This window comes from Eucalyptus grandis, chromosome 3 (genome assembly GCF_016545825.1).
Source record: "Eucalyptus grandis isolate ANBG69807.140 chromosome 3, ASM1654582v1, whole genome shotgun sequence".
Lineage (NCBI taxonomy): Eukaryota > Viridiplantae > Streptophyta > Magnoliopsida > Myrtales > Myrtaceae > Eucalyptus > Eucalyptus grandis.
In genome coordinates this window covers 52,456,807-52,528,895 of record NC_052614.1, presented here as the reverse complement: position 1 = coordinate 52,528,895, position 72,089 = coordinate 52,456,807, and the positions used below count along the sequence as shown (strand labels likewise).

Sequence of the window (72,089 nt, the reverse complement as noted above, 5' to 3'; positions counted from 1 at the left end):
GTCTTTAACAAGTTCCAGAGTAGTACGAGCAATAGAAACTTTGATCCGTTGATATCTTCCTCTCTCAACTCCTAACACATACGCCAGCATATCCATATCCACAACAAAGTCTTGATCTTTGACACTGAAGGAGAATCTATTCGCATCCAAGAAACTAAGATTTGAATAGAAATATGCAGTTAGTTGAGGATAGGCCTCTGTGGTGTCAGAGCAGAATTTCTCAAGTTGAAGTTGACCGAACTTTTCCCTTAAGTTCACATTTACAGCATTCAGAAAGTCAAAATCCACACTCCTAGGGTTTATCACCCCACGCTTCAGCAATTTTGAGTATAGATCATTTTGTTCCTTCGATCTAAACAACTCTCCCATTTTTCCTCGATTTTCCGCCGCAACTCCCATTCTTGGTTGAAATTCGCTGTATAATTTGTCATCATCATTTCCATCCACCGGATTAAATCCCCAATCACGAGGGTCACTTGGGATATTCGCAAGGGTTTCTTCTGCCACTCCCTTACGAGCAATTCCCAAACTTTCCATTTTTCGCAAAAAGATATATTCATTTCCATATCCTTTGTCCTTAAGAAAATCATCCACATAGTTCAATGGAGTACAGTCCCTTTTAAAGCATGATACTGACTTATAAATAAAAGAGGGCCTTTGAACTCTTACAGAAGTCTGCATCTTCAATGATTTCTTCATTTTGATGATGATCAACATCTTGAGGACTAGATGGAGGAGAATGATGCTGCTGAGAATGTTGTGGGCTCTGTTGCTGATTTGGAGACACTTCTTCTTCAGTGAGATCGAAGTGCGTAGGCCCCTCACTCATTCGCCGTGGTCCCCTGCTTGCGATCCTCGAAGACTTTCTTGAAGACAACATCTTTTTTAGTCTTTGAAAGATTCCTTGCTTGACTTTCCCAAGAAAGATGACAACTTTTTCGAAGATTAAACAAGAGAAGAAAACAGGAATGGAAGATTGGTGCTTTTTAGGGTTTTGGAGTTAAGCGAGGAGAAACTGATTGTATATAAGACAGTCGAAATGAGAGGATACCAAATGTCGTAATGGAAAGTGAAAAGATGCCTTTTAAAAAAATAACTGCCTTTTTCGAAAAATGGTCATATCAAAATAACTTCTTTTTCTAAAGGAAACGATGCAATAATTTCGTCAATTAAAGATAGCGATTGAGATAACAATAATCAACACGGTTGATGAACGTACCTTTTCAAGATGAGATTAGAGAGTGAGAATAACTTACAGTCAAAGTCTTGCAGTCAAAGTCTTATTTGTCTGAGTCTGAGAGTCTCTAGACTTTAACTTCTTCAAACCTCAAAATGTTAATTCTTGAATAGATAATTTCAAATTGATTTTTCTCCAAAGGCTTTGTAAATATATCCACCAATTGGTTCTTTGAGTCAACAAACCGTATCATAATTTCTCAATTTTGAACATGATCTCTAATGAAGTGATGTCGTATCTCTATATGCTTTGCTCTTGAGTGAAGAATTGGATTTTTGGTGAGATTGATAGCGCTGGTGTTGTCACATTTAATCTCCGTGCATGAATCTTCAATTCCAAAGTCTCTTAGCTGTTGTTTTATCCACATAATTTGTGAACAAACAACTTCCAAGAGCTACATATTCTACTTCTTCAGAGAGAGCTACGTACTTTGCTTTCTTGAAAACCAAGACACCGTCCCGCCTCCAAGTAGTTGTTGTGTACGAGGTGCTCTTTCTATCAACTCTGCATCCGGCTAAGTCTGCGTCTGAGTACCCAAGAAGAGTAAAGTCTCCCATTTTAGGATACTAGAGACTGAAGCTTGAAGTTGATGCAATATATTTGATAATATGCTTTGCAGCATTTAAATGTGATTCTTTAGGGTCTACTTGAAATCTGGCACAAATGCAAACACTAAACAAAATATCAAGTCTAGAAGCAGTAAGATAAAGAAGTGAACCGATGATACTCTTATATAACTTTTGGTCGACTTTCTTTCCTCCTTCATCTTTATATATCTTCACGGAGCTTGACATTGGTATATCGGCCTTTTTGCAATTGTCCAGTCCAAACTTCTTCACAATATCATTAGTATATTTTCTTGATGAATAAAAGTTCATTCCTTAGTTGTTTCACTTGAAGTCCAAGGAAGAAGGTTAACTCACCCATCATGCTCATTTCAAATTCATCCTACATAATCTTAGAGAATTTCTTGCACAGACTTTCATTAGATGATCCAAAAATAATGACATCCACATATATTTGAACAAATAGAAAATTCTTGCTTTCTCTTTTAATGAAAAGAGTAGTGTCTACTTTACCTTTAACAAATCCATTTTCAATTAAAAACTTACTCAGTCTATCGTACCAAGCTCGAGGTGCTTGTTTTAATCCATATAGAGCCTTTTTGAGTTTGAATACTGAGTCTGGTTTCCTTGGGTCTTCAAACCCAGGTGGTTGTTCCACATAGACTTCCTCTTGGATGAATCCATTTAGGAAGGCACTTTTGACATCCATCTGGAATAACCTGAAATTCTTATAACAAGCAAAAGCAAGTAATAATCGAATTGCTTCTAACCTTGCTACTGGTGCGTAAGTCTCGTCATAGTCTATCCCTTCTTCTTGTGTGTATCCCTTGGCCACGAGTCTTGCCTTGTTTCTTATGACTTTTCCTTTCTCGTCCATCTTGTTCCTGAAAACCCATTTAGCTCCAATAATAGACTTACCTTTCGGTTTATGAGTCAATTCCCAGACATCATTGATACTGAATTGCCTGAGCTCTTCTTGCATAGCTTCAATCCAGCTTTCATCAGATAAAGCTTCTTCTATGCTTTTGGGTTCTATTTCATAAATAAGAGCCACAGCACTAGACTCTTCGCGCCTTTTAGATCTTGTGCGAATTCCTTCATTGATGTTGCCAATAATAAGATCTTTGGGATGACTGGACTTATGTTTCTAGTTGCTGGTTAATTTGTCAGATTGATGGTCACTTCCTTCACTTGAATCTTCAACGAGTCACTTGTTCTTTGGTCCTTCAAAGTCTAAGCTATTTTAGACTTTGTAGAGTCTGGAGTAGGTTAGATTCTTCAAGATGAGTCGAATGGATTCATTTTGCATAGAGTCTTGGAATTTAATATTAATTGATTCTTCCCCTTTGTTTGAGTCTTCTTGTTGTAGACCTGTACGCTTTGCTTGTGGTTGAATATCCAAGGAAGATGCCTTCATCGACTTTTCTTCAAACTTACCAACTCGATCATTTGCATTTTTCAGTATAAAACATTTGCATCCAAATACATGAAAATATGAAACAATAGACTTCTTTTCTTTGAATAGTTCATAGGGGGTTTTTTCCATAATAGGCCTTAGAAAGACTCTATTTATAATGTAACATGCTGTACAAACTGCTTCAGCCTAAAAACGTGAAGAGATGTTACTTTTAATTAAAAGAGTTCTAGCCATTTCTTGAAGAGATCTATTCTTTCTTTCCACAACTCCATTTTGCTCTGGAGTATATGGAGAGGAGAATACATCCGGAAACTTGATTCATCACGAATTTTGTAAAATCATGATTTTCAAATTCACCTCCATGATCTGTTCTTATACTTGAGATAACATACCATTTTTCATTTTGAACCTTTTTAGCAAACTTTTCAAAGTGAGAGAAAGTTTCAGACTTACTTGCCAAGAAATATACCCAAGTAAATCGTGAGTAATCATCCACAATTACTAGGCGGTATTTCTTACCTCCAATGCTTTGTGTTGGTTGGTCCAAAAGATCCATATGCGAAGCTGCGGTACACGGTTAGTGGAAACTTGATTTATTGGTTTAAATGAATTTCTTACCTGTTTTCCTAATATACATGGTGTACATAGATCAGACTTTTGGTATGATAAATTGGGTAGACCACGAACAAACTTCTTTGCTGAGATTTTGGCTATTTGCTTCATATTGATGTGCCCAAGCTTTTTGTGCCATAAGTTTGTTTCGTCTTGGATTGAGATTAGACATTGTGATTCATCTGGTTTCACATCCAAGAGGTAGATATTTCCATGTCTTCGACCCATGAATGACTGAGTAGAATCTTTACTAATTCCATAACATATTCCCCCTTGAAAGTTGATTTTGAAACTAGTATCACATAGCTGACTAATACTGAGCAAATTGTAATTGAGCCCTTCCACTAAGGAAACATTGCTGATTGAGAGATTTCCAATCTTTACAATTCCAAATCCCACAATTTTTCCTTTGTTGTTTCCTCCAAAAGAAACTTTTCCACCATTCACTCAAACAAGCTTTATGAAGTAATTTGAGTCTCTGTCATGTGTCTTGAGCATCCACTATCCGGATACCATTTTACTTTTTCTTGATAGTGACTCGCATTTAAAAAAGAAACTCAAACCTTCTTTGGTACCCATATTTTCTTGGGTCCATTGGTGTTAGTATGATATGTGGTTTTTGCACATACCTTTTTAACAGGTTTCCAAATCATAGGACATTCTTTTTCAAAATGATCTCGCACTATTGCACTTTGAGCATCTAAGAGCATTGCGACCTCTTTTGGTTTTACAAAGATCCTTTTAAAATGATTTTTGTAAGCGTCTCTTGTGGGTCTTTGTTTGATTCTTTCCTTCACTTTAGGAAAATCAATTAAAGGAATAGTTTGTGAGTCATTCCCAAACCAGATTTATTGAAATAAGGTCTTTGAACAGAGAGAATTTTCTCCAGTTTCTCAAATACTATAGAAAATATTTTGGAAATATTTGAGATATCTCTTTTCAAGAATGCATTTTCTTTTAAAAGATTATCTTCACTTTCTTTAAGAGAAGAAACATTCTTGTCTAAACTTTTCACTTTTTCTTTCAAAATATTTTCCTATTGTTTTAGAGCAGAATTTTCTTTCTTGAGTTCGGAAATTCTTTTAAGAGAAGTCTTAAGACGAAACACAATTCATCAATATACTTTGAAACCTTAATAGGGGTTTTGAAGTTACTTACCTCAAATTCGCTTCGAGTCCGAATCTGTCTCGAAATTTGAATCGAATCCGATTGTGCCATCAGACATATATTGGCATAATCATCATCACTTTCTTCACACTATGTATCACTCCAGTTTCAGCTTTAAGAGCTTTTCGGTACTTTTCAGTTTTTCCTTTCTTCTTCCTCGAATAGGACGGTTGGGTCTACGATGTGTCCATTTTCTTACATTCAAAAGCGAGACTACATCTTTGTTTGATTCATCATCCTCACAGAGACTTAGTCTCATTTGCTTTTGAAAACTTTGTTTCTTTGGATTGAATCTTTTTCCTTTTCTGTTCAGCTTTCTGAATCTTCTTATCATGAGAGCAAGTTCCTCATCATCCATATCGTCTTCTTTAATCTGTAACATCGGAATCATCATTAGATTTTAACGCAATGGATTTCTTACCTTTAGGGTCTTCGTCTTCATTGATTCGTTCCACTTCATAAGATCAAGAGTCCCAACCAACTCATCAACATATAGTGGCATGATTCTTTGGGTCTCTTTGATTGAGGTCTTTATGTGATTCCAATCCTTGGAGAGTCCACGCAGTAGCTTGTTTACTTTCATGGGATCAGAAATTGGTTGACCTTGATTTTCAAGACCATTCACGATTTCTGTAAAGCGACTGAACATATCCATTATAGATTCTCCTGGTTTCATTTTGAAGGCTTCATATTGACCGAGGAGAATGTTGATTATAGTCTCTTTCACTCGATCGGTTCCTTCATAGGTAATATGTAATCTATCCCAGACTTCTTTAGATGCAACACAAGAAGATATTCGGTTATATTCAGTAGGGGATAAAGCACAATATAAAGAATAAATTGATTTTGCATCAAGAGCTTGTCTCTTGATTTTCTCTTCCTGAGTCATTTCGCTAGACTCAACAACATCTTTTCTTCTTTCTGAGACAGATGCGGCTTTAGGAATGATTCATTTTTCTACAACGTCCCATTCCAGAGGATCATTTGATCTTAGGAATGCTTTCATCTTGTTTTTCCATATGTTGTAATCATTTCCATCAAAGTAAGGTGGTCTGGTATTGCTTTGCCCTTCTACCAGTCCTGGAGCCAACATACTAGCCATAGATCTTTAACTCTGAAGTAAAACACTTCAACAAAAGTGAGTACACAGGCTCTTATGCCAATTGAGATAGTTAGTATAAGCACCTAGAGGGGGTGAATAGGTGAACAAACAAATTCTCGAGATACGGAAGCAATTCTAGGCAATCGATGAAAGGAAAATACGATCAAAGTAAAGTAAAGGATAGGGAAGAGAAATGAACACAAGATTTATAGTGGTTCGGCTTATTCCAAGCCTACGTCCACTCTTCCGCACTAACAGCCCACCGGCTGGATTTCACTATGAACAAAAGAGAAGTTATAGCACAGCTTTTCCTTGATTCTACAGTGTAGATGTTCTACCACACTTCCTCAAGGTTTCTCACGAATATGGACTCTCTTTTGTTTACACGATTTTGCTCAACAAATGAATTGACTAAGAACAAGGAGCTTCAGACTTTGGAATTCTTCTATCGTACACACACTTTCGAACAACTGGAACGTCTTCCTTAAATACTCATTCATGCCATCATACCCGTTGGCACTTACCAAAGGAATTCCTCCAATCTACCCGTTGGATGAAATCAATTAGGAAGATCATTCGAGCTATTAAAGGAACATGTCGATAGCCCATCAATCCCCGTTCGCCCATACAATCAGGATCTCGGTTTCCATAAGTAGAACCTTCCAAGTATACTTTGCCAATCATCGGATCCTTAATCTTCAAATCAATTATGATCAAATAAAGGATTCCGTTATGTCATATCCAGCCAAGAGATCTTCTCTAGTCGATAAGGCCACATCCTTAATGAAATATCCAATTCTGGATAGCCTTTCTTCAACGGATTAGAAACTGTCAATGATGATAGACTTTGAGTCTTGAGTCCGCTGTCCGAGGTCTTCGACTTTAAATAGCGAGTGCAAGCCTTGAGACTAGACGATGGAAACGTTTTGTCAACTTCAAAACACTTCAAGATGATTTCTCCAACATGATGTAAATGCTTTATATTGAAAAATTCAAATGATCGAGTTGGCAAGTTTGAAGAAAAATCAGACGAAGGAATCTTCCTTGGATATTCTACCTCAAGCAAAGCCTACAGAGTATACAACAAGAAATCTCAATCTGTGGAGGAATCAATGAATGTCAAATTCCAAGATTCTATGCAAAACGAATCTATTCAGACTCATCTTGAAGAATCTGAACCTACTCCAGACTCTACAAAGTCAAAATCTCAAGAAGCAGCTCAGACTTCGAAAGACCAGCATCAAATGATTGTTGAGGATTCAAATGAAGAAAGTGATCATCAACCTAACAAATCAACCAGTAACTGGAAGCATAAGTCCAGTCATCCCAAAGATCTCATTATAGGCGACATTAATGAAGGAATTCGCACAAGATCCAAAAGGCGCGAAGAGTCTAGTGCTGTGGCTCTTATTTCGAAATAGAACCCAAAAGCATAGAAGAAGCTTTATACGATGAAAGCTAGATTGAAGCTATGCAAGAAGAACTCGGGCAATTCAAGTATTAATGATGTTTGGGAATTGACTCCTAAACCAAAAGGTAAATCTATTATTGGAGCTAAATGGGTTTTCAGGAACAAGATGGACGAGAAAGGAAAGGTTGTAAGAAACAAAGCAAGACTCGTGGCCAAAGGATATACGCAAGAAGAAGGGATAGACTATGATGAGACTTACGCACCAGTAGCGAGGTTAGAAGCAATTAGATTATTACTTGATTTTGCTTGCTATAAAAATTTCAGGTTATTCCAAATTGACGTCAAAAGTGCTTTCCTAAATGGATTTATCCATGAGGAAGTCTATGTGGAACAACCACCTAGGTTTGAAGACCCAAGGAAACCGGACTCGGTATTGATGAAAAATGCCTTATATGGTTTAAAGCAAGCACCTCGAGCTTGGTACGATAATTTGAGTAATTTTTAATTCAAAATGGCTTTGTCAAAGGTAAAGTAGACACTACTCGTTTATCAAAAGAGAAAGCAAAAGTTTTCTGCTTGTTCAAATATATGTTGATGATATTATTTTGGATCCTCTAATGAAAGTATGTGCAAGAAATTCTCTAAGTCTATGCGGGATGAATTTGAAATGAGCGTGATGGGTGAACTAACCTTCTTTCTTGGACTTCAAGTGAAACAATTGAAGGAAGAAACTTTTATTCATCAAGAAAATATGCTAATGATCTTGTCAAAAAGTTTGACTGGAAAATTGCAAAAAGATTGATATACCAATGGCAAGCTCTTTGAAGATAGACAAAGATGAAGGAGGAAAGAAAGTTGACCGAAGCTATACAGGAGTATCATTGGTTCACTTTTTTATCTTACAACTTCTAGACCTGACATCTTGTTTAACGTTTGCATTTGTGCCAGATTTCAAGCAGATCCAAAAGAATCTCATCTAAGTGCTGCAAAGCGTATTATCAAATACATTGCATCAACTTCAAGCCTTGGTCTTTGGTATCCTAAAAAGGGAGACTTTACTCTTCTTGGATACTTAGACGCGGATCTAGCCGGATGCAGAGTTGATAGAAAGAGCACCTTGGGTACCTGTCAACTACTTGGAAGCAGGACAGTGTCTTGGTTTTCAAGGAAGCAAAATACAGTGGCTCTTTCTACAACAGAAGCAGAGTATGTAGCTCTTGGAAGTTGTTGTTCACAAATTCTGTGAATAAAACAATAGCTAAGAGACTTTGGAATTGAAGATTCATGCACGGAGATTAACTATGACAACACCAGCGCAATCAATCTCACCAAGAATCCAATTCTTCATTCAAGAGCAAAGCATATAGAGATTCGACATCACTTCTTTAGAGATCATGTTCAGAATGGAGAAGTTTCGATTCAGTTTGTTGACTCAAATAACAAACTGGCGGATATATTTACAAAGCCTTTGGAGAAAAATCAATTTGAAGTTATTTGTACCCGGACTCAACATCTTGAGGTTTGAAGAAGTAAAAAGTCTAGAGTCTCTTAGACTCGGATAATCAAGATTTTTATTGTAAGTTATTTCATTCTCTCTCGATTAAATCTTGAAAATGTACGATCATCTGTCCATAATTGATTTTTGCTACTTTCAATTTCCGTGATTAGTGCAATCTTTCTTTTTCGAAAATGGAGTTAATTTTTAAATGGCAGTTATCTATTTTTTTTTAAAAGGCAATTATTTTTAAAATGGCATCTTTTTACTTTCCATTACGACGTTTTGTATGCCTCTCTTCGACTGACTTATATACTGTCGGTTCCTCTCCGTTTAAACTCCAAAAATCCTAAAAAGCATCGATCTTCCACTTTTGTCTTCTTCTCTTGTTTAATCTTCGAAAAATTGTCATCTTTCTTGGGAAAGTCAAGTTTGGAATCTTTCAAAGACTGTGTGAAAGATGTCATCTCAAAGGAAGTCTTCTTTTTACACATAATGGAACGGTTGGAAATTGCCCATTGATGAATTTACGAAAGACAAAGGGTTCAAAAATGAAACCTTCTTTTTACACATAATGGAACGTTTGAAATTGGGTCGACGAAGAGGCAATGGCAAACATTTCAATCGATCCACATGTTGGAGGGCTAAATCAGCCATATGGGAATGTGATGACAAGTGTACGGTCGGTTTCAACCAAGAATGGGTGTTGCGTCAAAAATTAGGGGCAAAAGGACAGACTTGTTTCGATCGGAGGAACACAAGCATCTATACTCTAAGTTGTTGAAGCATGGGGTCATAAACCCTAGAAGTGTGGATTTTGATTTCCTTGACGCTATAAACGTTAATTTAAGGGAAAAATTCAGTCTTCTTCAACTTGAACAGTTCTATTCGAATCGAATCTACGAAGCCTATGCTGAACTCACTTTGCATATTTCTATTTGAATCTCAGTTTCTTAGATGCGAATAGATTCTCTTTAGTGTCCGAGATCGGGACTATGCGGTGGATGTAAATATGTTGGCTGATGTGATTGGGGTTGAAAGAGAGAAAGATATCAACCTTTCAATGTCTCTATTGCTCGTACTATGTTGGAACTTGTTAAGGATAGAAGGACGAGAGGGAAAGGTTTCCTACTCAAGGATGAGTGCATTCAACATTCGCTTCACAAGATTGTGATCAATTGCCTCGAGACTAAGTCTACTTCAAAAGCGATGTTTCAAACTCGGAGGCAAGCCGATGTATGCCATCAATCTTTGGAAAAAAGTTCTCTCTTCCTCACACTATTATAATCCACATGTATAGAGCATTGGTGAAGGACAAGGGTCAACTTCCTTATCCAGCTCTTGTGACAAAGTTATTCGGACATTTGAATGTTCAGTCTCCCCGGATTCTCTGTATTCGAACCTGTGATCAAATGGTAGTGGGACTGAAAATGGTGTCTAAAATGCATTTGAAGGAACTCAACAAGGCATTGGAGAAATTCAAGGAGAAAACCCTATCAAATCTCATCAAATCTCTTCGGCAGCAAAAAGAAAAGGGAAGGAGCCCATGGTTGCTCCATCCAAGAAAAGAAGAGCTCTCATTGTTGAGGATGAAGAAGATGAGGAAGACATCACCATTACTGCAATGGCATTGAAGAATCTAAGTCGTTCTGTACCAGAATCAACGGAACGACAAGAGAAAGACTCTGAATAGAGGACTGGAGAAAGAGAAGATTTGGAAGCAGAAGAGAAAGAAACAGAGGAGAAAGAAGCTGAAGAGAGAAATGCAAAGGAGGAAAGAATTGAAGAAGAAGAGGAAAGAGGAGATCAAGAGGAAGGAGAGCATGAGGAACAATCTTCTCCACCGAAGACATGGAAACAGGGGAGATCGTGAGAAAAGAGGAATGTCCTCATATCCTGCTACCAGTGAAGGAGTCAGCCGCTCTCCAGCAGATCCAGAGGACATCTATGCTTCTCAATTTCCTGAAGAGGGACATGATGTTTCATCACCTAATCTGCGTGGCTATGCTTTGATTTGCCATCGTCGCCTTTACTCCATCGATCGTGCGGAAGCCGTCTGCGGATCGATAATTCACAGATTTTCGCACTGGATGTTCTCCTAGAAATGCGGGGTCGGATATATGCTCTGGGATGCGAAGTACGGAATTTGCAGAATGCGAGTCAAGCTTCTTCGGGTTCTTTGAATGATCGATTCAAGCCCTTGCTCTTGATTCAAGCAAATGCTAAGAGTGAAGAGGTGACTCAGGCGAAGGAAGATTTGACAAAGCTAGAAGGCATTGTTCGGTCAATGGGAGATTTCCGGCTTGTTCGTATTCCCAAGCATCCTTGATTCTATCTCAACCTTTTTTATGATGACAAAAAGGGGAGAGATATGATTTGAACTTTGAACCTTGAACTTTTTGAACTTGAACTTTTAATTTGTTTTGATGTTTGACTTGACTTTTGTATCGGATGTGGGTGGAATTGGGATTTTGGATTATTGCTTATATTAAGTACTATTGATATCTTATGGATGGCTTTACTTATATGCAAGACTAACCTATTTTCTGTGGTTGCAGATTCTAGTGTTTCTAGTGTTATCAATAAGCCATCTATCTTTATGAGATATCCATAGTTGCTTGAGTAATGTTTTGCAGGTCAAAGTTATCCAAATCTGTAGGAAAGTTTTGTCACCATCAAAAAGGGGGAGATTGTTGGAGAAATCTTCTGGAGTATTTTGAAGCCGACAAAACGTTTCCATCGATCTAGTCTGAAAATTTGCAGACTCTACTATTTAAAGTCTCGAAGACCTCCGGTTGCCAGGACTCAAGACTCAAAGTCTATTCTCATTAACGAGTTTCTAATCCGTCGAAGAAGGGCTATCCAAGACTGGATGTTTCGTTAAGGATTTGACCTTATCGACTGGAGAAGATCTCTTGGCTGGATATGACATAACAGAATCCTTTATTAATTCAAATATTAAGGATCCGATGATTGGCGAAGTATACTTGGAAGGTTCTACTTATGGAAACCAAGATCCTGATTGTATGGGCGAGCAGGATTAATGGGCTATCGACATGTTCCTTAAATAGATCGAATGATCTTCCTAATTGATTCTGTCCAACGGAAGATTAAAATAATTCCTTTGGTAAGTGCCAACGGGTATGATGGCATAAAGGAGTATAAAAGGAAGACGTTTGGTTGTTCGAGTGTGTGCGCGATAGAAGAATTCCAAAGTCTACGAAGCTCTTTGTTCTTAGTCAATTCATTTTCTAAGCGAAATCTTATACACAAAAGAGAGTTCATATTACTGAGAAACCTTGAGGAAGTGTGATAGAGTATCTACACTGTGAAATCAAGGGAGAACCTTGCTGTAACATCTCTTTTGTTCATAGTGAAATCCAGCTAGTGGGCTGTCAGTGCGAAAGATTGGACGTAGGCTTGGAATAAGCCGAACCACTATAATTTATGTGTTCATTTTCTCTTCCCTACTCTCTGCTTTACTTTGATCATAATTCGCCTTGTTAACGAAAGGAGAACTTCCTATCTATTGTCTGCTTAGTATTGCTCTCTTATCTCGAGAAAATACTTTTACACCTATTCACCCCCCTCTAGGTGCTTATACTAGCTATCTCAAATACAACCTGTCTAGTCTCTAATTAATATAACCTAACCACCTAACATGCAAAATTTAGGTAATTAAATCATTAATCTAATCTAACTAACCATCTAATCATTATTTAACATAAACTAATCATCCTCTAAGCATAATTAACCTCCTAAGCAAGGTTTAGTGAGTAAACTCACTGGATTAGCATTTTGATGAGTTCACAGTGACAGTAACACCGAGACGGGCGATAAACTCCCAAGCAATGATACCAAGCAAGGCCGAGAAAGGCTCATAAAGGCCTCCCAAAGTCCCAAAACCCTTGCTGGTCTTCAGCTTTTGCTTGATAGCCGAAAGGGCTGAACCCATCAACTTCAGCAGTTGAAACAGCGAAGATGGGACAACAGGCTGTAGTGGGGACCAAGCGAAGCTACGGCAGGGCTCCGGTAGTTGGCGCACGAAGAATTGCTAGGCTGGAACGTGTGAGCTGGGCCGAGCGAGAGACGGAGGAAGAAAATGGGCTGGCATCGCTACTGGCCAAATAAGGAGACAGGCGAGCGAAGGGATTCAGTCAACGTGGGGAAAGTGATGACTAGCGGCAATATGAGAGAGAGAAAAGATGGGATGATGGTGCGGGTGGGAGACGTGTGGCCAAGAGGAGGAATTGGTGGAGTGTGGGCTGCTTCGGTGGACCAAAATAAAAGAACGAGCTGTAGGGGAGATGGGCAGAACATAAGGGAAAATGAAAGAGAAGTGTAGGGAGCATGTGAAAGAAAAGAGAGGGAGGAAGTCAGTTGGTGGGGCCCCTTTCACGCCTGAGCTTCAAACGAAGGAGAGGGAGAGAGACGTGCGAGAAAGAGAGAGACCGAAGGAGGGGGAAATGGCAACGGATGAGGGAGAAAGAGGGAGCAAAAGTCAAATGGATATATCCAAAATTCATCATAACTTGGCTTCAAAATTCTTCATGCATATCCCCTTGCTCCCTTAATACTTTCTTGCATATTTAATCCACAAATAACTCAATTTGATGCCAATGTTGTAGCCCCCATTCAAGGCTCCAAATTTCACTACTTTGGACTTCAATTTCTTCACCAATTTTCCAATTTGATGTCAAATTTTGTTGAAGAAGAAGCTCACACAATTTCTACAAGTTCCTTTCACCAAATAGCTCGGTAAGAAGGCCAAAAAATCCCTTCGATTTGGCCCATATGAATTTTCATTTTTTCCGAATCGTCCGATTAATTTTCCGTAAAAAATCCCGAGCTCGCCGAAAAATCTTCAGAGGATGAGTCGACGTTCCTAAAATAAATCGTGACATGGCAAAACTTTCAATTTCTAAAATCGAGTTTAAATTCGCTGTTAATTTCAATATGACGCGATTTAAGCGAGACCTAATCTACCGGATAGCTTTTATGAATTTTTAGTGCAACTCACCTGCGGTCGATTATTTTTAGCCACATTGTGCATCTTGGACACATTGGCGACTCTCGATTGTCGTGAAAATCTCGATGTTTCAAATACGGACATAGGGTACAAAAATGATAGAAAAATCGGTCTAGTGCCATTCAACAAGAATTTTGCAATTAGGTGGAATCATCCACACGAATCACATACCTCGTCGAATCGACTATGTCCAGTCTCTTATCGATTTTGACTATATTTGCAATGACCCTTGCAAATTAGCACAATCGAGCAATCAATTTCGAGTCGAATTCTCAAGGTTATTGCATTAAAATCCCTTAACGGCTCTACCTAATAGGCTAATTATCTCATGAGGGACCCTCTCGAGAATAAGGCCATAGGCATGTCGATGAAAAGCCCAACTTATTAAATTGAAAATAAAGTCTGAAATTCAAGATGTCATAGAAGGACTTGGAGGAAAGACTGTGCCAAAAAGCAAAGGAGCGGCACAATAATGGCAATTTCTCTGGTTATATGCACGTTTGCATCGAGTTTGAGTCGGCATATCTTGGGGATGCGGCATGGAGACTCTGTGGCTAGCTTTTCTTCTGAAACTTCCATCCATTATGCATAATATCTCAACGGGAATGCCTCAGAAGAAAGATTGTGCCAATAATTAGAGGAACGGCACAATAGCGGCATTTCCTCCAATTATATGCATGTTTTCATTGAGTTTGAGTCGACATATCTTAAGGTTGCTGCATGGGGACTTTCCTGCTTGCTTTTCTGCCGAAACTTCAATCCATGCTGCATAATATTTCAACAGGAAGGCCTCGAAAGAAAGATTGTGCCGAAAATCAGAGGAATGGCACAATAGCGGCAATTTCTTCGGTTATATGCATGTTTGCATTGAGTTTGTGTCGGCATATCTTGGGGATGCGACCGAGGACTTTCTGCTGGCTTTTCTTCCAAAACTTCCATCCATTCTGCATAATATTTTGATAGGAAGGCCTCAGTGGATAGGTTGTGCCAAAAATCAAAGGAATGGCACAGTAGTGGCATTTTCTCCAGTTATATGCACATTTGCTTTGAGTTTGAGTCGGCATATCTTGGGGATAAGTACACTAATGGTGCCATAAGTTGTGTACGGCGCTCACTTTGGTGCCAAAAGTTTCCGTCGGATCACTTAAGTGCCAAAAAATTTGAAAAACGCTCACTTTGGTGCCAATGACGACGAAATTGGCCGGAAATCCGACTTGGCCTTTTTTATTAATTTTTGAAGCCGACATGGCTCGTCAGAGAGTTGAGTCAGCATCCAAACACCAAAACGACACCGTTGGGCATTTTTCCCCCAACTTTGAAACCCTAATCCTCAAATTGAGAGAGAGGAAAGGCTCGTCTTCGTGTCTTCTTCTTCCTCGAAGACCCACACCAGCAATGGCACCAAAGACGGCACCGGCCAAAGCAGCGAAGACACCAGCAAAGTGACACCAGCAACGCACCAGCGCAAAGAGCGCACCAACAGCACCTTCGACCCATCTTCTTCCTCCTCCTCCTCCGCCCTTGCCTTCGATTTTTCCTACAACAATCTCGTCTCTCCTCGCTCACCTAGTCGAGCAACTCCAATGGTGGCTGAGCGACGGTGGCCGAGCAGCGACGATGGCCGAGCGACGGCGGGCGAACGACGGTGGCCGAGCGGCGGAAACCCTAATTTCAACCCCCATGTGAGCTAAACGGCGTCGTTTCCATGAAGCCATCCATGTAGGACAGCAAAACAACGTCATTTTCTTAAGGAGGATCGAAAACGACGTCATTTAAAGGCCTATCGATTTTAAAAATAAAATAAAAAAGCTACGTAATCATTTTGGCCGAAATCTTTCGCCGGTGGCCGGAATCTTTCGCCGGTAGCACCAAAGTGATTGTTTTTCCTCTGATTTGGCACTTAAGTGATCCCACGGAAACTTTTGGCACCAAAGTGAGCACCGTACACAACTTATGGCACCATTAGTGTACTTATCCCGCATATCTTGGGGATGCAACATGGGGACTTTCTGGCTGGCTTTTCTTCTGAAACTTCCAACCATTTTGCATAATATCTTGCCAGGAAGGCCTCGGAAGAAAGATTGTGCCGAAAATTAAAGGAATGGCATTGTAGCGGCATTTTCTCTAGTTATATGCACGTTTGCATTAAGTTTGAGTCGGCATATTTTGGGGATGCGGCATGCAGGCTTTCCAATTGGGTTTTCTTCCAAAACTTCCATCCATTCTGCATAATATTTCGACGGGAAGGCCTCGAGGAACAATCGTGCCGAAAATAAGAGGAATGGCACAATAGCAGCAATTTCTCCAGTTATATGCACGTTTGCATTGAGTTTGAGTCGAAGGTTAATGGAGGTTGGATTTGAATATAAAGTGAAAGTCGATAATTTTTTTTATGAGATGAAAAAGTACCCAACAGAAATTGGTGACTTTTTACTTAAGAGATGACGAATCCATCTAAATGGCAATTTATTGTTTCACAACATCATCTTTCTTTATCATACATTCACATAAGAGGTTTTCTACCTAACTGAGTAGGAGGAGTCCATGGATAACATGAACCGATCTCTCCGGTTTGATTGAGCTTACAAGGACCATTGGGAAAGATCTTCCATATGGACTTCGTACAATAAGCATCCCTACCACCATCATATATGTCAAACCTTTGAAATTGACCTGGCCATGCAAAGCTACAAAAAAAAACAATGTCTTATAGAAGAAATTGGGTCTAAATTTGAATCCCCAGCCCTTAGTCGTTATGTCCTGGATTCCAAGATCGTCGTCTTTGGATTTGCAATGCACTTGAAGAGTAGTTCCAGCAGGCAAATTGTTATTGATCTCAACATATGTCTTGCTAAACAAACTTCCTGCACAACTAGTTACAAGTAAAGAACAAATAAAAAGGCCCTTTACTGGTGAGCTCCTCATTGTGTAATACATTGCTCCAATATCAACATCATTCACTTATTTATGGAGGGAGAGTGGAGGATATCTTATCTTGCCAACTAGCCACAACCGTATGACCTTTTATTTCTGTTCCTTTTTACTATGGGATAATAATTGCCATATTCCTTTATTTATTTTTTTCCTTCTTTTATTTTTCTTCATTTTCGCCTTTTCATCGAAGTTTCCTTTTCCGCAGATGCCATACATTGACTAATCTTCGGTATGAGAATTGCCATATTACCTTCTTCTTTTCTTCAACTTTGATAGTATGGGATAAGAATTCCCATATTACCTTTTATGTTTCCTATAACCTTTTATAATCTTTCCTTTTTGTTATGTGATAAAAATTGCCATATTACCTTTTATATGCTTTCCTTTTTACTCCGGGATAATAATTGCTACATTACCTTGTCTTCTTCTTGATTTTTACTTTGGGATAGTAATTGCCACATAAAATTAGCTACCGAGTATAATGTGATATCCTAAAGTTTCAGTCATGTTTTCAATTGAATGAATCGGGCCTTTCATCGATGCGTCTATAGTGTTATTCTCTAAGCTAATCACTCATAAGATAATTAGACTATTTGGAGAAATCATTAAAAGATTTTAATGCAATAGACTTCAGAATTTGACCAGAATCAACTACTCGACTGTGCTCATTTGCAGAGATCATTACGGCACGAGTTAAAAATTGATTGGAGATCGAGATAGGTCGGTTCGACTAAGATGTGTGGCTAAACGTGGGTGATTCCACCAAATTGCAAAATTTTCTTCGATCGATACTATACTGATTTTTCCGTCGTTTTGGAACCGTGTGTCCGTATTTGAAACCTCGAGAATTTCACGACCACCAAGAGTTGCCAATGTGTTGAAGAGATACGTTGTGGCTTGAAAATAATCAACCACGGGTCAATTGCACCAAAAATTTCTAAAAGCTACCCGATAGACTATGTTAGGCTAAAGTCGCGCAGATCGAAATTAACTGCTAATTTGAATCCAATTTCAGAAATTGAAAGTTCTGCCATGTCAAGAGTCATTTTAGGAACGTCGACCCATCCTCCGAAGATTTTTCTACAAACCGAGATTTTTGGCGATAAGTCAATATAGAGCTGTTTTTGTCCGAAAAATTAAGGGGACTATTTTTTATCACGTTTTTGGAATGCAAGATGGTTCTATTGGCATGGAAAAATATCATTTTGATCGTGGACACGATGGTGGAATTTTTTAAGGCTGAATTGAATCAATTCAAGAGAGAATTGAAAAGGATTTGGGGGAAATTGCTTCGAAATTCATAGCCCCCCTTAGTCCACTACCTTTGGACCATCTCGATAGCTTCTAAAGGAAGCTTTGTGGCTGGAAGAATTGCTAAGGAAGCAAGCAAACCGGTGGGCCATGATCAAGGGGACAAAGGGGTGAGGTTGAAGCCATTTATGACCCTCCAAGCTTTCTTGTCTCCCTTTCTTCTTCTTCACTAGCCACTTTCCCCATTTCCATGTTGTTTGAAGCTCCAAAAGACCAGAGAAAACCGCAGCCTTTTCCCCTTGCCGTCAAGTAGCCCGTCGCACGCCGCTGGAGCCATCGCAAGCTGCCTGCTTGCCCGTTGCGCCCCCACGAGCCTCGCGTGCTCATCTTACTATCCCACACTCTTGTTGCACCTGGCCGTCACCCCTTGCCATCTCGAGCTGGTTCCACCATCGTGGTTGCCGTTTAGGTTGCCACCGTCACCCGCCGTTGGCCATCCAACCTCGCAACAGCCCATCCGCCTCACCCTCATCGTTTCAGCCCAAGACCACCATCCCAACAACTCCCTCGGCCCAACCATAGAAACTAAACCCAACAAGAAGCCGTGCGCTGTTTGGCCCACTTTGGACCGCTTAGGACCTTGTAGTACATTGCCGCTTTGGAGTTTGTCGCTCATCTCCGCTTGCCATCGCCGTGAACTCATCGAATTTCAAAATCGGTGAGTTTACTCACTAATCTCCACTTAAAAAGTTAATTATGCTTAAGGGTTGATTAGTTTAGGATAAGTATGGTTTAGGTGGTTAGTAAGAACAGATTAGAAATTTAATTAACCGTTATTGTATGTTAGGTGGTTAGAGTAGCTTAATTAGCAACTAGATAAGCTATAGTATTTATTTAGATTGGTTAGAAGATTTTTTGGGCTCGTCTCAATATTTAATTAGGCTTTTTCGACCTAAGTTGCATTTATGGTATTTATTTAATTAATTTTGATAATTATTTAATCATTTATTATTTTTCAGAAATTAGACCGGGATAGTCGGTGACCAGAATTTCGTGCCGATCGCAATGGTATGATTGGTTTATTTAATTAAGTGTTGGTTTGTGCAATTTGGGTGTTGATTGTAATTTTGGGTATTTATCCCAAAATTTAATAATTTCAGTATTTAATTGGGAAAATACTGGGCGTCAGTTTACAACACCAAAAATGTTTTTATAGACTATATAATTAGTGGGATGTTATAAATTAAGATATTATATTTTTGGCTTAGTTCTACCGTGTACCCGCACACAATTATTTTCTTTGGGTATTACAAAAACAATGAAAAGGTTAGTGGATGAGTATAATATCTCTAAATCAGCTTCGGTGAGCATATATCAACTTTGGTGAGCTATACTATCTATCCATATCAGCTTAGGCGAGCATTGGTTATATATCAACTTAGGTAAACAGTAATCGTTTCAATGAAACAACTTGATAGATAGTATTGTATGATAGATAGTATTGATTTAAGTTGACAGATAGATGGTATGGATGATATGGAATCGAATAGGTCGATTGACTGATGATTGAATTTGATTGGATTCAAAGTGACTAGTCAAGTGGTTGAATCATACTGACTTGCAAGAAGGGACTGAGGCAAAGGTAAGTCTTCTATCTCGTGCGTGACTAGATAACATTTGGGTTTATTTCCTTCCTAGTCGGTACTTAGGGGGTGAACTTACTAAGACATCGTCTCACCCCATTGTGGGGTAACATTTACAGGTCCTTATATGGCAGTACCTTCCGAGCATTTTGGACAGCCGAAGAAGGTCACCGAACAACACTCTCAAATTTCCCTCCCTTGGAGTCAAGGAGCTTGGGTCTACGAATTCATGAGATCCCTTTGTTTGGGTTGATGCGGGTCTACCCCCATAAGGAATCCCATAAATTTAGATCATGGTATCAACACGAGCAAAATGGACCAAGAGAAAGCCCCCTTTTGGAGTCTGAGATTCCTAGGTTGGTGCTAGAGATAGCTTTTGGCGAGGGTACGGTTGACCTTCCAGGTGGTTCAATGGTAGACCCGAGTTTATCGAATCCAAGGTCCTCGGAGTATTCAATTGAAGACTCGAATGTTTAGGGGACTAGTAGCTTTTCCATCTTTTGCAGACTTGTATATATAGACTAGTGTTGTATATAACTTGGTCTGATATGTATATAAGGGTGTTGTGGTTTTCGAAAATTTGTTTCCTATCCCATATGATTGTTGTGCAGGGATTATTATTTTGCATGCGTATTAAAATGAATGAGTCGGCGACACGTCCTAGGATGTCATTATTTAATCGACCACTGAGGGATGGACACACGTTCAAAGGATCGGGGCATGAGCCCCGATGAGGGTCAACCTTGCCTAGGCAAGGATTAACCTTGGCAAGGACTCCCCTCATCAGATTTGGCAAGGCCGGCCCTTACCTAGGCTAGCACGACCTCACTCGATTGACACCCGTAGAGGTCGCCCTAGCCTAGGTGAGGGCTCGCTAAGGCTTGCCCTTGCCTGGCCAAGCCTTTTCTATGGCGGCGAGGCCAACCTATTGGCTATCACTGTGGCTGGTGGCCGGCCACCGAAAAAAAAAAAAAAAAAAAAAAAAAGCCAAGGAGAAAAGAAAGAAAATAAAGAAAAGAATGAAAAAAACAATAGAAATAATAATTTAAAAATTATTAAAATATTATTAGAAAATGTCCATGTTAGCAATGGCGGTCCTACATGGCACTATCAACATCCTCGTCAATATTTTATTGCTAAAATTTGCTGAATAGACTCAATTGGTAGTAAATAAAAAAGGTTGAGAACTGAATTGATAAAATTAAAAAGTTTAGAACTGAATTGATAAAATTAAAATGTTTAGAACTGAATTGGAAAAAAGTGCAATAAGTTTAGAACTTTTTAGACAATTTTCCCCACGTTACTCAAATAAGATTCCACTGATAGAAGCTCATTAAGTGTTCTATCATCTATGTATTGGAGCTTCTTCAATCAATCGTAAAGATTGCCTAGGATCTTGGGCTAATTTACTAGTATCCTCCACTAAGATTGTCCTGCCCTTTCTTACCGAGAGATAATATCAGCGGGGCTACTTTTTCTTGCTGTATCTTTGAACCCCGGGAGTTAATCTGAAGCTTTTTCCTTGATTTTTATTTTGACAATTCTCTTCTTCAACGACGTCAATCCTTTCGTCGGCCAATAAGGCCACCTCTCTTCCAAGAGCAACTCTCCCTTCTCTTGTTTCCGCATAATCATTTCCTTGAGAAAAATAATTTGTCAAGAGATTAGTTACTTCACTTTGTAATCCATTAACATGTGTATTAAATGAAGGCGAAGATATAGCCTTAATAGCAATTCTATGAATTTTCAAAATCATAAAGGATAATTAAAAGATAGTATTACAAATGGAGGCTATCGGATCCTCAATCTATCAAATAGATGAAAATTTATGTTTCTATTTGGTACATTTGAAAGTTCATGCTAAAATTGTCACAACAATAAAGGTGTGTCTTTATATTTGACCTAATATCCTAAAAAAACCTTCAACTATGATTTTTATCCTAATTTTACAGTTTCTCTTATAATTGGGACTAGAATTAGAGTTGGGGGTTTTATGAAAAAGAAAAGAAAAGAGGGGCCGCTACTTTGGCTGCGTTTGGGAGTAGCTTCTCAAGGCTACTTTGAAGCCCCAAGGATCTTTGAGCCAAATATGGGGTGTTTGGCAAAGAATTTTCAAAGCCCCTTTGCAAAATATTAGCCTTGAAGGGCTGAAAGCCCAAGGCGGTGGGGGCTGCCTTGGGCTTTCAGCATGCCGAAAATGCCGAGAGTGAGGGTTAAAAACTTTTTTTCTTCCTAAATTATCCTTGTCGATTCTTCGTTTTTCCGGTTTTCCCTCTCATCGTCTTCTTCTTCTTGGGTGTTCATCTTCTTCACGGAGACCTTGCTCGCGTCGGCCACTGCCGGCAGCCCTCGACCGCACCAGCACCACCCGCACCGGCACCCAAGCCGCCGACCACCGCGACGCCAGCCCTCGACCGCACCAGCACCACCCGCGCCGACGACCCACGAGCCCTCTCTGCTCCACCGCCGCTGCGCCTCCACCAAATCTGAACCCGAGCGGACCGCTGCCCCTTTCGAACCGCACCTGCAGCAGATCGCGAAGCTCGCCGTGCCGATCTCGCTCGACGACCGCATCACTGCTGATTGCTGCTCACCTCCGCCCGACGCCGTCGTCACTCAGCAGCTCGCGACCCAGCACGAGGCCCTTACCGCTCGGCTCTGCTGTCCCGATCTCACTTTGTTTGAGTGCCCCGACACCAGATCCGAGCTCGCCTCGCCCGACGCCGCCGTCGCCACCTAGCAGCCCACGACCCGGCGCTTGACTCCACCGCGCCGGTCGACACTTCCACTCGTCGTTTGCAGGACCTCCGCCTCAGCAACTCGCCTCCGTCACGCCTATGCCCACCGTCCTCCGCTCGGTCGCCGACCCCCACGCCCCGCTGTGATGCTGGTTTTCCCCCTTCGCCGGAGCCCGACGCCACCGCGCCTTGGCACCACCGCCCGCGAGCGGTCGCCGGCGGGTCCTCCCGCGACCCGATGCCCTGGATCTACGTCGCTGCGGGGTCGCCGGAGGTTGAGGCGGCGTCGCACGACCCGCCGCCCTAGATCCGAGGTGGCCGGAGGTCGTGGCGGCGTTGTGTGACCTCGGGCAGCCTTTGCCGGTGGTCTTTGGGGGTCGCTCGACCCCGGGTAGCCCTCCCCAGTCGTCTACGGGGCTGCCTAAGTCAGATGTTGGCTGCCGGCGACAAATTTCATTACCGGTGTTCGCTTGCCCTTGCCGGTCAATTTTTTATTTATTTTTCTTTTGATTATTTTTTATCACAAAAGTTCTTTGTAAATGTAATTCCCCCAAACACCATTTTGCTCAAAAATACTTCATAAAAGGCTTTCAAATTATAATTTACCAAACACAATTTGCATTTTGGAAAACACCATTGCCTCAAAGGTCTTTGCATTTTTCTAAAGACTTTCCCAAAAAGCTTTCCCAAACGCACCCTTTATATTGCTTTTGCCTTATAAATAAGAGAGGCCGGCCCATCAGGCTCTGAAGGAGCAGCAGCTAGCTAAAAGATAAGCCTCAGCCTCCCCCTGTCTATGTTATCTCTTATTCTATTGGATCCTGCAAGCTGAGGCAGAGCAATGCTGCATTCAGTTCCGGGCATAAATCTGTGATTTCAGGGTTCGGTCGGTCGAATGGGCAAATCTCCCTTCTTGAATCACGGTCGACTAAATTTCAGACCAGTTTCCCAATCAGGTGCTGCATTACTTCCTTCCGTTGGAGCGGGAGGGGTGGATTCAAGAGGCACGTGGTCGTCCAAGGAGCCCATCCAAATTCGGACCAGGAAGAGGAAGACCAAGAAGAGTTTCGAGTAATGACAGCAACGAGGAGCCAGTACAACGACATTGTCATAGTGGACACTGCAAGATCCCGGTTCCTGTTGTTGGACTCCACCCACAACGTTCACAGCATGGTGAACAAAGGAGAGGACAAATGGAGTGGTTCCTACTGGGACGAGTTTGCAAGCCTGCCAGCCATAGTCCCCGAAGGCCCCATCGCCATCTTTGGATTAGGGGCGGGACTGCTGCTCATCTGATGCTGCAACTGTGGCCTTGGTTGCAGATTGAAGGGTTGGAGATTGACGAGGTTCTGATTGACAAAGCCAGAGAGTATATGGGGCTCTCTGATTTGGAAAAGCCTAATCGAGCAGGTGGGATGCTCAGCGTTCACATTGGCGATGTCCTTTCTGCTGTGGTAAAGGATGATGGAGGATATTACTCAGGGATAGCAGTCGACTTGTTTGCGGGAGGCAGGGTGTTGCCGCAGTTGCAGGAGGTCGAGACTTGGGTGGAGTTCAAGGAGAGGTTGATGCCCAGTGGTCGCATCATGGTGAACTGCGGGGGAATTGATGACACCGATCCCACAGGAATCACTAGAAAGTGGGAGCTGAATTCCACAATCAAGGCAATGCTGAGTGCATTCCCAGGAGAGTTGAGCTGGAGAAGAACGGCACAGGCAGAAGGTGAAAACTATCTAGCCCTCACCGGACCTTCGCCTGATCTTGATTTGTGGTCTGCCAAAGTACCCGGTCGTTTGAGCAAGAATGTCAGAGAATGGAGGCCTTGTATTTGACTTATCTTGCCCGAACAAAATTGACATGTAAATAGCCCTCATTTCATGATATGTTTGAGACGTGCAGGAACCGTGTTCTATCCATATTACTAAAGAGATCATTTGCATCTGCATCTCCTCTCTTCATTCAACTTCATCTTTGTTCGGATGTACCATCCATCAGTCAGGTAATGGTACTGGATGCCTCCTCCACTACTCATGCTAGATTCTACAGTGGTATGATTAGACTTCACAACGGTCCACAGTAATGTTTCGTTCTGAATGGTCTTCCCGCAGCCAAGGATGCGAAGAGAGAGAGAGAGAGCGTGTGTTTTTTATGTGAGGGTAGGCTTTTTGACATAAAAGATAATTATAGTGTAAGCTAGAGATAGATTGACGCTGTTTTTTGCTAGCCTTTTTCCTTAAACTGAGCACGAAGGAAAACTTATCCCCACTATATGCGGATGCGTATTCCAATTTTGACAGCAAATCATTTAGTTCTGCTATATAAGCAATGCTTATCAAACCTATACAAGTCAAGATTTTGTCCTTGCAATATCCACAAAAGGAAATGAGGAAGGGCATTTTTCTGGTATAAAAGAACAAGAAAGGGGACCTTCTGGACGTGATTCCAAAAGGGAACCGACTTGATGACGAACGCCTTGAACGTGAGAATCCAATGGGTGAGTACGTGAAAGTTTTATAGAACCCATCACGCATTAATGAATGGAAACTCGGGATAATTTGAGGAATCATGTCTGAGACCTCCTATTTTAATACCCATTAGACTTCACTTTGTTCTCAACATGAGATTTTTTGCACCATAGTTATGTCAGGGTTCGCACCTGCACTGTGTGCATAATCCACTTATTCGGATCTACAGGTGATTAGTTGGGGTATGGAAGAACCCTCTGAAGTCCTTCGGATCTAACGCCACTACTCGCTAAGCATTAATTCAATGGAGATGTTGCCAAAAAGTTCTTCAGAAAATCAAGCAATTATACGAAGAAAAGAGGAAGAGAATTTGGAAGCAACATGTGTATCCCAGTCAATCAAACAATCATCAAGAGCCTGCCTTTCACCTCAAGAACAATTTTAACCCACTTTTCAAAAGTCTAAAAAAGCACAGCGTTCTACCCGCACGATAATTTTGGCATCTGTCAAACTCCGTTGAGAATCACCGTTTTCAAATCTTAATGGCTTAAATCGTGGAAATTTGGTACTAGCATCAATTTCGCTTTGTTGCACGTTCGATAAGAAAAAACTTTAGATGAATAATTAAACGTTGTTGGATTTTGGATTTTATTTCCAGTTAAAAACAAGCTCTATCTCCTCCCTCCCCACCTCAATTTCAGCTGAACCATCATCGCCATGACACTGACCATCATCGCTTCCGGACACGTTCACTTGCCATCGTCGCTAGCTGACACAACATTCGCCATGCCCCAGTCGCATCCATAAGGCCGCTGATTGAGCCACCAACGATCGCTGTCATGGCCATATCACCATAACCACTCACATCTTTCTCCCGCATATCTCTCTATAGAAGAAATTTTGTGCCTTACTTCAAGTTCTATGAGAAAATTGTCCGAAATATCAAATGTTTATTGTACTTTAACCAATTTAGTTTAAATATTTTTAAATTTTCTATTGAGTCGTAAATACTTTCACATTTTGTTAATTAAGTTCATTCAGACAATTTTAGACGGAAATTGCTAATGTAGATGCCGATCATTCTATGTGGCACGACCTATCGAGGTCAAAAATATATAATGACTCCTATTATACTTTCTTGTGATAGTTGCTCAGTCTTAGGTTGTGGTGTTTCCTAACCACTTATTGATTTAAGGTTTTGTTCATCCTACCGACATTTCGTGTGATGGACGTTGAGAAACAAGGTGCAATTTGCACCAATACTGAACTTTGACATAACGAACATGCTCCCCTCCTATGGTTAAGGATGATCACACTAAATGAAATACATCATACGAAACAATGGTACCAATTAAGAAGAATTTTACTTTTCAACAAGAATGTAAGATATGGGTCCAACCCAACAGGCCTTATCCAATTGTATTCCCCATGAATTTTAATTCACCAAGGTCACTATGAGAAGATTTTTTAATTATAAGATAAAAAAAAAAATGTGAGGATTTGTAATAGATAATTTGTTGTATGGGCAATGTTAAGGAAGACAATGCTTTTTATTTTGGATGGAACTTCTCAATTATTACAAATGTGATATTCTTGACCACCCTAGGAAAGCCGACAAGGTGGTTGATGCTCTTAGTCAGAAATCAACTATCGCACAAGTGATGGTTTGAGAATGGAGTCTTCTTGAAGGAATTTGAGATTTGGAATACAAATGTGAGGTAAATCAACTTTCTAATCTTTTGGCTACTCTTAGAATTGAATTGGAAGTGTAGTCGAAGATTAAAGCATTACAACAAGACGACCTCGAACTTCAGAAAATTTGGAGAGTTTCAAAAAGGGATAAGTGCTACGAAAGTCTTAAAACTTATCACGAAAATGCAATTGAGTCTTAAAACTTGCAAATAAGTCCAAAAACTTATCAAAATGTTTCATTTGATTCATAAAATCGACGCCATTAGCCTTTTCCGTTAAAAATACTGACGTGGCATTTAAAATTAATTTATATTTTCCACGTGGCTTTTTTAATGATTTTTATTCAATTTTTTAAAATAGATTTAAAAACTAAAAAATTAGATTTATTCATTTTATCTTATTTTCAACCAAAAAAAAGAAAAGTGAAAATTTATTTAAAAAGAAAACAGTTCAAAAAAAGGCAGCCTCACTTTGGAGGGGCCGACGACGGTTCTGCCGGTCCTCACCTCGGGTGGCCGGCCCTCCTTGGCCAAGGCGGGCCGGCGACCCTCGCCAAGCTCAAGCGAGGAGCCCTAGATCTAGACACGCCGACCCTCGCGAGGGCCGGCGACCGTCACCCGCCTTGGGTGACGCCTTGTCGGCCCTTGCTCGAGGCCGGCGAGGCTTGCCGGATCTCGGCAAGGCTCACCCCGAGATCCCAGCAAGCCTCATCGACCCCCACGATGGCTAGCGTGCCCAAATTTGGGCACCTCGCCCAAGCTTGGCGAGGGTCGCCAGCCCTCGCTTGGGGCTAGCGAGGGCGACCGACCGCCAACCCCTCCGATGAGGCTGGCTTTTTTTTTTTTTTGAACTGTTTTCTTTTTTAAATAAATTTTCACTTTTTTTTTTTTTTTTAAATAAGATAAAATGAATAAATCTAATTTTTTATTTTTTAAATCTATTTTTTTAAATGAATAAAAAATCATTAAAAAAAGCCATGTGGAAAATAAAAATTAATTTTAAATGCCACATCAGCAATTTTAACGGAAAAAGCTAATGGCGTTGATTTTAGGACTCAAATGAAACATTTTGATAAGTTTTAGGATTTATTTGCACTTTTTGCAAGTTTTAAGACTCAAATGCATCTTTATAACAAGTTTTAGGACTTCCGCAGCACTTATCCCTTTCAAAAAAGAAAAAGTTTGATTTTTAAGTGACTAAAGATGGAGTATTGAAATTCCATAAACAATTGTGCATACTCAACAATGCAAAACTAAAGGAAGAAATCCTATCAAATGCTCATCAAAGTAACTACAACATACATCTAGGTAGCATAGAGATGTGCTGGAATCTCAAACAATATTATTGGTGGAATGGCATGAATGTTGATAGCGCCAAATATATCGCCAAACGTTTAATGTGTCAACAAGTAAAGGCACAGCATTTCAAGCCTAGTGGATTATTTCAACCACTAGAAATCCCAAAATGGAAATGGGAACATATCACAATGGGCTTCGTCATGGGACTTTCAAGGTGCCAAAGAGGCCATGATTCTATCTAGGTAATAGTTGACAAGCTAACCAAGTCAGCTCATTTCTTGGCAGTACGAAAGGATTTCTTATTGGAAGAATACACAAGGCTTTATGTCCAATAGATAATTCGATTTCACGGAGTGCTAGTGACAATTATTTTGGATAGAGACCCCAAGTTTAGTGTCACGTTTTGGAAAAGTCTTCAGACAGCTATGGGAGTGAAACTTTAGTATAACATAGCTTATTGTCCACAGACGGATGGCTAATCTGAAAGGATGATCCAAATGCTCGAAGATATGCTACGAGTGTGTGTGCTTGATTTTAAAGGAGGTTGGGAAGAATAGCTACATCTCATCGAATTAGCCTACAACAATTTCTACTAGTAGAGCAATGGGATGGCACCACTCGAAGAGTTATACGGATGAGCTTGCTGTGGCATCCTGGAATTTCAAAAAAAAAAAGTAATCCCTAAATATGTCATGAGCTATGGATAGGCGATAGAAGTACCGCTATTGTATTTTGTAGCCTCCTAGTCCATGAGTTGCAATGAGATGTATGGCCAAGTCTTTAATGGATGAATTTTGGGAAAGGAAGTTTTATCTTTGGCCATGTGTGTGTGATAAATTGGAACTTATGGAAATTATAATTTCAAGTGTATAGTTATCTTAATTTGTAATTTAGTACTTCAAGTTAATAGGAATTTAAGTAGTTTTAAAAGGGTTGATCTTAGGCTAATTAAGCTTGGGTCTTAGGCCCAAGAGGGATGGGCCTAAGATGGGCCAAGCTGGCCGGCCCAATAGAAGCCCACAAAGGGGCTGTCGCCGGCCCAAGTGCTAGCTCGGTTTAGAGGCAAGTTAGGATCCCCTTCCTACTCTTGCATGTGTGTCTTGCATGTGTGTCTTGCATGTATGTTTGGAGTGGTGTTGAATTTTGGGTGGTTAGGAGGGAGAAACCGAAGCTAGAATGACTTGTTCTTGAGTGATGTTGCTGTTTTCGCATGAACTGCCTGAGCCAGAATCTTGTGAGAGACTGCATGCATGTTTCGAGTTCGATTTTGACTTTAATTCCTTGATGAAAGTTGTATCCAACATATTAAACTACAACATAATAAAATTTGGTGCAAAATGGTGGAGATTTAAGGGGTCAAACCCTCATCCTACGGAGACACTAGATCTGGAACTGTTTTGCTGACCTTTTGGTAGATTTGTGGTTGCATGTTGATTTTTATCAAGAATATCTCTTCGACTTCTTCATGAAACTTGTAGAGAACATCTTGAATACTAACATACTCAAATTTTAAGTAAAATTAACAAGTGTAGCCTAGTGAATCGACTTACCCTTGAAGACGGTAAATCTGGAGACGTGGTACTGGACACCCGAGACTTCATGGACCTATATGGTGACTGTTCTTTAAACATTTGACTTAGATCCCTTAATGAAAGTTGTAAGGGACCTCTTGAAGTAAAACATATCCAAATTTCAGAGGAAACGAAGAAGAATAAGTGGGTAAAAACTCGGTATTTTGGAGATGACTACACTGGACGTTTCGGTGCTAGAACCAGAAGCTTCGGATGACTATAGGAAATTATCTAAAACGAATCTGGCCTAGAAGTATTCATGAAAAATATAATTTAGTGTCTTAACTATAACCTGGTAAAATTTCATAATTTTCGGAGGTCATTCAGGTATTTTAATCGAATTATTTCAAAACTGCACATTCTGTTTTATCCGAAATTGCCTGCTGTATTTGTGTGAATTATAATTTTGTGTGGAACTCTATTGGCCATGTGTTTTTCATGAAATCATTATCTTATTGTCTTTTCTATCACATGCCTTAATTTCATGATTTTTAAGAATCATATGGATTTTTAATTTAAATATTTTCAAAAATGGTACAAGCTGGAATTTAAATCAATTTCAAAAGGCATGATAAATGGACTATTCTAAATTGTACGAATTCCATAAATTTTATTGTTATGAATGATTGCATCTTGCTGCACGTATGATGATGACTGATGATGCATGTATAAATCAAAGGATGAAAGTGATTTTGTTTGCCATTACATCATGTGACATGCTGAGTTGAGACCTAAATTAGTAAACATGAACAATGATAAATGAGGAAACTATTTGTGGCGGATGATAATGCCCTAGGAGTATTAGGATGCCCGGGATGGGAGGTGCCGGATGCCGGAATGTATAGAGATACATGGCCGGATGGCCTCGGGAGTTCGAGATGCCCGGAATGGTTGGGTGCCGGAAGCCTCGGAGGTCTTTGCCCGAGGGGATGCCTCGTGATGCCAGTTGGGATGCGAGATGCCCGGAATGTGGGAGTGCCGGATGCCTGGTGGCCTTAAATGGCTAAATGCCGGAGGTTTTTCTCACGATGCCAGGATGGGGTGCGAGTGTAAAGTATGAGATGAAATTGATGGTCCCGAGAAAGAGTGATGTGGTGATCGAATTGAAAGTTAAAAGTGGGAATTGAATCATGCATATATGATATGATATGATGATGATCACCTATGGCATGATGACTTGCATATATGATATGATATGATGATGATCACCTATGGCATGATGACTTGCATATATGATATGATGATAATGATCACCTATGGCATGATGATATGCATATATGATATGATGATGATCACCTATGGCATGATGACATGTATGTGATATGATTGTGATGAAGATGTATGATGGTATATGCATGGCTTCAAGGTAAGTATGCTTGGATGCATGAATGGCATGTATGATGTTGTGATTGTATTGTATGATGCATTGAGTGGTTATTGGATCATTTACCTACTGAGTGGTTGTACTCACCCCTTTGAGGACCAACATTTCAGATTAGAAATATGCCGCTTCCTACCGTCACGCGAGGTACCTTCTATGGCCTCCCATCAGATGTAGAAGTAGAATGTACGAAGATCGACTGCGTCACCGTCCCTGGATTGACTTTTGTGCGAGTGCGAGTGCTGGTTATGTACGATGTGGGCCTGGCGAGGCCCAATCATCCAGGAATTCCTGTCGTTCATGTTCGCCGAGACGGAGTGTTTAGGAGGATGTTGCCGCCACCACCACCCGACGCGCCGGGATGGGTGTGATGGTTGCATGAGAGGTAGAGAGCTGGAGTTTCTTTTTGGGAGTAGCATAGCCACTGTTAGATGGAGGACGTCATGTGATTTCTTTAGGGGTCGTAGTATCTTTTTGGGATGTGGCCAAGTGTAGCTGGAAATCTTGGCTTTCTTTTGTTGTATCAACCCGCGAAAGATCCATCATGAAAAAATGTAAATAAAAGTGGCATGGCTCTATCTTTTCCTATGGTATTTAGTGGTGTGCAATTGTATCATGGTTGTTAGGAGGGAAAGATGGCGATATTATATTTTGCTTCCGCTAATGAGTCGCGCTCGGACCGTTTTCAAAAAAAAAAAGTCTATGGACTTCGACGCTTCTTCTAAGAGATGTAATTAGGTGTATCATTAGGTGCCTGTGGCTCCTAAGGAAGTTCGAGGTGTCACACTTGCGGAACTCCGAGTTTGTTGGGATGAGGTCGAGGAAAGAAGGATCCTAGCTTAGACTTAGTCTAGATGTCGAGATGCAGTGAAAGTGATTAGAAAAATACTTAGAACTACCCAAAGCTACTAGAAAAGCAATGCGGATAGAGACGCGGTCCTTTAGAATTTCAAGTAGGTGATCATTTCTTTCTTAAAGTGTCACCTATGAGATGTATGTTGCATTTCGACAAGAAAGGAAAGCTAAGTTCGAAGTACTTAAAACCTTTTGAGATCCTAGAAGAATAGGGAATTTAGCTTATAGGTTAGCACTTCCGCCCAAACTTGCTTAGGTGCATGACATGTTCTATGTATCTATGTTAAAAAAGTATGAGCTAGATCCGGTACAAGTGCTAAACTCTGAATAGATCGAAATGGACGACATAGTGTCGTATGTTGAAAAGCTTATGCGGATTGTGGATAGAAAAGAACAAGAGCCATAGAATAAAACCATTCCCTTAGTTAAGGTCATTAGGAACAACATGGGAAAGTTAGGAATCGATGAGGCTTCGATATCGGCATCTATTTAAGGAATTAGGTATGTCTTTGAATTTCAAGGACGAAATTTCTTTTAGAAGGAAAGAGTTGTGACATCATCAACTCGAACCCCTATCTAGACCACAAGGAATGGACTAAGGATCAGTACATCAGTAACGAGGATAAGTTGTGACTTAATGCTAGTAATTGTTCACAAGTCGACTAACTAATTAAGGGCAAGGCAACTCAAGATCAGGGTTGCGATAGAGCGAAGTGATTGATTGTGAAAGGACCATTCGACCATAAGAATTGTTATGGGCAATCACGTGCCATCATGAATTAGTTATTGGATGGGTATAGATCGATTCGACTCAAGTATATACCGATCGCGGATGACGCTACACAATCAATGTACTATTTGTAAATGACCCTAATCTAATCTCAAACGACCATGAGTCGGGGCAAGTTGATCGATCCTACTTGATTATATGACAACCAAAGATTATTCATTGATCAACCAAGCTCAAAAGAAAGTCATATGTAAAACCTAGAACAGGCATCGAACTTAGTTCAAGTTTGATCGCGCAAATTCTGCCAATGCCGCCCATATTCACATAGGTCACATTAAAGCTGTTCTTGATTGAAACTTAGCCATGAACCTCAGTTCAATTACAAGTGTCGATTGTAGATGCTATCAAAACATTCCTATTCAATTGAAATAATTTTAGTGAACAGAGAGTACATTGATCGAAGAAATGCACTAATTTGAAGACATAGACTTTAGTGGACCTAGAGGTCAAACCAATTTAGCCTATTAAGATTTAAATTGAGATGAGACAAATTTTGGGAGACCATTCAAAGGGTGTAGGTGCCACTTCGGTGTAAACAAGGGGGAATGGACCATTTAGCCTTCTTAAACCTAGCCAATAATTGAGAAGTCAAGAAGAAATCTTGGCCCTTGAACTTGGATGACGATCTTGGCAAAGATGGAGGATTACATCTTGTCCTCCAAGTTTGAAGCCATCATAAAGAGAGAGCAATATTGTGATATCCGGACTTCGCCAACCCCGAATACTTAACAGTCCATGCCGCGTCGACAAGCTTGTCATCGGACTATGATGTTGGCACCACTCACGGCCACCGTTTCGCCACCACCATCACTGTACCGAACCACCATGTCTCATCACGTCCCCCGGCACCACCTCATCATCACGTCTCCGCCGTACTATGACAGCTTGACCATCACCTAGTCCATTATCCCATTAAAATTTCTTCTTCATGGAATGCCATAAGTGAGACCAATGTTTGCTTCCTTCGGTTCCTCATGCAATTCTCCTTTATCCCCATGCATATGTTCAATTGGTCAAAGAAAGGAGCAAAGAACTCCCACCGTTTCCCCATGTCAACCCCATCCGCTTCTCCTCAGAATAAAGACTTTGACTGCAATATGCAGCCACGTTTTTCCTCCTCAACCTGCCAGCGAATAAGAACCTTGACATAAGACCTCAGCCACGTTTCAGCAAATTCCTCAAAGTGGCAAAGGGAATTTCAGCCAAGGGACACGTCCACTCCACGCGTCTCCCCTTGGACTGCCACATAATCAAAGATTGTTGACCAATAAGAAGCCGACGCATAGAAGGAGACCGTCTCTCCTTCTTCCCGTACCTCCCAGCTTCATTCGTGCATCAACGTTCTCAATGAATCTTCAGCAAAAACTTTCACAACCTCATTCTTCTTTGCTACTCAACAAAAAGCTTGATAATATGAGTGTTTCAACCATGAAAATTCAGAATTTGACATGTGATTTTTGTGATGGAGGATATGTTAGCACAGAATATCAAGTAAGTAATACTTTTAAATAATCTAGTGAAAATTCTAACTTTGTTGGGAATTTTAATAGGTCACAAAATAATCCCTACTCCAACACGTACAATCCGGGATGACGCAATCATCCAAATTTTGCATGGAATAATCAGAATGTGACAAGACCACCGAGATTCAAACAATCATAAGAGGCAAAATCAAATTTGGAAGATAGTCACCAAACTTGCTAATACGACTAATGACTTCATCAAAAGCACGGATGTGAAATTTCAAAACCAAGAGGCTTTAATCAGAAATGCTGGAGATGCAAGTGGGTCAGTTAGCAAGCATGATGTCGGGAAACAACATGGTTCTTTGCCAAGCAACACAGAGAAAAATTCAATTGAAAACATAAAGGTTATTACCTTGAAAAGTCGTAAACAAGTGGGAGAAGAAGAGATTTTCAAAGACAAGAAAGAGGTGATCAATAAACAATCAAATGAGACAAGCAAGAGTAAACTTTTTCCAAATAATCCCAAGCCATATGTGCTGCCAATTCCATTCCCTCGGCGACTCCAGCAACACAAAATAAATAAGCAATTTTCTAAATTTCTTGATGTATTTAAAAATTGCACATTAATATTCCTTTTGCAGATACCTTAGCACAAATGGCTAGTTATGCAAAAAAATTTAAGGAAATTTTGGCAAACAAAAGGAAACGGAGGATTATGAAAATGTGAAGTTAAATGAGGAGTATTCAGCCATCTTACAAAACAAATTGCCTCCGAAATTAAAAAAAAAAATCCAGGAGTTTTACTATTCCTTGCACTATTGGGGATTCTTACTTTGAAAAAACATTATGTGATTTAGGTGCAAGTATTAATCTGATGCCTTATTCGGTTTTCAAGAAATTATGATTGAGTAAGGTAAAAGCAACTACAGTGTCACTTCAACTGGCTAATTAATCAATTAAATATCCGAGAGGTATTGTGAAAGATGTTTTGGTAAAAGTTGACAAATTTATTTTTCCTGCAAATTTCATAGTTCTGGACATGGGGGAAAATTTTGAGGTACCACTTATCTTAAGTCGACCTTTTCTAGCAACGGAATAGCTCTTATTGATGTACAACAAGGAAATTGATCCTTAGAGTTCAAGATGATCTTGTTTCATTTAATGTTTTAAAGCAATGAAATATCCATCTGATAATAATTCTTGTTTTAGAGTTGAGACAGTTGACAAGTTGGTGAATAAGATTTTTCAGGAAAATATTTTTAAAAATCCACTTAAAGCATGTCTAATTCGACTAAGGAAAACTATTTTAAAATGAGGAGATAAAGGAGTATGCAAATTTCATGGAGGCAATTCGACCATATTCAAGGCAAAAGGCAACTAAATTTGAGGAGTTGGGACAACACATTACAAAGCCTAAACCATCAATTGAAACGTCTCCAATTCTTGAACTCAAACCCTTACCTTCTCATTTGAAATATGCTTATTTAGATGGAGTTTCTTCTTTACCGGTAATTATATCATCTTCTTTGACAGATTTGATGGAGGAGAAATTGTTCAGAGTATTAAGAGAGCATAAAGGTGCAATTGGATGAAAAATAGCTGATATTGAGGGAATTAGTCATTCAATTTGCATGCATAAAATTTTGATGGAGAAACAATATAAACCAACTATCCAACCAAAGGACGTTTGAACTGAAGATGCAAGAAGTAGTGAAAGTTGAGGAAGGAATAGTGCTCGGGCATAAAATTTCTCAAAACGGAATAGAAGTCGATCGAGCCAAAGTGGAGGTCATTGCAAAATTACCTCCACCAACATCCGTGAAACTTGTTAGAGGATTTTTGGGACATGCAGGATTTTACGGGCGATTTATAAAAGATTTTCAAAAATTGCTAAACCTCTTTCTAATCTTTTGGAAAAATATGCTCCTTTTAATTTTTTTTATTGAATGCATGTAGGCTTTTAACACTTTAAAGGAGAAGTTAATGTCAGCACCAATTATGGTAGCACCAAATTGGGATTTACCTTTTGAACGATGTGTGATGTTAGCAGTGATTACACGGTAGGAGTTATTTTGGGATAAATGAAGAATAAAGTTTTTCAAGCATATACTATGCTAGTCAAACCTTGTCAGGTGCACAATTGAATTATTCAACAACATAAAAGGAACTTTGGTGATAGTATTTTCTTTTGATAAATTTCGTTCTTATTTAATTGGCTCAAAAGTTATAGTTATTCGACCACTCGCTCTTAAGTATCCGCTTGAAAAGAAAGAATCAAAACCCCGGTTGATCAGGTGGATTCTATTGCTACAAGAATTTGATTTGGAAATCAAAGATAAGAAGGGGACTGAAAATCTAATTACAAACCACTTTTCAAGAATTCCAAATTCAAAGGAAGAGGTAAGACCAATTTTAGAAGAATTCCCGATGAGAAAAAAATTTCCATCAAGTTTACAAAAATTCCTTGGTATGCTGACTTTGTAAATTATTTAGTAAGTAATGTTCTTCCTCCTGAATTATCATATCAACAGAAGAAAAATTATTTTCTGATGTTAAAAATTATTTTTGGAATAACATTTCTTGTTTAAAGTATGTGCAAACCAGGTCATAAGGAGATGCGTTCCCAGATGAAAGAAGACAAACATTCTACATCATTGTCATGATGAAGAGACAAGTGGCCATTTGGTACAACCAAAGCTGCATTAAAATTTTACAATCTTGATTTTATTGGCCTACACTTTTAAAAGATGTATACTCCTATGTAGCTTCATGTGATAGGTGTCAAAAACTAGAAATATTTCAAGAAAAAAATAAGATGCCCTTAAACAACATTATTGTGTGTCAATTATTTAATGTTTGGGGTATTAATTTTCATGGGACCCTTTACACCTTCTTATGGAAATTTATACATTTTAGTGGATGTGGAGTATGTGTCTAAGTGGGTAGAAGCTGTAGCATTGCCAACTAATAATGCTAAGGTTGTGGTCAAATTTTTGAAGAAAGATATTTTTACCCGATTCGGCATTCCTAAGGCAATCATAAGTGATAGGGGACACATTTTTACAACAAACAATTTAAAAGCACTTTTGATTAAGTATGGAGTCATGCCTAAAGTTGCAACCCTTATCATCCTCGGACTAGTGGTCAAGTAGAGGTTTCATATAGGGAAATCAAAAGAATTTTAGAAAAACGGTAAATGCCTATAAAAGAGATTGGTTAATAAAACTTGATGATGCACTTTGGGCCTATAGGACAGCGTTCAAAATTCAATTGAAATGTCTCCTTTAGGCTAGTGTTTGGAAAAGCTTGTCACTTACTAGTGAAATTAGAACATAAAGCATATTGGGTATTGAAATTTTTGAATTTTGATACGTGAGTCTATAGGTGAAGAAAGATTATTACAATTGAATGAATTGGAGGAATTTCGCAATGAGGCCTATGAAATTCTAAGTTGTACAAGGAGCGTACAAAAAAGATGGCATGACAATCACATATTTAGAAGAGAGTTTAAAATTGGTCAAAAAGTTTCACTTTATAACTCTCATCTTAAACTTTTTCTAGGAAAGTTGCGATCTAGATAGTCTGGTCCTTTACAGTTACATAGGTATTCCCATATAAAACAATTGAAGTTGTGCATGATATTGAGGTACATTCAAAGTGAACAGTCAACGTTTGAAGCCATACTTTGAAGGTGGTTACAACATGCGTAAGACCACCATTGAACTTCATCCTCTAGAATAGCGATATCTGAGATAGTTTGGCTGAAAACTATAAAGCAAGCGCTTCTTGGGAGGCATCCCAAGCACTTTAATTATATTTTTTTTTTTATTGTTAAGTTTATGTTTTGCAAAAAAAAAAAAAAAAAAAAGGAGATTAACTTTTATCTGTTTTATCCAGAGTTAATTTTTTAGGAATCATCTTGCAAGAGTTTAATCATCAAGGTCATCTATGGACATATCCTACAATCATGGGAGTTTTCTTCTTCCTCTTTCCATTTTTGCATTGAGGACACTGCTTCATTCAAGTTTGGGGGAGACAAATTTATTTTTTTGGATAATTTTTTTATCATGATTGCTTTCTTAGTTGTGAATTTTTACAATTCTTAGGAAAATTTAAATTTTATTTAAACTTGCAATTGATGTGAGTTAATTTTAATTCTAATTATGTTGATCCACTTACTGAGCACTAAAAGTCCTTAATTTTTGAATTATGTGTAAATCTAAATAACATTCATGAAGTATCTGAGAAAATGATTTAAGCAATTTTGGATCAATTGAGCCTTTCAAGCTAACCATGTTTATTTATCCCTTGTCACCCGTTGAGCCTTAATTATTACCCAATTTTTTCATTGCTTTTATATGTTTAGCCTAGCCATTATCAATTATTATATCATTGTCCCATGCCCTATGAACACGTTGATTTTCTTTAGGATAAAAGTATCTAAGCATGATAGAAATTTAGGGAAGAATGATAGAGTAAAAAAAAAAAAAAAAAAAGTGATTGCAATGGTTGTTTTGGGGTGTATTAAAGAAAATTTGTTTTTATGGTTCCTTATCCAACTTTCAATTGAATGAGCATTTTGGATACTCAATAGGTTGGAAACTTCACGTTATATTAGGAGGGACTTTAGGAGAAACTCTACCATAAAGTAATTCAAAAAAAAAAAGAGAAAAAAAAATGAATGATGATATATGGTGGTAGAAAATTATCTTGAATGAGTGAAATTGGATAGTGACATTGGCTCTAATTAGATCCTAAAATCATCTGATTTACTCCTTGATTTTATGCGCAATTGCTTGAGCTTGGATATATCCTCTAAATGGGAGAACATTGAGAGCAAAGAGAGAGAAGCTAAGTTTTTGTTAAATCATTTTCATTCTTCTAAGAGTTTTTCGAGTATTTTGAAGAGAATACCAAAAGTGATGACAAAATTCTTGTTCTTTTGATTCAAGATGCCGGGTTTGATTTATATTTTTATTTATTCTTCTACTATGCTCTAATTTTATTTTGTTAGGCTACGATATAGCATAACCATGATGATGTGAATTTTATGATTTTTATATTTTACAATTGATTTCATTCATGAGTTATTTATTATTTAATACTTTTGAGTGACTAGCCACCACTTGAATGATCTCGATGTGCATGTTTGAAACTAAAGTAATAATATGCAGTTGCTCATTATAATATATAAGTATGAATTAAACATGGATAGAGATATACCGCGTTATTTATGTAGCTTTGGGTGATAAGGTGATCCAAAACTCATTTAAGCCGGGAATATTCATAGTTTTTAATGCACTTATGTTTTTTTAATTCACATAAAGATATAGTGGATTAAAAAACTGAGTAGGCTTACTATACCTAGAGATAGGATAGTAAATAGGTTAGGAAAATCCGCTATCACATGTTTGATATCGTTCTTGTACCCAAAATAATCTGAAATTCATATCTAGTGATTATGGTGAAATCGGATACTCTAACATATTTATCTCGATCGATTTACTGCATTTAGTCTACAAATTTCGTTTTTAATTTATTCTTAATTATATTTTGATGCGTTAGATAAATTTTAGAATTAGTCTATTTTAGTATTTAATTGGTTTATTAATCATCGATCTTCGTGGGATGATACTTTTTCTCATAATTATATTACTTGTTCGACACGTGCATTTGCGTTTAATTTTACGAACAACGACGCCAAACATTGCTCTCTTAGAGTAATGCCTAAGGGACTCGGTTAGTGGGAGGTGTTGATGGATGAATTCTGCACTGTACTGATTTTGATTTTTACCTTTTAGAGGCTGTCCAAGGCTTTTAAGTGTTTTGTCTCATTTGGTTTTGTGACTTTAGATTGCTGATTTAGACTATAGTTGCAGAAAGTTTAATTCCAGAGTCCGGAAGTTAATAAGTAGACGATAATTGGGTCGTTGACAAATTTCACGTCCTAATAGGGTCACTAATCACGCGCGGAAATATCATTATAAATCAATCTAAGATTCTAAAGTCCATTAGCAAAAATGATTTTTTTTATTTTATTTCAATAGCCATACGATAATAAATAATGATAACACACTAATCTCGACATTTCTCGTGAAAATGATGGCAATAAAATAAATTCGTTTTTCAATATACAAACCTTCACGTACCATGGAATCATCATTTAACATAGATTTTATGTCAATTCATATATAATTTAGATGAAATTAACCTTTAAATGATTCTATAAATTAGATAACGTAGAATTCAGAAATTGCCTAAACGAAATAGTTAAAGTTTTCCACTAAATTAATAACCAGATACCTCATCTTGAAGCCATAAGATTAATATATTTATATATCCATACAAGTCGCATGAGCTTTATTTTCAAATTAATTGACTGCCTCATTACTGAGTCATTATTAGCCTTAACTACTAAGACCGGGTCATGATTAAGTTCACCTCAACCATCAAATTATATGATTGCCTCATTCAGGCATGGTGGGACGTTCTGATTTTTTATCCTAACCACCAGGTGTAACTTTACAGTTTGTGTCGAATTCTAACTCTTCTCCATACAAAATAGTATGGAGATAACTAGAAGGTGTATTTTTTTTTTTTTTTTTTACATAATCTTTTTTTTTTTCATTGATTTAACAATTAGACGAAGAATCTTGAATTGAAAGGAAAAAGATACAATTAGAGAGTCATATATGACCACAATGAGATCCTCCACCTATGAGTAGAAATTTCAAAATTTACCCATTAAGATAAATGATTAAAGCGATAGACCTAAACGTTGATTATACCGTTCCACATAATGCGGCAATAATGTGCTGAGAAGTATTGATTTGTTGATAATTTTGAAGTGTGGTAATAATGATTAAATACTTCCTCTTTCTGGGGAAAATTTCAAATAAAACCTTGAAGTAAGCATTTTTTTCAACATAATTCCTAAAATGAATCTTGTATCAAATAAGGTTATGAAATAGCCAGTTTCATCTCAAAACATACCCCTAGCACCTAGGCTGGCAAATTCTCCATCGCATCTTCAAAGTTCAAGTTGTGGTGGACATCCTTATAAGATTTTTGAAAACTCTATCCAATTGAAGAGCTGTATAGTTTCCTTAAGTTTTGCTTATTTTCTCCCTCGGTATTATGAACAAACACGAGTTGATTTTGGCCATTTCAATTCCTTAGATGGTGAAAATAATTTAAACAAAGTCCCACAACAATGTAGGAAGACTACATAAGTGGAATCGGGCCGATAGAGAATTCTCATGATAGCAAAATCTAAAAGATATCAATATGATGCGAATGAATAAAGAGAAATATATATATATATATATATATATATATATTAATTTCTAACTAATATACCATATTTTCTTTCATTTGTAAACTTTGCGCAAATAACGTCGACCACATTAACAATTTTTAGAGAAGGGAGATGATGTTTGAAAGTACTTAATGACTTTTTTTTGTCTAGACATTATCATAATAATTCTTGGGAGAAGAATAGTGTAAGTGTTATAACTTTCATATGATGCTCATTTGAGGGTCATAATTTTATTTTTGGCTCTCTTATGATACATTTGGTAATATTTCTGTTTGAAAAATAATTTCTTTTCAGATATAATATTTTTCTATTTTTATTCTCTATAATAATTTCTAAGTAAAAGAATGCATTTGGTAATTATACAAAATTTATATTCTTCACATAGAAAAAGAATATGAATATGTTTGGTATGATTCACAATTTTTTATTTATTTAAATTTTTTGATAGTTTTTGTGGATTTCTCCTTTTTCCTCTTTTTTTCTTGCTTTCAGCGGCCACCACGTGACCAGTGACCAAGGCCAATGGCAGTGGCTAGCAACAGGTGGCCGACCATCGGTTGGGGGCAATGGACAGCGGGGGCGAGGGAGCAAGAAAAATGAACAAAAGAAAACTTATTTTTAGAAATTATTCCTAAAAACAAGAAGCTACTTTTTCTAATTCTTGTTTTTGTTCCAAATCTAGTCTCTGGTTACTTTTCTATTTTAGGGAATAGGAAAATTAATTGACGTTACCAAATGGATTTATATTCTTTTTTTTTGCTTCAGGGAATAGAAGAACGGAAAAACAAAGAAATTGGAACATTAACAAACAAATCCTTAAGTGCCACATCAGAATAAAATCAATTATTTGAGTGCCATTTCCGGCCAATCATCCTGCGTGGATTTTTTAATTTTTAATTTTTTCCTTTTAAAATTTTTTTTTTTCCAAGGCTGATGCCTTTCTTACCTTTTTAGGGCCGGTGATTGACTCTTAAAAAATTCGAAGAAAAATTAAAATTATTAAAAAATTATCCATATCAATTTTAACGAAGTTATGTGAAATGATTAGTGTTCACATCAAATTTTCCAGCGAAATAAATCGCTGATAGCACTCAAGTAAACAAAATAAAGTTATGATACTCAAGTGGATACTGTAAGAAAATTATGATATTTGCGCTGTTCTCATCTCAATTCTTGGGCTATTTACACCTTTTTTTTTTTTTCCTATTGTTGTTGAGGATTTTCCGTAAGTTTGAACTTTCGAAGATGTGACAACAGGTGGAGTGATTTTCTTTTGCACCCTTCTTTTGCAGGGTACACCTTTGATCAGGAGCCTTAGTCAAACAAAAAAGCAGCTGATTTTGCAGACAGCACCAACAGCTGATTTTTTATTCAATATTCATTTTGAGCGTCATCAATCAATGACGCAGAAACTTTATTGATTGGGCCATGCTTACCCTCTTCAGTGTCTTCAAAGGGTTGACAGAACCCTAAATGTCGTATCATTCCTCCATAGCTCTTTTGCCCGCATGATGCAAGACCCAGTTTTATATTTGAATAGTAACCCAGTTTTATAAGTCGGCAGGAAGAACTTGTTAGGGATTCTTTAAGCTTAATTTGAGCATATTCTGCTACCTTGTTAAGAGCTCGTTGCCTCATGGTTAATGACCAAACATGTATCCATAAAAATAGTGGTGGATGCATATCTAACTTAGGGAGGTGAGACAAAAATAATTGCAATACAAAACTCAGAGGAGGGAGGGGGAGACATCACAATCTTGTATAATATTGTATAGAGTATGGCACATGGTATGATAAAGTTTCAATAAGTAACAAGCCGTTGGGCTAGCAGAGTGATGTAGTCCGCTCTTCCCCTCTACTTGTCACTATATAGAAATATGAGAATCATTCGTGAAAAAGCTTGAGATATTATTTTGTTCATCGTAAGTGAAAAGTACAATTTTTTCAAGTGTTATTTGTATTAGGAAATTGATATGTATTTTGTAGATCATAGCCCATTTCCTAACTTCTAAAAGAGACAATTCCAAAAAAAAAAAAAAATCTGAAGGAGACCAAACTAGTTTGGTTAGATTTTTTGGCATTTCTTGTCTTGTCTTGCTAGGTATCTCACTCGGGCAATTTGCTTCATATGACTTTGTGTGCTCATGATGATATCGAAAATGGTTTGGGGTTGTGCAAACTGTCATGATATATATATATATATATATTCAAAATCACTTTCCCCTATTTGGTGTTATAGTTTAGTTCATTCTTGCCTCTTTTGTCATCCTAGAAACTTGCCAGGAATTGCTCATTATATAGACCCTCTAGCCCTAGTGATCATCCTTTGCCTTCGTTGGAATAGGTGGTTACATTTGCCATCTAATATTATACTCGATGCAAAATTGCAGAGAGGATAAACATTTGGGCACATGTTCTTTCTTTTTCAGACTAAGATGACAACATTCAACAGTGTTTTCACAAATCGAAAAGTTTACCACAAAAAAGCAGAATTAAGATTGTACCAGAAGATTACCTACAGTTCAGGCTCAGGCTGATTGATGTAACAAATCCAATTAAGCCTTTTTGTTCAATAGTTCAGAGAGTATGCTATGAGTCCCAAAACCTAGTTCATAGTGCAAACATTTCCCAATATCATGATAAGCTCTCTTGATCCCAAAAATGGTTTCTGAATTCTCTTATCCTGAAAAATCAAGAACTTCTCCAGGCGCAGTAGCCTGAATACCTATTCTATCAACATAATCATGAAAGATAACAAAAAGGTCTAAGTTAGGGATTGATGCATAACAATTCGGACAAAAGAAGTAACGACCTTAGTTTGATGTCGGGAAAAAGTGATTGCGAATCAGAGAGTTGCATCCATCTGCAGCGACGAGCAAATCTCCGTCTACTTCCGCAGTTTCTCCGATGTCAAGGACTTGGGCCCTGATTTTGACCGATCGCTTATCATTGGAAACAGAGAAAGAGAGGAGAACATGGCCCCACAGGAATATTTCTGGTGGCAATGCAGAGAACAGGTGGTCATGCAGACTGGACCAATGTGCTGCCCTATGATTGAAATTCTCATCTCTTGCTAGTATCTTCCTGGATTTCTTGTCATTGATTGCTTGGTTCTAGCACAAATAGGCGCATAACAAGTTTGGTGAGAACCAGGATACAATTTTGAGTGCCACATAACAAGCAAGATCAATTTCTATATGTTCAACTACAGAAAAGGAACAGGACCCATATCTCCTGGAATAGCTTAGCATCTCCTCTCAGCGTCGAGCAAAGCAGGAACTTGACAATCAAGGTGCAAGAAGAAAGACATATTCTGCGCCAATTCTTTAGTAGCTGCGATCTTAACTTCAAGGCATATAATAATTCAAACCTTAGGAAGACTTGGAATAGACTAAGTTGATCATATGAAGTTCCCTTACAAGTCAATGGCGAGAGGGGAGGTGATGTCATGGAGTAGTTCAGGGTGTCCTGTCATGCCCATCGAATCTTTACTTATCATTTGGTCATTCGATTATGACATCTTAAGAGACATCGCCGACCCAAATCGTAATAACATTAAAATGCACAAGCAGATATGTGAGCAAATCTCCAACCATCAAATAGCAGGGATAGTTAAAATATAGTCATATATATATAAGCTTCATAAGTCATTATATCATACATAGTGGGTTCAACATTAAACAACTAGCTTCACATATTCGACATGGATAATCGCTCCGCCACGCCTCCAAAAATGACTTGGGGGTAAACCTACGCCTCTAATACTACGAGAGTGATCCAAAAAATGCTAACAACCCACACCACTACCTAAGCTCCTATGGCCTCCAGCTCCTTGAAGATCAACTCGGTGTCGGACTTGGGGTTGGACACTTCCCCATTGGGAATCTGCCTATCCTTGGCATCCCAACTAATGCCTTTCCCAGAGCCTCCGACATTGGGTGGACTGTCTGAGCTGTGGATAGGACCATGACTCTCATTGCCCACCCAAATATATCATGCCACAAATTGGTGTGGCACGAGATTAGGCAAACCCTCATCAATCCAGGTGGTTGTGACATATTGCGTGTAGTGCACGTTGACTATTCCCACTACTAGGTACTTCGTAACCTCCTGACTACACTCGATAGGGAGGCAAAAATGAATCTGACGGAATGGTTCAGTCATTCTTAGGGCCTGAAAACATTTCAACAAACAAATATGAGATAAGTTCAATGAGTGAACTTCCTAGACTTCGCGTAGGGAAGTCATTCACCTCGGAAACGTCCTAAACATGCAAATATCTATTGATGGGGAAACATGGCAACACACTTCTCATTTTACTCTTATTGATCTCATAACAACTTATCTACTATATAAAGCCATCAAAGTAGATGCATAGGCCATTTTTTAACATAAACTTCATGTTGAGACAACATATGAATATGCATTATGTCACGCCCCGATCCTCGGGCACGCACCCATCCCTCACCTTGGTCGATTTATAGTGACGTCCCAGGATGCATCGCCGACCCCTTCAATTTTAATACGCATGCGGAAATATATAACCCCAGACAATAAAATAATAGGATAGGAAGTAGGACTAATTTCTAACTTTCAAAAACAACCACACTTATATACATTGCAAACCAGTGCATATATATATGAGGTGAACTACTAAGTCGGATTCAACATAAACAAGTTGAGAATTAAGGTTTACAAGCAAGGGTGAGGGTTCCACAAACTATGGGTCCTCGTCCTCCTCTCCATCATCCTCTACACTCCAACTGGAGCCTTCAGCAGATTGCATTGGACTTCCGAGATCTTTAAAATCTAGGTCTGCTGCATCTAGGGACCTAAAATGTTATTCCATAATCGGGATGAGACTACGTCTCGGTAAACTCTACCCCTTAAGACCTGATTAGGAAGCCAATACACCTTAGGCTGCATAAGCACAACACGAGTCAGAGGACTTACCTTGGCCTCAGTTCCATCCTGCAAATCAGCATTATTTATAGATGCTTTATATCACATCAACCAATCATTGAATTACGTCATCACGTCAATTTAGAACTCAGATCGAATCATCGATCAATCAACTTAGTCAATTACATGTCATCTCGACCATTTCTTGGTTGGCCCATCTCATACTATCTATAAGTCCGTTCATATCAGGACTGCTCGCTCTAAGCTGATAAATAAATAGTATAGCTCGCACTAAGCTGATAGGGTTAAGGTATATTGTGACATCCCGATTTTCCAATTCTATTTTCCATAAATTGAGACAGGCATTTCGTTGGCACGCATATAGTTCTTTTCCTTGAGTCGGCCACTCATGTGGAAACTAGTCTATCGGGTGAAGCTGTTAAGAGTTTCTAATGCATCAGACTCGAGAATTTGACCAGGAAGCGATCTTTCGACCGAGTTAATCTGCAAGGGTCATTACGGCACAATTAAAATCGATTAGAGATCGGAGATAGGTCGACTCGGCCAGTGGGTGATTCCACCGGATCGCACAATTCTTGTCGATCGGACCGGACCGACTTTTACGTCGATTGGGTACCCTGTGTTCGTATTTGAAATCTTGAGATTACCCCGACAACCGAAAGTCGCCAATGTTTCAAAGATGTACATTGTGGCTTGAGATGATCAACCACAGGTCAAATGCATGAAAATTTCTAAAAGCTACTCGGTAGGTTGGGCCGCGCTAGTATCGTGCCAAAGTGAAATTAACCGTGGAATTGAGATCGAATTCAGAAATTGGAAGTGCGGGTGTGTCACAAATCATTTCAAGATCATTGAATCATCTTTGGAAGATTTTTCATGCAAGCTGAGCTTTTTAGCAAAATAATCAAGGAATGGCTAATTTGGCTCGAGAAATTAGTATGCCGCTTTTGGTCGCGCTGTTGGGATCTAAGTTGATTATATAGACAAGTGAAGATGTGAATTAAATTGTGGTGACATTGGATTAATTTTATGGACTTCAATTGGACTCAATTGGAAGAGAATTGATGAGAATTGAAGAAATTGGATGTACAAAAATTGGACCCCGACAGAAAATGAAATTGCAACCATTGGAAAATGTTGTGGGAGGTTTTGAGATAGTGAAATATGACATCACTTGGTGATGTCATGGTGTGGGGCAAGAATGGCTAGGATGTTGACAAGTGTAAGGTGGAGATTTGATTTCAAAAAGGGCACCCATCAACATCATCTTCAAGCTTGGGAAGAGAGAGAGAGAGAGAGAGAGAGAGGGGAGGAGCTGCTCGTGCGACCAGCCCCGACGCCGCCTCCATCCGCTCGACCGGCCGCCCATCGCCGGAGTTCGCCACCTCGCCGTCATGCCGAACCGCCGTTGGCCGACCCCCTCTCCTTCCCCTTCCTCTCCCGTTGCGGTCTCTCTTCTCCATCTCCCTTGGGCGCCGAGACCCGGCAGCAACTGAAGAGAAGTCCCGTCCAAGGCGCACGCCAGTCGGAGGTCTCGCCGTTCGCCGTCGCCGCCGTCGCGCGTCTACCTCGCGCTCGCCGCGCTTGGCGCGCGCCGCTCCGCCGCTTCGCCCGGCTCGTCGTCCCGAGCTGCTGTTCAGCTTCGCGCAAGAGCTGCGGAGCTCATTCGTCGCCGCCGTGCACCGCCGTTCGTCGTCGCCAGCCACCGCCGTAGCTCCTCCGCCCTTTTCGACCTGAACCGGCGCCGGATCTACCCTTCCTCGGCCTCAAACCACCATGGACAGCAGCTGAAAAAAAATGGGTGTGCAGCGGATGTTTGGCCCGTTTTGGCCGCCTTCCTGAGCCCGGATGCTCGGCCCGCCTTGAGGAAAGTCGATCCTCGCGTCTTCCTCGTCGTTTTGGTTCGCTCGGCTCGCTAATCCGGTGAGTTTAGCTCACTAAACCTCACTTAGAGGGTTAATTATGCTTTAGGTGTGCTTAACTTAAGTTGATTAAGCTTAGGTGGTTAATTTAGTTGATTTAATTATGATTTAGATTAAGATGTTTGTTTAATCTAAAGTATGTTTAATTAAATGCTAAGAGAGTTTATTTAAAGTTAAGCCTTGATGTGACACAAAATGATTTTAGTTTTGAATTATTTAAGTGCTTCGAAATTCTGGAAAATATTATATTATATTAATTCCGAAATTATTAAAATATTATTATTAAAAAAAAAAAAAAAACGGAAAAATTATTTTTGATCCCGGTTGTTCAGAATTTTGTGCCGATCGTTGCTGTGTATTCGGATTTTGAAATTGATGATTGGATATTATAAATTGAGCGTGGATCATGAAAAATATGAATATTATTATTATATTATTTTCGGAATAAATTTAATTATTTAATAAATTCCGAAAATTTTGTCAGGATCCTAAACTCTCAGAATTTCGTGCCGATCACTGCTGTGCATTTAGAATTTTGTCAGGATTCTTTATGAAATCCTAAGTGTAGAAATTGATGGGAGATTGGCTGTGATTGACCACCTATTAGAGGTCGTGCCCAGTGAGGCCGTGAAATACCACCTAGGAAAGGTCGTGCCCAGTGAGGCCGTGAAATACCACCTAGGAAAGGTCGTGCCCGATGAGGCCGTGAAAAACCACCTACGAGAGGTCGTGCCCGATGAGGCCGTGAAATACCACCTATTAGAGGTCGTGCCTAATATGGCCGTGATGAACCACCTATGAGAGGTTGTGCCCAGTGAGGCCGTGATAAACCACCTATGAGAGGTCGTGCCCAGTGAGGCCGTGATAAACTACCTATTAGAGGTCGTGCCTGATGAGGCCGTGATATACCACCTATTAAAGGTCGTGCCTGATGAGGCCGTGAAATACCACCTATTAGAGGTCGTGCACGATGAGGCCGTGAATTACCACGATTACGGGTCGTGCCGAGTGGGGCCGTGATTGCCTTTGATTGTTAAACCTTCCTATAGGGTTGGGATTGAGAGCAATGATTGATTTGCTAGAATGACATGTAATCGGCCGAGTCGATTGATCGCTGAGACGATCCAAGTGGTTGAATTGTTTGATAATGTGATTGTGTCATGGTTGTTTGGTTATCATAATTGTACGTGGTTGATTTATATAAATTGTGCTAACCTGCGGATAATAAAGGCCGAGGCGAGGTAAGTCCCTGTGTGATGTGGCTAGGCCACCGGGGCATATTTTCTTTCTAATAGGGGTTTAGGGGTTGAACTTGCTGAGACATTGTCTCATCCCGGTTGTGGGATTAAAATTTTAGGTCCCTGGTAGACGGAGCGACCAGATAGCTTTGGTTGGCCTTGAGGAGTTGCAGAGGTGAAGTCATAAGGATTGGAGAGTGTGTCCGACTTGTAGGTCGTAGGACAATTCCTTTTTAAGGGCCGGTCTTTTGTAGACTGTTGGCCGCAGACCTCTGTTTGTAATTCTGTTGAATTATGGAAGTGTTATGTTGTGATTTGGTTTCCTGCCTTTCTATCCCGTATTTTATTGTCAGGGGTTTTATAATACGTTCCGCTTGCGCAATAAAGAAATGAATGGGGTCGGCGACACTACCTGGGAAGGTCGCATTTGAATGACCATGGTGGGATGTTGACGCGCTCGGGGTTCGGGGCGTGACATATATTGCTCTTGCTAAATTGACATATCGCCCGCATGTTAATATAGTATACCGGTATACTACTCTCGCTAAACTGACATATTGCCCGTAGGCTGATATAGTATACCCCTGATGCTCACTCTAAGCTGATAAAATGTACTGCTCGCGCTAAGCTAATATATCGCTCGCAGGCTGATATAGTACACCAGTATACTGCTCTCGCTAAGCTGACATATCAGAGCCTGTAGGATATTATAGTATACTATCTTGATCATTCAATCAATTTTATCTTTTATCATTCTCGATAAAATAGCCGTGTGTGGGGACACGGTCAGCTTTAGCCAAAATATCATACTTTCACTTTTTGAACATCCCACTAGTTTCAACAGCCCATATCATATTTGTGGCGTTGTAAACCAACACCCATTATTTTTCAATTAATAGCCAAAATTATTTAATTTAGGAATAAATCCTAAAATTACCAATAAATCAATTCAGCAAAAATCAATGCTCAAATAAATAAATGGACTGTACCACAATAATCGGCATAAAATTGTGGTCGTCGACTATCCTATCTAATTTTCGAAAAATAAATAAATAAATAAATAATTTTGAAAATTATTAAATAAATACAATAAATCCAATTTAGGCCCATAATGCCTAATTGGAAGTCAAGACAAGCCTGGAAAATTACCGAGACTCGTTCAATAAATGATATGACTTGTCTACTTGCTAAGTACACTAACCGTTTGCCTAACATGCATAGGTAAATCCCTAATTTAATTATTCTAATATAATCTATCAACCTAATTGCACTTAATTAAATCTAATCAACCCCTAAGCATCATTATCATACTAATAAGGGATTAGTGAGCAAAACTCACCCGTTAAACAATCCATTCGGATTGAAACTTCAGGAACGTCGTGAGGGACGTTTTTCTCCAAAGCGGGCCTAGGGTTCGGGGCACACAAGCACCTCAAAACGGGCCTAGAAGTGGCTGTGATACCCACAAAAGTAGTTGCTATTCTTGGCTGGAAATGGAAGGAAATCAACTCAATTTATTCGGGAATTGATCGAGAAAGAGGAAATAGGCCAAACCGGGCCTAGATGTGGACTCACGGGGTTGAACAAGATCGAACAGCTCCGATTGAGCTCCACCAACTCCGAAACAAAAGTGGGGATGGCGTGAAAGGCGAGAAGGCCGGACGGTGTGAGCGGTGGCTTGTGTGTGGACGGCGAGCGGTCCAACGGTCCAAGCGGCGGCGTGAGGCGGTGACGGTGGCTCCGGCTTCTTCCTTGGCTTGCTGGTTTCGCACAAGGCAAATGGAGGAAGAGAGAGAAGGAGTGTGGATGGCAATGAGGGAGAGAGAGATAGGAGTGTGGGGCAAGTTTTGATTTTGGCGGGTCCTATGGCCAAGTTTTCCACCAATTTGTTCCCTCCTTTACTTGCCCACCACACCAAGACTTCATGGCTGCAATTGAGCCACACACACACTCCTCACAACTTCTCAAATGGTCCAAAATGGCTAATAGGAGGGGAGCTACGAATTTTGAGGGAAATGACTTCAATTGGTTGCTCAATCTTGCTCCATCTATCCTCATTTGGTCTCCATAAATTAAATTGACACATCAACACTTCAATCGACATTTTTCCCTAACCCAATGAACCATCTTGAATCTCAATTTAGTGACAAAAAATAATCCTTGGCCCTAATTGAACAAAAATGTTTGTAAGCCGACTTTTTCCTAAAATGTCTCGATTGTCAAAAAAATATTTTAAGACTGAGTCGACATTCCTAGAATTTATTGTGACATGATAGAATCTTTAATTTCTGAAATTGAACTTGAATTCACGGTTAATTTCCATTCGGCGCATTTTTAGCGTGACTTAGACTATCGGGTAGTTTTCGAAGATTTTTAGTGCATATGACCCATGGTCGATTTTCTTCAAGTCACAATGAACCCACTCGACACATTGGCAACTCTCAGTTGTTGTGTAAATCTCGAGGATTCAAATATGGACATAGGGTCCCAAAATGATAGAAAAATCAGTCTAGTGTCGATCGACGAGAATTTTTCAATTTAGTGGTGTCACCCATGATTAGCCACATATCTCAGTCGAATAGACTTATCTTTGATCTCAAATCGATTTTATATTGTGCCGTAATGACCTCTAAAGATGAGCACGGTCGAGAAACCGATTCCTGGTCGAATTCTCAAGTCTATTGCATTAAAATTCCTTGATAACTTCCATGAATAGTCTAGTTATCTCCAAAGTGATTAGCTTTGAGAATGACCATATAAGCGTGTCAATAAAATGCCCGATTTATTCAGTAGAAAACATGGTTGAAAATCTGGGATGTCATACATTATGATCTAAGTCATGTGCTCATGCCATGCACTTTCCTCATGTAACTCATACATATATCGTTGCCACACATGTGCAGACTATGGCATCATTCTCATCATATGCAATTAGTATTCATGCACGTGCGCGTAGGATAATCCCGCGACGCTCCCTCCCACTATCACTGCCTTGGCCTTGGGCTTCGTGGGTTTTTCGGTTTCTTCCTCTTGGCACTCCATCGGGAGTCAATGAACATGATCGTCTTGTGAAAGCTTGTGGCTTTCGTGTTTCGCTCTGGGTGTTTGGTGAGAACATGTGGCAGCTTGGCTCGGAATAATTGAGAATCATAGCCCAATAGTGACTGGATGGTTGGATATTTTATGCTGTAATCTTATAATATGAATAGAACTAATAAGACGATTTCAAGAATCAAACCCAAAAATTATTTATGATACCCATCATGAGAGCGATGTGAATGATAGTCCATATTAGCTTAGCCTTGTAGAATGAATGAATAATAGGTTTGACATCTTTCCTATATTGTAATTAAAGAAGTATTTCGATTGAAGTGCGGATTTTAGAATATTCTTTTCGATCATTTAAAGGTGCTACGTTGTAAATTTTCTTTTCCTTTTCAATAAGTAATTGCTGATATTCCTATTTCTTGATATGTGAATGCATACATGATTAGTTTTGATGCAGTTATAAATCATGAATATTTTTTCTTATTCCTAAATCAAGTTGACTAATTTGTGAGGGTGATGCACAAGTTCTCTATTATTATACAATGACTATCGTTGTTGTCACAAGAAATAGGTTAATTACATGCATCAATTGACCTACTTCAAGTACTTTAGTAGATGAAATGATCTTTGACCCTTTTAACACAAATCTAAAGTGGCATCGATCGGTACATGTCGCGGTTTGGCCCAAAATGATTGAGAATCATAACTAGATAACCACGGCGAGATATTTTATGCAGTAGTCTTATAATGACCATAACATTTGCTAAAGTCAGGTAATTTCAAAATCAAACATAGAATTATTTATGATACCCATCATGTGAGCAATGTAATTAGTTGTCCGTGTTACATTAGTCATGTAGAACAATGAACAATAAGTTCAATATGTTTGTTGTATTGTAATTAGAGAAATATTTTGGTTAAAATGCAGATTTTAGGATATTCCTTTTGGCTATCTAAAGGTACTGCGTTAGAAACTTTATTTTCCTTTTCAATAAGTAATTACCAGCGTTCCTATTTCTTTATATGTGGATGCATACATGGCTAGCTTACACGCAATGATAGATGGTGAATATTTGCTTATTGATAGATAAAGTTGACTAATTTGTGAGAGTGATGAATAAGTTTTTTACTACTGTATAAAGTCTATTGCTGCTGTAACAAGAAATAGGTAAATTATGTGCATTACTTGGCCTAATCCAAGTTCTTTAGTAGTTGAAATGATCCTTAACCCTCTTAATACAAATCTAAGGTGACACCGATCGGAACATGTGGCGATTTGGCTCGGAATGATTGAGAATTATAACTAGACAAGGACAGCCGGATATTTTATGCAGTAGTTTTATAATATAACCACGAGATATGATACACATCAAGTGAGCAATGTGATTGGTTGTCTGCATTACGTTGGCTATATAGAATGATGAATGGTAGGTATGACATGTTTGTTGTATTGTAATTAGAGAAATGTTTCAATTGAAGTATAGATTTTGGGATATTCTTTTTGTCTATCTAAAGGTGTTATGTTAGAAACTTTCTTTTCTTTTTCAATAAGTACTCAACAACATTCTTGTTTCTTGATATGCAAATGCATACATGGCTAGTTTTGATATAGTTATATATCAGGAATATTTTCTTATTTATAGATCAAGTTGACCAATTTGTGAGGGTGATGAACAAGTTTTCTATTGCTACACAAGGACTATTGCTGCCATAGCAAAAAATAGGTAAACTACATGCATCAATTGGCCTAATCTAAGTAGATGAAATGATTCTTAACCCTTTTAACACAAATCTAAGGGGACATCAATCGAAACATGTGGTGGTTTGCCTCGGAATGATTGAGAATCTTACTTAGGTAATGACGGCCAGAGGTAGTATTATTATAATATGGCCATGGCATATGATACTCATCATGCAGGTAATGTAATTGATTGTTCGCATTACATTAGCCATGTAGAATGATAAGTAATAGGTTCGACATGTTTGTTGTATAGTAATTGGAGAAATATTTTTGTCGAAGTGCGGATTTTAGGATTGTTTTTCAGCTATCTAAAGGTGTTACGTTATAAATTTGTTTTTCCTTTTCAATAAGTAATCACCGGCATTCCTATTTCTTGATATGTGAATGCATACATGGCTAACTTTAATGCAGTGATTTATCACTTCTTATTTATAGATCAAGTTGACCAATTTGTGAGGGCGATTAACAAGTTTTCTACTGCTGTAGAAGGACTATTACTGCTATCACAACAAATAGGTAAACTACATGCATCAATTGGCCTAATCCAAGTGCTTCAGTAGATGAAATGATTTTTAACCCTTTTAACACAAATCTAGGGGCACATTAATCAAAACATGTGGTGGTTTGGCTCGGCATGATGAAGAATCATAGTTAGGCAACGATGGTTGGATGCAGTATTCTTATAATATGGCCATGGTACCCATTATGCGAGCAATGTAATTGGTCGTCCACATCATGTTAACCATGTAGAACGGTGAGCAATAGGTTCGACATGTTTTTTGTATTGTTATTAGAGAAATGTTTAAGTCGAAATGTGGATTTTGGGATATTCTTTTCAATTATCTAAAGGTGCTACATTAGAATTTTTCTTTTCTTTTTTAATAAGTAATTACCGGCACTCTTATTTCTTGATATGTATATGCATATATGTCTAGTTTTGACGTAGTGATAGATCAAGAATATTTTTTATTTACAAATCAAATTGACCAATTTATGAATGTGATGAACAAGCTTTCTACTGCCGTACAAGGACTATTGTTGCTATGACAAGAAATAGGTAAACTACATGCATCAGTTGGCCTAATCCAAGTGCTTCAATAGATAAAATGATTCTTAACCCTCATAACACAAATCTAAGAGGACATCGATCAAAACATGTGGTGGTTTAACTTGGAATGATTGAAATCATAGCAATGCAACGACGGCCGGATGCAGTATTCTTATAATATGGTCATGACATATAATAATTATCATGCGAGCAATGTAATTGGTTGTTCGCACTATGTTAGCCGTATAAAACGATAAGCAATAGGTATGACATGTTTGTTGTTTTTTAATTATAGAAATGTTTCAATCAAAGTGCGGATTTTGGAATATTCTTGTTGGCTATCTAGAGGTGCTACGTTAAAATTTTTTTCTTTTTCTTTTCAATAAGTAATCACTGGAATTCTTGTTTCTTGATATGTGAATGCATACATGGCTAGCTTTGATGTAGTAATAGATCATGAATATTTTCTTATTCATAAATCAAGTTGACTAATTTGTGAGGTTGATGAACAAGTTTTCTATTACCGTACAAGGACTATGGCTGCTGTAAAAAGAAAGAGGTAAATAAAATGCATGAATTGGCCTAATCCAAGTGCTTTGGTGGATGAAATGATCTTTAACTCTCTAAGGTAACAACGGTTGGAATATGCGGCAGTTTGGCTTGGAATGATTGAGAATCATAGCGAGACAACAACAGTCGGATATTTTATGCAATAATCTTATAATGACCATCCTAAAACTAGTCAGGTAATTTCAAAATGAAACACAAAAATTATTTATGATACCCATTATGCAAGCAATGTGATTGGCTATTCGCTTTATGTTAACCGTGTACAACGATGAACGATAGGTTCGGTATGTTTGTTGTATTCTAATTAGAGAATTGTTTTGGTTGAAGTGCGGATTTTAGGATATACTTTTTGGCTATATAAATGTGCTATGTTAAAAAATTTCTTTTCATTTTCAATAAGTAATTATTGGCATTCCCATTTCTTGATATGTGAATGCATACATAACTAGCATTGCCGCAGTAATAGATTATGAATATTTTCTTATTCATAGATCAAGTTGACTAATTTGTGAGAGTGATGATAAGTTTTCTACTGCTGGACAAGGACTATTGCTGCTGTAATACGAAATAGGTAAATTACATGCATTAGTTGGCATAATCCAAATTCTTCAGCAAATGAAATGATCTTTAATGTCATGCCTAGAACCTCGAGCACGTGCACATCCCTCGGTGGTCGACTAAATTGCGACGTTCCCAGGATGCGTCGCTGACCCATTCGTTTTATGCATATACGAAATCGAATTAAACAATTTCCAGACAACAATAAGCAAGGGATAGAAAAGCAGGACAACCAATTAACACAAACATATTTTATAAACATACCGGGTTTATATACACAAGTCTAAACCAAAAAGGAACTACTGAGCTAACCCTGCCGGACTCGACCTACTTGGAATCTGGGTCTACTACGACACCTTGTCAAGAATGTCGATATCCAATGGGTCAGCTACTGTGGCTACGGGCTCTTTACCCTCGGGCATCTGGTGCGCATCGATATCAACTATAATATTAGTGTCCACTACAGGGTCGAGTACCTCCACATACTCGTCATTGATGGCAGGCCCGTCGAAACCATCCAAGGGTGCTCTTGAATACTGTTGGGCCCGTGAAGAAACCACGCCTTGAATTGATGAGGTACAAACTGAGGTAAGCCCTTATTGACCCAGATGGTAGTCACGATGAGCTCACGAGTCCAATCAAGGGTCCCGTGGATAGGAAGTATGGTACGTTGGGTCTCCGCCTCTTGTGGCCACCCAAATTGAATGTGGTGCACCTCCATCTAAGGACCTATAAAATTTAACTATGACGGGGTGAGACAAAATCTTAAAGAGTCTATACCCTAAACCCCGATTAAGAGGAAATTCATCTAGAGGCAGCCTAAACACGCATCATATAAGACTTACCTCGCCTCAATACCTCCCTATACATTAGCACATCTCATATACATATGCATACAGTCAATGCACTCAATAATTGGAACACTTCAACTCATATATCAACCAATCACAAAGGTCTCTTTATAAAGCCAAATTCTTATAACATATCCCATTCTGTGACATCCCGATTTTCCAATTCTAATTTTATTAAATAAAGACGGGCATTTCGTTGGCACGCATATAGTTCCTTTCCTTGAGTCGGCCACTCATGTGAAAACTAGTCTATCGGGTGAAGTAGTTAAGAAATTCTAATGCATCAGACTTGAGAATTTGATCAGGAAGCGACCTTTCGACCGAGATAATCTGTAAGGGTCATTGTGGCACAAATAAAAATCGATTAGAGATTGGAGATAGGTCGGCTCGATAGAGACATGTGATCAGGTGTGGGTGATTCCACCGGATCGCACAATTCTTGTCGATCGACACTGGATCGACTTTTCTATCGATTGTGTACCCTGTGCTCGTGTTTGAAACCTTGAGATTACCCCGACAACCGAGAGTTGCCAATGTATCAAAGATGTACATTGTGGCTTGAATTAATCAACCACATGTCAAATGCATAGAAAATTCTAAAAGCTACCCGGTAGATCAGGTCGCGCTAGTATTGTGCTAAAGTGAAATTAACCGTGAAATTGAGATCAAATCTTGAAATTGGAAGTTATGGTGTGTCACAAATCTTATTAAGATCATTGGATTAATTTATGGACTTTAATTTGGACTTAATTGGAAGAGAATTGAATGGAATTGAAGAAATTATCTCACAAGATTCTATGCCTCGGCGGAAAATGAAATTGAAATTATTGGACTAAAGTTATGGAAGGTTGGACTTAGTGGATGGTGACATCACATGTGATGTCATGGGGGAGGCAAGATGGGCTAAGATGATGACAAGTGGATGGTGGGGATGAGCTTTTGGAAAGGTGGGATGTCACTTCCCCCTTGTCCCCATCATCTTCTTCATTTTGAATTTGGAGGAGAGAGAGAGAGTGAGCTTGAGCGTGCGACCAGTCGGCCGTCCGAACCCCCTTTGTCTGCCCTTCGCCCCCTCGATCGCCGCCGCTCGCCGTTCACTGCCAGAGCTCGCCGTCGCCGCTCGTTCGCACTCGACCGCATGTTGTCTTGCGTGCGAGCTGCCTCGCCTCCGTCCGCTGAGCCTCCAGTGTCGTTGTCCCTCCTCGCCAATAGCTCCTAGTCGTCGCTGGAGCCTCCATCACCGTTGTTCATCGCCGCTAGTTGTCGTCTCGAGCCCTAGCCGCTTTCGCCGGTCCTCCTCCGCCTTTCCTCCGCATGACCAACCGCTGTGCCGCCTTCCTCCAAGCTCAATTAGTGGCTGGAAATTCTAGAAAGGTCCGGTCCTTCCAAGCTCGATTCTGCCGCCTTTGGGTTCTCATTTGGTGTTGATCTGTGTAGGTTTGTCATCGGCGTCGTCGTGCTCTTCGCCGGAGACTCATCAGAAAGTGATTCCGGTGAGTTTAGCTCACTAAACCTTGATTAGTAGGTTAATGATGCCTTAAGTGTGTTTAGCTTAGGTTGATTGAGATTAGGTTGTTAGATTAGTTTAGTTAGATGTGGATTAGATTAAGGTGATTAATTAAGGTAAAGTATGTTTATTTTAAAGGTTAAGTAGGTTTATTTTAATATAAGCCTTGACGTGACTTAAAGGAATTTGTTTATGATTTAAATAAATGTTTCGAAATTATTTGATTATTTAATGATATATTATATTTCGAAATTATTAAAATATTATTATATAACAAAAAAACTCGAAAAATTATTTTTGATCCTAATTGCTCGAATTTCGTGCTTTGATCCGCTATATATTTAGAATTTGAAATTGATGAATGGTTAATGCAAATTGAGTGTTGATTGTGGAAAATATGGATTTTATTTTGGAAAATCTCAAATGTTGGGTTTCGCATTGAAATTTAATTTTTAAAGATTAATATTGTAATTGGAATATGTGAATGATGTGCAAAGTGCCTTGAATTGATTATGAGATTGTTGTGTGATAATTAAGAGGAATTTTCTTGAGCTATTGAGCTGGAATTGCCCCTATATGGGATGCCTCATACAACGGATGTAGGTCGCAGTTGATTTTGGGCCCATGCTCCTTTAGGAATGCCGTCGATGTACTGACGAAGCCATGCTCCAAGGTGGGGAGGCGATGCCTAGTTATATGTCAGTAGATAGTCGAACTGCGAGTAGGCTATGCCCTTGTATGGCGGTGAATAATAATTGGAACACTGGCTGTGATTGCGAAATTGAGTGAAATTGATTGTGTTCCGATAGTTTACATTCTTATTATTACTTGTGTTGGAGTGATATGAATTGTACTAAACTGCAGGGGAAGGTAAGAAGGCGAGGTAAGTCTTCGTGCTGTGTGGCTAGACCACTCAGGGCGCATTTTCTTTCTAATAGGGGTTTAGGAGGGGTGAATTTGCTGAGACAAAGTCTCATCTCGGTTTGGGGAAAATATTATAGGGTCGTAGATGGCGGTACCCCCGGAGAAGAGTGGCCTGCCGACGAAGATTGACCAGACGACGTAGAGTGCTCCCGACCTTGGAAGTCCTTGGGTCTATCAGTTGGTTAGGTCCATTGTCTGGGTCCAGGTGACCGTGGATGTCAGGGTACCTCATATGTTTAGGGCTTGGTTTCGTTTTGGAGTTGATGGCGTTAGGGTTGGCCCACTGGATAGCATTGACATTTCGTTGGTTGTGATGAACGCCATTTTGGGTGAAGGTGTGGCGGATCTTCCCGACAGTAGAGTGATCAACGCATCACCCCCGGCCTCTTGGGTGACGGATCCTGAGGATGTGGGATCGTCGAATAGGGCCGACTAGTAGTCTTAGGACTGTTCCTCTTTTTGGCGGACCGATCCATGTTGTGTAGACTGACCATTTTTGATGTACATAAACTCTGACCCATTTTTGGTGCATATAGTCTCTGGATCTTGTTGGTGTATGTAATTCCTGGAATGATGATGATGATGTATGAAAGTATGTTTGTTTGATTTTGAATTGACTTTCCTGCTGTCCTATCCCGTATGTTTTTGTCAGGGGATTCTTAGCACGTTCCGCATGCGCATAATAATTTAAATGGGGTCGGCGACACTACCTGGGAATGTCGCATTTACATGACCATGGCAGGTTGTTCACGTGTCTCGGGGTCGGGGCGTGACACATTTCATACCACACAATTTCGTCCCATAATCAAGTGCAGTTATATTAATCACCCAAGCGTGTTCTAATTAGTTACGATCCAACGGCCATAGCCAACTCAACAGTCGGCGGTCATCCGGCATAATCAAGCGTCATCTTGCTTCATTGGGCATGACAACGTCTACATCTAGATGGCGTTTCCAAGGAGCATCGGTCTAGCCTCTACTGCGACTGACATCCGTTGACTTGGAGCATTCCTCAAGGAGCATTGTTCGGCATAAATGCATCGTGACAGATTCCAATAGTGATCACACACATCCAATCTTGGCCAAGGATATTGTGCTTTGCACTCAAATGCCTCAATTTCAAATAATGTACTTGGCCTATTTTCTTCATCTTAAAAACACCCAGTAAAATAATTGTGCGTGGACACACGATCAAATCGAACTGTAAAATGTGATATCCTTTCATTTTAAAATTCCATGATTTTATATAATACTTAAAACATTTTCGGCATAAAAAATTGACACCCGGCATTTTTCTAGAAAATACCAAAATTCCATATTTTGAAATGATAATTCAAAAATCAACACCAAGCAATTAATTGCATAAATTAGTACTCAATTGCACAAATCAATGCAACCATGACGATTAGCGCGAAATTCTGACAACCGGCTATTCCGGTATTATTTTCGCTAATTAATAAATAATTGAATAAATTGCATTTAATTAAATAAATTGCAAAATATTTAAATTAAAACACTTAATTAAATTAAATAACCTAACTGGATTTATCTAATTGAACTAACTAATTAATCTAACCAACCTAACTAATTTAATCTAATAGGCTAACTAAATACCTAACTAATCCACCTAACTAGCTAATTGAACTAACTAACTAAACCTAACTAATCTAGCTACATGAACTAAATCCACTAATCCTAATTAGTTTAACTAATCCACTAATTAGCCCACTAATCCACCCTTAAGTGTAATTAGTCTCCTAATTAGAGATTTGGAGGTAAACTCAACAATTTAGTGTGAAAACCAGTTCACGGCAACGGTGGCGTGATGACGATCCAAACTGGGGTCTACGTTGACACCAAAGGAAGGCCACAAGGGGCCGAAAAAGGCCAACTAAGCCTTAGCTCTAAGTTGAAGTTCGGCCTTGCTTGCTGGTCGAGGCTGTTTGAACACGGCATGGGAACGGGCAAAGCTGTTTGGTGGTGCGAGCAAGGGTAGATGGCGGCGACTCAGGCGAATGGAATGGCAGACGGCTAAAGCTAGGCAGACGCGAGGAGTTGGCGGTTCGGGGACGGCGACGGGTGGCCAGGCGTTGCGGACGAGAGCGCCAGTTGAGCGGGCGATGGCATGTGGGCTGGCTTGGGCTCATGGGTGGCTTGAAGGGCAACGGGCTGTTCGGATGGTTGGCGTGAGGCTGGTGGCTCCGGTGAGGGGCTATGCTAGTTTGTTTTCTTTGGAAATGGAGGTTGAAGGAGGTGAAAATGAAGAAGAAGCTGCTACTGGAAGGGGGACAATGAGCCTTGAAAGTCAAGATTAAATATCCAAAACACTCAAGTGTAAGCCCCATAAATCTTCAGCCATATCTATCAGCCATTTTCCCCTCCAAAACTTCTCAAACAAGCCAAGTTTGAAGGCCAAAACAGCCCTTGGCAGAAGCCCTATGAATTTGCACCCATTCACCTTCAATTTCCATTCAAATCCTCACCAATTCAAGCCCAATTGGTGACCAAGAAATCTCCTTGAAGCTACCATACAATTTCCACCATTTCTCCACAAATTAATTAAACTTGGTAGCCCAAAAACCCAACTAAAGGGGCCCCTCCGAATTTCCTTGAATTTAATTGGCTAAATTTGATTTTTTCGCCAAAAATCCGAGTTCGCCGAAAATTCTTCAAAGGATGAGACGATGTTCTAAAAATAAATTGTGACACACTCAAACTTTCGATTCTTGAAACCAAGTTTAATTTCATGGTTAATTTCGATCGGACGCGATTTTAGCGTGACTTAACCTATTGGGTAGCTTTTAGGGATTTTATCGCATTTAACCCATAGTCGATAATTCTCAATCCACGTTTGTGCATCTTCGACCCATCAGGGACTCTTGGTTATCGTAAAAATATCAAGGTTTTAATTACGGGCATCCGGGTATAGAATCGACAGAAAAATTGGTTTAGTGCCGTTCGACGTGAATTTTGCAATCAGGTGAAATCACCCATAATTTAATTACATGCTTCTGTCGAATCGACCTATCGATTTTAATGGTGTTGTATTGACCCTTGCTAATTAGCATGGTCGAGCAGTCGATTTTTGGTCGAATTCTCAAGTTTGTTGCGTTTATATCTCTTAACGGCTTCACCTGATAGATTAGTTATCTCGTGAGTGATCAACTCAGAAAAAAAGACTACAGGCGTGTCGATAAAAAACCCATTTCATTTAATCAAAACAAGGTCGAAAATCAGGATGTCACAACTCTTCCCATCTTATAAAAATTTCGTTCTCGAAATTTAAACTATTACAATTGTTCTTGAAAAAGGTGAGGGTATTGTCATCTCATCGAGTCTTCGCTTTCCCAAGTTGCTGCTCCCATCTTGTGGTGTTGCCAGACCACTTTGACCAACGAGATTGTCATGTTGCGCAGAACTTGTTCCTTTCGATCCACGATCTAAACTGGTCTCTCCACATATGACACTTTATCGTCCACGTCTAATTCTTCAAAATTCAGCACGTGGGTCGGGTCAAGCTTATACTTTCTTAACATCAACATGTGGAAGACATCATGCACCTAAGCAAGTCTCGGCAGCAAAGTAAGGCGCCAGAGTCTCTATTCTCTTCAAAATCTCAAAGGGACTGACGTACCTCAGATTTAGCTTCCCTTTCTTGCCAAAACACGAAGTAGTCCTCATTGGTGATACCTTAAGAAAGACGTGCTTGCTAACTTGGAATTCCAATAGTCTTCGCCACTTGTCAGCATAACTTTTTTGGTGACTCTGAGTTGTCTTTAGTCTTTCCCGAATGACCTTAACAGTGTCGACTAACTACTGAACTAATTATGGGCTGGTGATCTTCCGTTCTCTGACTTCATCCCAACATACCGGAGTTCTACACACTTTGTCATACAACGCTTCAAATGGTGCCATATGAATGTTCTACTGATAACTGTTGTTGTAGGCGAACTCAACAAGATGAAACTATTCCTCCCAGCTTCCTTTGAAATCTAGTACATAAGCTCTTAGCATGTCCTTGAGGGTTTGAATCATCTTCTCTGACTAGCCATTGGTTTGTGGATAATAGGCCGTACTATACTGTAGATTCGTTCCCAAGGCAGTTTGTAAACTTTTCCAGAAGGTTGTTGTAAATTTCAAGTCTCGATCAGATGTAATTGTCATTGGAACTCCATGTGGTCGAACTATCTGGTGCACGCATAACTCAATATATCTGTCTAATGCAAAATCCTTTTGTATGACGATGAAGTAAGCAGACTTCGTCAATCTATCAACTACAGCTTATATGGAATCATTACCTCTCTAACTCCTTGGTAAGCCCATCACCAAGTCCATTGTGATATGTTCCCACTTCAACTCGGGAATCTCAAGAGGTTGCAAGAGTTCTCCCGGCTTACAGTGATGTGCTTTCACTTGCTGGCATGTCAGACACTTGGCGACATGCTTCGCGATATCCGCCTTCATATCGGTCCACCAAAAGTGTTGACACAAATTCTGATATATCTTCGTACTACCTAGATGAATGCTGTAATTGCTACGATGAGTTTCTGACAAGATTTTCTCCTTAAGCTCTGCATCATTAGGTACACATAATCATCAACGAAACTTTAGAGTTTCGTCTTTAGAAATCTGAAAGTCAGCACTTTTCTTTTATGCATCTTCTTGTAGGATCTTCTGGATCTTAGGGTCTGTTGACTGCAATGTCTTGATTTTGATATGCACTTTTGGTTCAATTCTAAGGGTGGCCATAAGATTTGAAAGGTGGCTTACCTCAAATTTGAAAACCAAATCTCAAGCTCCCTCGAGTAAGATCCACTCCTGGATCACCATCTACGCAATCGAAGACTTTTGACTCAACGCATTTGCGATCTTGTTAGCTTTTCCAGGTTGATATAGAATGTCGCAGTCGTAGTCCTTAAGAAGTTCCATCCAAGGACATTGTCTCATATTCAACTCATTCTAAGAGAATAAGTACTTAAGACTTTGATAATCGATAAAAATCTGGAATCTTTCTCCATACAAGCAGTGTCTCCAAATTTTCAGAGCGAAAATAATCGTTGCGAGTTCTAAATCATGCATCAGGTAATTCAACTCATGAGGGCTCAACTGATGAGACATGTATGCAACGACTCTGCCATGTTGCATTAACACGCAACGCAATCCTCTGAATGACGCATCACTAAAGATCTCATATCCTCCAAGACTAGATGGAATTGTCAGCACTGGTGCGGTAGTAAGCTTCTGCTTAAACTCTTACAAATTGCGCTCGCACTTATCCATCCATACAAACTTCTCTTCCTTCTTCAGCAGTCGAGTCAGAGGCATGGCTATTTCTATAAATCCTTTCATGAATCGTCTGTAATAACCTGCCAAACCCAAGAAACTTCTGATCTCTATCACTGTCGTCAATCTTAGCCAATTGATCACGGCTTCGATATTAGTCGGGTCTACGGAGATTCCTTTACTTGAAATCATGTGACCTAGGAAAGCCACATGAGTCAACCAAAACTCGCACTTACTGAACTTGACGTATAGTTCATGTTCTCGCAGAGTGTGAAGCACTATCCTTAAGTGCCTTTCATGCTCCTCTGGACTTCTCGAGTACACCAGGATGTCGTTGATGAACATGATCACGAACTGTTCCAGGTATTCTTTGAATACTCGATTCATCAGATCCATGAAAGCAGCTGAGGTGTTGGACGGTAAACTCATAATGGTCGTAACGCGTACAAAACGCCGTCTTTGGTATTTCTTCCTTCCGGATCCTCAACTAGTGGTAACCCGTCCTTAAGTCAATCATAGAAAATATCGACGCTCCTTGTAGCTGGTCAAACAAGTCATCAATCCTCGGTCGCGGGTACTTGTTCTTGATCATCACTTGATCGAGTTGCCGATATTCAATGCAAAAACGCAACGAACCATCCTTCTTCTTCACGAATAGAAATGGTGCTCCACAAGGTGATGCATTAAGACGTATGAATCCTTTGGCTTCGTCACAGGGGTCAACTCAATTACAAACTCAATCTCCCTTTCTGGTAGCAGACCAAGTAATTCCTTAGGAAATACATCAGCAGACTCAGATACTATTGCAATATCCTTCATTTTCGGCTCCTCAAATGTCATATCAACGATTGTCGCCAAGTAACCTTGGTAACCTCCATCTAACAAACACGTTGCCTCAAGCGACGAGATTAAGGTAATCGAGGGTCCTCCTCGACACTTAATAAACTCAAAACTTTTACCCGCTAACAGGTTAAACTGAATCGCTTAGTCTACAGTAACTCGTTGCTTGGTGAGCCAGTTCATGCCAATTATCAAATCAAAATTATACATGGCTAGGACTATCAAATCTATCATTTTCTCTCGCTCACCAATAACCAACTTGCAACTAGGACAACCTACTGTAAACAACACCTTATTCTTTAATAGGGTAGATATGCTAATGACCTACCCCAACGGTTCAGAACTCAACCCTACCAACTTAACATACTGCTCAGCAATAAATGAATGTGTAGCTCCATGGTCAAATAAAGCATAAGTAGCATGGTCGTTCAACGAGACCGTACCCATGACCACGTCGGATGAGGCCTCTGCCTATCATCAGGTGATGGCATACACCCTTCCCTAAGCTAGAGGTCGGTTCAAACCACCTTGTGGTGCAACTGGGCACATTTCCTCTATTCTAACCCATCAACAACAAGTGGCAAATTTGAGATCCCATTGGCCTTCGAGGATAATCTCGACTTGGTAGCCCTACTAGCCACACTCATAACAAGCACGAGGCTGATCTGTGTCATCGTCCGCAGAAATGACACACGCCATTCTGGTTCAGCGTCGACTTTCCTATCCCATCCTTCCTATTGGGCGAAATGGGATACCTTCCTTCATACATCGGTTTCTTCCAAAACTAATTACCATCCCTGCTTGAACTGAACCGTGACCTAGATGCAGTGGCTCATTCATTAAGGTTCCTCTTAATCAGCTAAGCTCATTCATACAAGTCGTTGTAGTCCTTTAGATTGAACGATACTAGTGGGTCTTTCGGCTCCAGTCTGAGTCCATCCTGGAATCTTTTTGCTCGGTCTACTGGATCCTCGATCAGTCTTGGCGCATACTGAGATAGCTCGGTGAACTTCGCCTCGTACTGGTCTATTGACATTAGACCTTGACGAAGGCACTGGAATTACGCCATCTTTTGTTCTCGGGCTCAATCCGAGAAATACTTCCCGTTGAAGGCTTCAACGAAGGCGTTCCACACCAGACCACATTTTCAAGGAACACTTTTCCTCTAGCGGCCCTCCACTAGGTACTCGCATTTCCTTGTAGCTAGTAGACCGCAAGGACTACCTTATCTTCCTTCGAACACCCTAGTAGCTCGAAGGCCTTTTCCAGTCCTTGGATCCAAAGGGTTGTAGCCTCAGGATCGCTCGCTCCTGTGAACTTTGGCAGGTTATGCTTCATAAACTGTTCCACCAGTTTATGCATAGGCCGATCAGCAATCACGTTCCTAGGTGGAACCTTAATAGGTGCGGCAGCAGCAACAGTGGTAGCAACTTGATTCTGGGCCTGCTGCCCCATTAGATTCCCCAAAGTCTCGAGCACCTGTACGATCTTATTGATTCTAGGATTGCCAAGTGTTGCTACACCAGCACTGACTAGCAGTGGTGCTATCCCATTTGCGCTGGCTTGAGCCTGCGCCCTACCTCTGGCACCGACCCTAGTCGGTGTCCTACCCTGAGTAACAGATATTGCTAACCTCTTCCTAAGAGTCCTCTGCTCCTAATTGCTCATGATGTTCACTCTTTATAGAACTTGCTTTCCAATTCCATACAAAATTAGGATACTAAGTGATCCACACAAAACAATCTACCAATAAGTTAATCAATCGCTGTCATCTATATAAAGAAAAAAGTCTTTCCTACTAACTATCCCATAACTCATCGCACTTTATCGCTCTAGACACTAACCAGTTTTAATACCACTTCGGGCGAGGATATCACACCCTGAACCTCGAGCACGTGCACATCCTTTGGTGGTCGACTAAATTGCGACATTCCCAAGACGCGTCGCCGACCCATTCGTTTTATGCACATGCGAAAGCGAATTAAATAATCTCCAGACAACAACAAGCAATGGATAGAAAAGTAGGATAACCAATCAACACAAACATATTTTATAAACAAACCGGGTTTATATACACAAGAGTCTAAACCAAAAAGTGCTATTGAGCTAACCTTGCCCAGACCTGACCTACTTGGGATCCGAGTCTACTACGACACCGTCAGGGATGTCGATATCTAATGGGTCAGCTACTACGGCTGCAGGCTCCTCACCCTCGGGCATTTGGTGTGCCTCGATATGAGCTATAACATCAGCGTCCACTACAGAGTCAAGTACCTCCACATACTTGTCATCAACGACAAGCCCATTGAAACCATCCAAGGGGCCCTACCAAACACCATTGGGCCCGTTACGAAACCACGCTTTGAATTGATGAGGTACCAGCTAAGATAGGCCCTCATTGACCCAGATGGTAGTCATGACGAGCTCACGGGTCCAGTCAAGGGTCCCATGGATAGGGAGTATGGTACATTGGGTCTCCACCTCTCGTGGCCACCCAAAACGAACGTGGTGCACCTCCATCTAAGGACCTGTAAAATTTAACCACAACGGGATGAGACAATCAGCGAGTCTACACCCTAAACCCCGATTAGGAGGAAATTCACCTAGAGGCAGCTTAAACATGCATCATATAAGACTTATCTCGCCTCAGCACCTCCTTACACATTAGCACATCTCATATACATATGCATACAGTCAATGCACTCAGTAATTGAAACACTTCAACTCATATGTCAATAAATCATAGGAGACCCGATTATAAGGCCAAATCATTATTACACGTCCCATTTCGTGCCACACAATTTCGTCTCATAATGAGGCGCGGTTATATCAATTACCTAAGCATGTTCCAATTAGTTACAACCCATCAACTATGGCCAACTCAACAGTTGGCTATCATTCAACATAACCGGGTGTCGTCCTGCTTCATCAAGCACGACAACATCTACATCTAGACGGCATTCCCGAAGGAGTATCGATCTAGCCTCCACTACGACTAGCATCCGTTGACTTTGGGCATTCCCGAAGAAGCATCGTCCGGCATAAACGCATCGTGAAGGATTCCAATAGCGATCACACGCACATCCAATCTCGGTCAAGGACTCGTGCTTTGCACTCAAATGCCTCAATTTCAAATAATGTACTTGGCCTATTTTTTCATATTAAAAGCTCATGGTAAAATAATTGTGCGTGAACACACGATCAAATCGAACTATAAAATGTGATATCCTTTCATTTTAAAATTCCACAATTTTATATAGTACTAAAAACATTTTTAGGGTAAAAAATTGACACCCGGTATTATTTTTTAATTAAATACCAAAATTCCAGCAAAAGATCGTTTCAAGTGCCATAACTTAGTACAAAGGGACACTTAAGTGTCATAATTTACGAAAGTGAAACTTGGGTGTTACATTTTAAGAAAAGTGGGACACCTGAGTTCCACCTTCGACGAAACTGGCCGGAAATCATATGTGGCAATTAAATATTAATATTTCTTGCCGAGGTGGCTCGCCGGAGAGCTAACTCAACTCTAATTTACCTAAAACGACGTTGTTTCTATAGTTGGCCAAAATAGAGCCCTTAAATCAACCAAAATGACGTCGTTTTGGCATAGTTTAAATTTTAATATAATATAAATTAATTAAATTAAATTTAAAATAAAATAATAATTTATATTTATATTTATTTATAAAAAAACGGAGGGGGAGGAGAAGGAGGAAGGCAAGCGGCGACGAGTGTTGAGCCTCGCCGCCGCCACCGCCATCTCCCCTACGTCGCTGGGAGACCCTCCCCCACCTCCTCGGCGATGGTGGGGAGATGGCAACGGCGGCGGCGGGGCTCAACCCTCAACCGCCGGCTCCCTCCCTCCTCCTCCTCCTCCCCCCCTCCCCACTTTTTTTCCTCCTCCTCCTTCCCCCTCACCGAGATCCGGCGAGAGTTGGCGGCCCTTGGCTCGGCCGGGTGAGGCTCGAGAGCCCTAACCGCCGCCGCCAGTTGACCGGCGACCCCGGCCGACCCTCCCCCCTCTGTCATCGACCTTTGCTGGCGATGGCGAGGAGGCCGAGCCCTCGGCCGCCTCCCTTTTTTTCTAATTTTTCTTAAAATTTTTATAATTTATAATTTTTAAAAATATTTTAAATATTTGTACATTTTTATAAATGTTTTAAATAAATTTAATTTTAAATTTAAATTAATTAATTTTTATATTAATTTTTTACCACATTAGCACCAAAATGACGCCTTTTTGCATTTGTTTCGCCAGAAAATTGACATGTCAGCTTTTTGGCTGGATTTTGGCCGAATTGGCACTTAAGTGATCCATTTTGCTCTGATTTTGGCACTTAAGTGTCACTTTAGTAAGTTATGGCACTTGAGTGTCTTTTTATGCCAAGTTATGGCGCTCTAGGGGTCCGCGAGTCCCAAAATTCCATATTTTTGAAATGATAATTCAAAAATCAACACCAAGCAATTAATTGCATAAATTAGCACTCAATTGCACAAACCAATGCGACCATGACGATTAACGCGAAATTCCGACAATTGGCTATCTGGTATAATTTTCGCTAATTAATAAATAATTAAATAAATTACATTTAATTAAATAAATTACAAAATATTTAAATTAAAACACTTACTTAAATTAAATAACCTAACATGATTAATCTAATTGAACTAACTAATTAATCTAACCAACCTAACTAATTTAATCTAATAAGCTAACTAAATACCCAACTAATCCACCTAACTATCTAATTGAACTAACTAACTAAACCTAATTAATCTAGCTACATGAACTAAATCCACTAATCCTAATTAGCCTAACTAATCCACTAATTAGCCCACTAATTCCCTCTTCAGTGTAATTAGCCTCATAATTAGAGATTATGAGATAAACTCACTAGTTTAGCGCAAAAACTGGTTTATTGCGACGGTGGCACGACGACGACAAAAACTCGGGTCTACAACGATGCTAAAGGGCCAGAAGGCCGAAAAATGCCAACTTAGCCTTAGCTCTAAGCTGAGGTTTTAGCCTTGCTTGCTGGTTGGGGCCATTTGAACACGGTGTGGGAACGGGCAGAGCTATTCGGTGGCACGAGTAGGGGCAGGTGGCGATGACTCGGGTGACTGGAACGATAGACGGCTGGAGCTAGGCGGACGCGAGGAGTTGGCGGCTCAAGGACGGCGATGGGCAGCCATATGTCACGGACGAGAGCGCCGGTCGAGCAAGCGACGACGCGTGGGCTGGCCTGGGCTCGCGAGTGGCTTGCGGGGCAATGGGCTGCTCGAACAACCGGCGAGAGGCTAGCGGCTTCGGTGAGGGGTTGTGCTGGTTTGTTTTCTCCGGAAATGGAGGTTGAAGGAGGTGAAAATGAAGAAGCTGTTGTTGGAAGGGGGACAATAAGCTATGAAAAAGTCAAGCTTAAATATCCAAAACACTCAAGTGTAAGCCCCATAAGTCTTCAGCCATATCCAGCAGCCATTTTCCCCTCCCAAACTTCTCAAACTAGCCAAGTTTGAAGGCCACAACAGCCCCTGGCAATAGCCTTACGAATTTGCACCCATTCACCTCAATTTCCATTAAAATCCTCACCAATTCAAGCCCAATTGGTGACCAAGAAATCTCCATAAAGCTGCCATACAATTTCCACCATTTCTCCACAAACTAATTAAATTTGGTAGCCCAAAAATCCAACTAAAGAGGTCCCTCCGAATTTCCTTGAATTTAATTGGCCAAATTTTATTTTTTTCCAAAAATCCGGGCTCGCCGAAATTTTTTCAAAGGATGAGACGATGTCATAAAAATAAATCATGACATGCTTGAACTTTTGATTCCTGAAACCGAGTTCAATTTCGTGGTTAATTTTGATCGGACATGACTTTAGCGTGACCTAACCTACTGGGTAGCTTTTAGGGATTTTATCACATTTAACTCGTGGTCGATAATTCTCGATCCACGTTTGTGCATTTTTGATCCATTGGCGACTCTTGGTTGTCATAAAAATCTTAAGGTTTTAATTACGGACATTGGGTACAGAATTGACTAAAAAATCGGTTTAGTGCCGTTCGATGCAAATTTTGCAATCAGATGGAATCATCCACAATTTAATTACATGCTTTTGTCGAATCGACCTGTCTTCGATCTCTAATCGATTTTAATGGTGCCTTATTGACCCTTGCCGATTAGCACGGTCGAGC

At 39.7% G+C, this 72,089-nt stretch overlaps 1 protein-coding gene and 2 pseudogenes across 2 annotated transcripts; 1 reads left to right on the top strand and 2 right to left on the bottom strand.

Annotated features, from left to right (window-relative positions):
• Positions 1-22,840: 22,840 nt before the first annotated feature.
• LOC120291955 lies at positions 22,841-24,544 on the top strand (annotated as a pseudogene). Its single transcript, XR_005549746.1, has 2 exons — positions 22,841-22,876; positions 23,431-24,544. The product of XR_005549746.1 is annotated as an uncharacterized LOC120291955 (transcript).
• Positions 24,545-43,953: 19,409 nt separating this feature from the next.
• Positions 43,954-47,824, bottom strand: LOC120291954 (annotated as a pseudogene).
• A 17,197-nt stretch (positions 47,825-65,021) lies between these two features.
• LOC120291953 (uncharacterized mitochondrial protein AtMg00860-like) lies at positions 65,022-65,480 on the bottom strand. Its single transcript, XM_039309773.1, has one exon. It carries the CDS (start codon positions 65,478-65,480, stop codon positions 65,022-65,024), a length of 459 nt encoding a protein of 152 aa, XP_039165707.1.
• Positions 65,481-72,089: the final 6,609 nt, after the last annotated feature.

Coding starts and splice junctions, on each gene's coding strand:
- LOC120291953 (XM_039309773.1), bottom strand. CDS start 65,480: ATGAGTTTACCGTCCAACACCTCAGCTGCTTTCATGGATCTGATGAAT.